Source organism: Aulonocara sp. 'chitande type north' Nkhata Bay, linkage group LG6 (assembly GCF_057382095.1).
Source record: "Aulonocara sp. 'chitande type north' Nkhata Bay isolate Kocher_YH1m ecotype deep benthic linkage group LG6, A_spYH_male_GT1.1, whole genome shotgun sequence".
NCBI classification, from domain to species: Eukaryota; Metazoa; Chordata; class Actinopteri; order Cichliformes; family Cichlidae; genus Aulonocara; species Aulonocara sp. 'chitande type north' Nkhata Bay.
In genome coordinates, this window is record NC_141349.1 from 26560624 (window position 1) to 26631698 (window position 71075).

The 71075-nt window shown below is 41.1% G+C and overlaps 3 protein-coding genes across 5 annotated transcripts; 1 reads left to right on the forward strand and 2 right to left on the reverse strand.

Moving 5' to 3' along the window:
- The first annotated feature begins 213 nt into the window (after positions 1-213).
- On the forward strand, positions 214-50729 carry LOC147327928 (multiple PDZ domain protein). 2 transcript variants are annotated; one of them, XM_086295936.1, is made up of 44 exons: positions 214-576; positions 1314-1407; positions 2111-2277; positions 3517-3732; positions 4037-4105; positions 4274-4396; positions 4807-4890; positions 5007-5114; positions 5847-5949; positions 6060-6151; positions 6256-6469; positions 6786-6860; positions 7441-7520; positions 7752-7898; positions 10654-10839; positions 11015-11176; positions 11633-11842; positions 13651-13821; positions 16737-16851; positions 18848-19046; positions 25118-25423; positions 27229-27411; positions 27871-28048; positions 29354-29464; positions 29806-29871; positions 30354-30425; positions 31505-31604; positions 32463-32671; positions 33100-33191; positions 33271-33400; positions 34267-34359; positions 34892-34966; positions 35055-35411; positions 35651-35734; positions 41169-41362; positions 42117-42264; positions 42357-42428; positions 42561-42684; positions 42809-42849; positions 43102-43224; positions 43964-44068; positions 45144-45247; positions 45430-45553; positions 48080-50729. In XM_086295936.1, exons 2-44 carry the CDS (start codon positions 1395-1397, stop codon positions 48224-48226), a joined length of 5772 nt encoding a protein of 1923 aa, XP_086152062.1. In that variant the 5' UTR covers positions 214-576; positions 1314-1394; the 3' UTR covers positions 48227-50729. The 2 variants fall into 2 exon arrangements, with proteins under 2 accessions (XP_086152062.1, XP_086152063.1); XM_086295937.1 differs by lacking the exon at positions 30354-30425 and having other exon boundaries at positions 215-576.
- A 2290-nt stretch (positions 50730-53019) lies between these two features.
- On the reverse strand, positions 53020-58792 carry tyrp1b (tyrosinase-related protein 1b). Of its 2 annotated transcripts, XM_086295935.1 has the most exons (9): positions 58725-58792; positions 57475-57830; positions 57120-57228; positions 56116-56329; positions 55545-55749; positions 54144-54311; positions 53658-53837; positions 53430-53576; positions 53020-53346 (listed from the first exon to the last, which is right to left on the reverse strand). In XM_086295935.1, the coding sequence occupies exons 1-9, from the start codon at positions 58736-58738 to the stop codon at positions 53141-53143; spliced, it is 1599 nt and encodes a 532-aa protein (XP_086152061.1). In that variant the 5' UTR covers positions 58739-58792; the 3' UTR covers positions 53020-53140. The 2 variants fall into 2 exon arrangements, with proteins under 2 accessions (XP_086152061.1, XP_086152060.1); XM_086295934.1 differs by lacking the exon at positions 58725-58792 and having other exon boundaries at positions 57475-57877.
- A 1656-nt stretch (positions 58793-60448) lies between these two features.
- On the reverse strand, positions 60449-67571 carry LOC147327930 (uncharacterized). The gene is made up of 5 exons (XM_086297607.1): positions 66317-67571; positions 65310-65612; positions 64344-64461; positions 63490-63600; positions 60449-60681 (listed from the first exon to the last, which is right to left on the reverse strand). Exons 1-5 carry the CDS (start codon positions 67503-67505, stop codon positions 60549-60551), a joined length of 1854 nt encoding a protein of 617 aa, XP_086153733.1. The 5' UTR covers positions 67506-67571; the 3' UTR covers positions 60449-60548.
- Between the last annotated feature and the right edge of the window lie 3504 nt (positions 67572-71075).

Here is a 71075-nt window from a genome sequence, read left to right on the forward strand (position 1 = left end):
TTTGTTTCTGCGATGCCAAAAAAGTTGGAAACCACAGTGTTGTATTTGAAAATCCTGTTATGTCATATAATGTCAATCATGACTTTATAATTAAACAAAAAATTAAAACGTGTTAGCTTGTGTAAAATCTTCATCTTAGAGGTAACTATAGGCTAAATCTGTCAAAGAAAGTCTAATAAAGCTAATAGCGTAGAAAGTAGCAGAAACCATAAATACTCACATTTATACTGAGTGGCTAACTTAATTATTTCCCACCTGTGGCTACGGGATTACTTATGGCTAGCTCTTTATCAGTAGGGATGAGCCCTCTGCGCCTGAAGATCAGAGGGTGTGACATGCGCACTGCACGGAGCGCTCACAAGCTGCGGACACAATGCAGGAAAATAAAGCCCAGAGCTCTCTTCTTGACATTTCCCCGTCTCTCAATAAGCTGTTATGACTTATTCCATTAGGACAGACTAATTTTTTTCTACTCGACAAAGGCAAATCTGTCCCGTGTACTCTCGAAAGTGGTGTGTGTGCTGTGCTTGGAGCTCAGTGGGGACCTGTTGATCGTCCACAGGCGCTGCAATGGAGGTGAGATGAACCTTTCTGCACATGGCGTTTCAGTGCTATGGATAAGAAATTAAAAAAAATAAATAAATAGAAATTACCAGTGTGCTCGATTAAACATCAGGTGAACTGCTAATGGGGACGTGTAATTCTACTGTAAACCATTAATCTCTAATATATTTAGTAATATTTGGAAGCTGTCAGCATTGCTTTAATATCAGCAGGGACAAGCTAAAGATTTAATTACCCTGCCGTGAAGGGTATGTATTACTGCGCATACCTCTCTTGCCTATCAATGGCTTCTAATTAGATTTAAGATGAGTCGTTGTCATTTCTAGTCGATCGTTTTGCAAATCAAATCATGCCACTGGCATCATGCTTCGAAGCCATACAGACTGCCCCCCTCCTCCCCTCCTCAAGTCAGAATGATGGAGGCTATGTGTCGCTGTTAATTAGCATCATTGGTTGATAAAGCCTTTTGGAAAAGATTTAAATCCCGCTAAAGAGCATTAGGTGACAAGCAAGGCGCTTGCAAGCAAGCATGGCACGGGCCTACAAGACGTAGGGTAAAAACGATACATGCTGCTAAACAGGTGTAAAAAGACACAATGAAGTAATATTACATTGTTACAGGATTCATAATTCTCTAAACTTTATTGAAATCATCTTATGTTTTCATCCCTTTCAGTTTCATTAAAAATGTGAAAAGGAACACATTAAAAAAATCTGCACAATCACCTTTGTTTTTATTCATCTTGCAGTTGTCAAACAGACAAGTATGACATTTAACTGAGGGAAGAAGCGGGAGGAAATCTTCACTCATACCGATCTGTGAGGCAACGATGGAAATCATAGGTAAGTGAATTCAAACAGCTGAAAATGTAGAGCACTCTCAGTTACCGCTGTCAGACTGCACACCACTGCCGTCATTAAGCTCTTACAATTAAGGTGTCAGGCATGTCTGCCTCAGCCAGACAGTAAGGGAACAGTTACACGTGCAGGTGGCGAAAGAACTCACAATCTGGTCAGTAGTCAAAACTTTGCGGTGAAGAGTTACGGGGTTTTAACCTTCTGCCAAGTACAATTACTGCAGTTGTGGCTTGTGGTCATCAGCTGCTACTCAGCTAAATAAACAAGGGCAGTATGACCTGATGAAACGCTTCATCGTTCGCTCTGCGGTGAAGTCGAACGCCTCCTTTAGTATGATGAAGTATAGGTTTTTGTTGTTTGTGTGTGCGTGTGTAACCACTTTAATTCAGTTTCTGCCTCCATATCAAGCCACAGATTTTAAATCAAAATAACTCACACAGGCAGCCTTGGTTCATAGATTTTTCTTTTCAGACAAGCACTCGAACCTCGAAAGCACAGTTGTTTTTATTGTTTACTCTTTTGCTTTCCCACCGGTACTAGTAAGTGTTGACATTTAATAGCTTAATATCAAATACCTGGCTTTGTGTCACGGTCTCAGCAGCTGCCACAGCATGCGAAAACTAATGCAAAGCCAAATGGGATAAATCCTGTTTCTGAATGACACAAATAATCTACAATTTCTTCGCAGATACCCAGTGTGCCTTGGCGGCGGTGGAGAGACTGCAAGCCAAATTGAAGGAAAGAGGAGAGGCCCCCACTCAGGAGAAGCTATCCCTGCTGAAGACTGTCCTGCAGAGCCCACTGTTCCTTCATATACTGAGCTTACAGCAAGCTCAACAGAAGCCTGCGGCGAAGGTATAGCGAAAAGCCAGAATGTGTGGGCGTTTGGTACATTTGAATGGTGAGGAAGGAGCCCGGAATCATTCCCAAAATACTGAATGCAGGAACCAGACTGGATGAGTAATCAGCTTACCTAAGCTTACCACTAAAGCCCTGAGAAAGAGGGAGAGAGGGGAGGAGGAGGGAAGAAGTGGATATATCAGGTTGAAGAGTTTACAGAAGTCGTCTGTAACATTGTCATAAGTTTTGAGCTGATGTGTGTGTCTGTTTGTGTGTGTGTGTGTTTGAGTTGTGAGGTATACAGCTCTGGATGCCACTCATCCAAGAGTTTTTATGCGTACAATCCTGCACTTCCACGGCGCATGTATCTGCGTACTCATTTGGTGTCTACCAGTTGTGACATCCTCTAATAGGCAAAGTTTAAACACACAGGGAATATTAGATTACCATGTGGTTTGGGCTTGTAGCGTTCTGGCATCTTTGCATTCTGGGAAGCGCGGCACTGGAGTGTGTCAAAGATCTCTAGATATTTTTAACAGGACAGACGCTGACATGGTTTTTATTAGTTGAGATTCTTTGCACATTTCTTTTTTTATGCATAGCATTTGGAATGTGAGGGTAAAGTTTCCTGTTGGTATGGTTTTTTTATAGCGTTCTCTCTTTAACGCTCTTTCTGCCATTTCAACAGGTGTCAAAATTGTTAGGATAGAATACAAATCACAAATAGGCACCCACTGAAACTTGCTTTTAAACTCTGAAACAGAAAACGTTGCAGACAAAAGAGAACACTTTTGTGGTTATGTGGTATTGAAAAGAAGCCTTTATCTCAGATCCTTAAGTTTCCACTCTGCAATCTTTTCCCTCTCTGCTCCATTTTACATCTTTCTGTATTTTTTCCCTTTCAGTTAACACACATTAACCCCACCCCCACCCAACCCATTCTTCTCTCTCCCCTCTTCTCCTTCATCTTTCTCCATTGTCTCACATTGGCCTCCTTTCTCAATTGCTCTATGCTTTTTGATTTGCCTCCATCGCTCTCTTACCATCATCCTGTTCCTCTCTGACTGCACGTCTCCATTCTTCAATTTGTGTCAACCCCGTCACCCATCTTCCTGTCACCCATCTTTTTTTCCTTCTTTCCCTTGTATCCTTCTCTTATATATCCTCTCTCCATGCACTCCACCCAATCCATCTCTTCTGTTGCTTCATGCATTCAATTTAAACTCTTCCTTCCTGTTGTGTAAATCTAAACAGGGGAAGGGCATTTCCAAGTCCGTGTCCATGAACTGTGGCCCATGCCAGGGTGAAGCACTGGGCACAAAGACGCTGAGCCACAGCGACTCGTACACATGGGCCGTGGAGAACAGAAGGTCCAGCTCTGCCAGGGACGGCAGCATCTCCTCTCATGGCTCACAGGAGCTGTCCTTCTCAGACATCTACCCAGATAACTATGTTCCAACTGAATCTCAGGTATATAAAAATAGCCACGATAAAAGAGAGGTCATTCAGGAGTAGTTTAGTATTAGGGAGTCTTTTATTTTCAACATGCACAGACTACGAATCAATCAAATGATTTCTTTTATTCGATTGTAAAAAGGAGCACATTACTATTTGAAATGTCACATTTCACATTACAGAATATCTCTTTGCATTTTGTAAGTCAGGCCCAGTTGGCTATCATCAAATGAGAGTCTTATCTGATCATAAGAAGACTTATCAGTTCACTTAATATAATTCCAGTTTGCTTTTATTTAACACACGGCATTTCTTTTAGTACTGCACTCCACCTCGGATCTCCCGTACCATGTCCATGGGGAGAAACCTTTCTGCTTTTGCACACGAGGTACAGAAAGCCTTGTATATAATATTTATGTATCTCTTATGTATGTAAAAAATAACTAAAAAATAACACCTAATACTCTTCTCCTTTTTCAAGCATTTAATGACAAATTATTTATTCACTCCCCCTTTTCTGTCTCCCTCCCACTTATTGTAACCTTTGCCCTGTTAGAGGCGTCATGTGGAGATGATAGAGCTGACCAATGATGGGAAAGGACTTGGTTTTGGCATCATAGGAGGACGGAGCACAGGGGTCATGGTCAAGACCATTCTCCCTGGAGGAGCTGCTGGAAGGGTAAGTGTGCCTGCGACTGAATCACATAGCTAAAGTTTACATATCCGTTTACACACAAAAAATCCTTTTTCTTTCCTGTCTTGTTTTTATTTTCACCATTACTTAGATGAAAAGACTAATCAAATGGAGAGTCAAGCTTTGGTTAGCCTACTCATAATTCAAGTCACTGAACTGGAAAGAAGCACAGAAAGAACCATAAATATAATATAAAAAGATTAGAAAGACGAGAAGCAGAGGGGAATGCTAGCTTGTTCGATAATACAATGAATCCTCTTATGATCAATTAATGAATTATTAGTCCTCTCGTTTATCTAATTTGTACACAAATAAAATGGTTCAATCAGCGCAGTGTTGGAATGATGTTTTTTAGCCAAGCATTGTTATCAAAACAAGTTTCTTTTGCTCATCAGGATAAGCGCCTGCACAGCGGAGATCAGATCCTGCGCATTGGCAATACGGATTTGGCGGGCATGAACAGCGAGCAGGTGGCGCAGGTGAGGCGTGATTTCAAATTATAATAACGCTTTGTGAAATTGGTGATTAAATCATTGCTTAATCTGTTTTTGCGGTTTTAACTGTTCATCTTATTCATTTATGCTCGCCTGGATAGGTGCTGCGAAATGCTGGTACCAGGGTGAAATTGCTCATTGCCCGGGATGGTCCTAAGGACAACCACTGTTCCTCCCCTGTCTTCAACCAGCAAAACCTGGATGGCGTGGTGGGTGTATATGTGTGTGTATGTGTGCCTGTGGAAGAGAAGGGGTAGGAGGGGAGGGGTATCAAAAAATATTACAGTGTAATTCAAATCTAATTGATTACTCAGTGATTTAAATGGGGAGTCAAATATCTTTATGCATCTGTGCCAGCGAAGCTGGTGTTTTTTGGATATTCTGTCCCATCTTCCTTTAGTACAAGGAAGACCTGAATAGGTATATATTAGATGCAATGGTCAAAGGGCAGTTTCTCCGTGTCTTCTCATGTCCATCCCAAATTGATGATTGTAATGTGTTCGTAAAATCTGTAATTTCCTTACGTCATGCACAAATTTTTATTATTCAATTATGAACCGATTTAAAATAGGTATAGCTCAAAAATTCATATGCTAATTATGACAAAATATCACTCACATGTGCAATGGGGTAAAATGATGATGAGATTAGAATTTATTACCAAAGGACCACAAGTGAATGTCACTTTGATATAAAAATGTTCTTTGAAAACACTTTTCCTTTCTGCTGTGCTGTAACTTAGGAACAGAAGATGAGGTTGTGACCGTATCGTGACACTAATCTTTGGTGCCCACCTATTAAACTCCTTTAAATATCACGCTATATATTAGGCTGTATAAGTCTGGACAGACGTGGCTGCAAATGTCATCTTGACTGGTTGGTGAAGGCATACAACTGCAAGGTGGTAATTATGTTTTTTTTTCTTCTGGACTTCTTTCCAGGTCAGTGACTTGAATGATGACTATGAGTTCAGTGTGCAGTTCACTAAGAACAATCGGGGCCTGGGATTCAGCATCTCTAGCTATGTAGGTGACCTAAACTCAGGTAAGTTTCATCTTTATCCAATAAAAAATAAAATACAGTGCCACATTTATGCAATCAGTTCTCAGTTTCATTTCAGATTTGATATATTTCATATATTGTTCTTTCCTCAGTATACAGTGCTGGCGTGATGGTGAAGAGCATAGTAAAAGGCAGCACTGCTGATCAAGATGGACGCATACACATTGGAGACATCATCTTGTCTGTGAGTTTCTCTTTCTCTCTCTTTTAACCTACACTGCCATTAAATCTACTTGTAGTTGTGTACATCTATACTACTCCATCCACATCTTTTGTCACCTGACTCAGGTCGATGGGGTGAGCCTGCAGGGCTGCAGTGAACAGCGTGCCATGGAAGTGCTGAGGAGGACAGGTCCATTGGTCAGACTTAGGTTGCTGAGAAAAGCCGTCCGTCTTAGTAACATCCTGCCTCCAGTTCCTCCTCTGCAGCGCCTCCGACACTCCCACAGCTTCCATGAAGGGAATCCCTACAAATGGGGCCTCAACAAGATTCAAGAGACAGGTGATTTGTGAAGGGGAAACACATTGGTTCAGCGGTGTCACGGTGAAATCATTTTTGTTGTACCCGAGAAACTCACGAACGTGTTGATTATTAATCTATAATTCAAAGGATCATTGATTCACTGGTGCTACCTTCATAGTTGAGTTAAACTGTGTCCTAATTAACTTTGTAATATTGGATCGGAGTATGATATTGAATATCTGTACTGATGTTGAGCTTGCTTGCTTGATTGCTGGGGAAAAACCGACCTTTTCTTTTGTGTGTTTGTGTGTTATGTCTGTTTGGATCCCTGCACGTGTGCTCAAACGTCTCCCAGGCATTTGCTCTCTGCGTGAAATCTCCAGGAGAGCAGCATACGCCAGCAGACGACCCAGACACGATTCCAAAAACGGTAAGCTCCGCTTCCCATACTGCACTGCAGTCTGGAACTAGATCATGGGACTTGGTGTGATATGCTGATTGGACTCAGGGAACAGCAATGTGCCAGTGAAGCGTGCTCTTTGATGGGAGTCTATTTATAGTATTGTGCAATCATGTGTTTATCCAACTCATTCAGCTAATTCCAGATGATTTGTCTCTCACCCCGCCTGCATATATGGCTTTATTTAGACAAGAATTTTTGGGCTTGATTAGAGAGCACAGTTAAATAAGCCCTGATTGCTGTGAGGCTTTATTAGATGAATGAGAAAACATTGGTTTGCCAAGAAATCACAAGATGGTGGATGTGAATATGCACATCCTATGTGCCTGAGCTGTGGGTGTATGTTGACATCCTGCCTTGCCACAAGTAGAAGGATGCTGTCATCTCTCTATAATACAGCCAAGTGGATTCTTTCATATAGGATCCCATTATTTATTGATTGGGTCATCTGGGGGCTTGAGGTGATTTGAATTGGTGTGTATGTGCCTGGGTTCATATATCTCTACATATGTGGGGTGAGGCAGATTTTCTGTATGTGCACATTTTACAGATGTGAAACTGACTCCAGCTGAGGAGGAAAACCTGAGAAAGAGGTGGCAGCAAGCAGTGGGACCGCGATATGAAGTGGTTGTAAGTGTCACTGTAATGCTGACTAACTGTCACCTGACTAAATTTAATATATAAACATGTGTTTTTACATTTGTGAATATTTGTGTATCAGTACACAGAAAAACAACCATTGAAAAATCACAGTTTTTTGACGTAACAATGCTCAAACGTCTTCTCCGTCAGACTTAGCTTTAAACGTAGCTTTCTTTGTTTTTTGTTTACTTGCCATTTATTTTCCACAATCTCCACCAGGTTTGCCAGCTGGAGCGATTCAGTGAGACAAGCGGTCTGGGCATCAGTCTGGAGGCTCGGGCAGGGCATCACTATCTGTGTTCCATCTTACCCGAGGGGCCCGTCGGCCAAAGTGGCAAGATCTTCATAGGAGACCAGATATTAGAGGTAACTCTGATACTTCAGGCCCTTTCAGCCTCCGTATGTGGAACTCATCATTTTCTCATTTGATAACAATATGAGATTATGCAAACCAGGTTATAGTACGATCTGTGTGGAACTGATTGATTTGTCACGACTGTGAGTTATTTCTGGATTACTTATTATATAAGGTTCCATCATTGATATGTTTTCATATCATATGGTTTCATACCACAGATAATCTTCCATTTTTAAATATAGTATGACCAAATGATTGATCTTGACAACCATTTTCCCACTGACTTCTGTTGGTCAGGAAGTATTTTGAAACCACATCTATCACCACTTAGTGACCCTCATATAGAATGCAGGCTTTAGGCTCTTCTCCAATGGTTTAATTTTTCAAACCTGTAAGCTACGTCCATGTTTTTTCTGGCTTTTCTTCTGGCTTGTGATTGTCTCTAAGCTCTGCATAGCTTTAGCCAGTTATTTCTTTAAAATGTCCACGTTCGGCTGGGTGAAGGTGATTCAAGTGTCTGATTAGTTCGTTTGCCACTTTGCAAAGACACAAAGTTGGCAAATTGTTTTGTGAAGAGCTGCTACATTAATGACATGTTGGAGTGCATCTGTGAGTGTGCACGCTCATTTACATGTGCTACTGTTGACATAGTGCACATAAAATGGATGGGCTTGTGATTAAACATACATGAGGCTGACCAGCCAATCACCAGTCAGAACAGAGAGCACAGTAAACGTAGTGTTTTTAGCTTTAGTTGTGCACATGCACTATTGGACTTTATACCTGGAGTGAGAGGTATATGTCATTTTCTGTGGAGTTTGAATGTTTTCCACTTGTTTGCACAGATTTTCTCCTGCCATGCAAACACATGCTAGGTTAGTGTTGCTCGTTTGGGCCCAAGCACTAACAAAAGAAATTCTTAATCTTTAGAGTTTGACTTCCCTTTTAAAGATTAATAAAGTGGTAATGATAACATACACTCACCAGCTGTTTTATAAGGTCACGGTGTGTAGTACGGGTGTAGTGAATTGCATTACTTTTAAAAGTGTTTTCTGAATTAGGAATACCACCACCTTCTTATATGGTCGCTATGGCTCAGCTAGATTGGAGAGAAGCGACACAGAACCAGATGTTGTCAGTTTCACTAAGGATATTTATTGCTCAACCACAAGATATAAGAATCAAAAAATGACTTGGAAACAAACTACAGGGACAACATGGCCTGTAGGTGTTTCCAGATCAGCAAAAGAAAATAGAAAGTAAACACAATCAACTCTCTGCCCAAAACCACATCTTTTTCGCTAATGTCTCTAAACAAAAGGACAACTAAAGTGTGTGTGTAGGTGTGTGTGTGCGTGTGTGTATGTATGTGTGTGTGAGAAACATGTCTCAGCCTCAGGCAGTAACAAGCACCTTGAACATTAACTGTAACTAGTATCTACATCCAACCTTAAACTGTATCATTCGAGTTTCTGCTTGTAGCATACATAAACCAAATCAAAAGGCCACCTGCTCACATTATACTGCTTTTCAAATCTAAAACAAATACTTCAGCAACCACGTAAATCCCCTTATTGCTGGGTTGGACTGGCAGGCTCCTGTCCAATCAGCAGCGTGTGCAGCCCGGCACTAGACCAACACTAGTATCAGTGCCACAGTGTTTTTCACTGTCAGCTGCTGCCACTTGCATTTTATCCTCATCAGGTTACTGCAAAATACATCAATTAAAAAAAGCATGTATTAAATGTAAGCTACAGTAGTCAAGAAGGATTTCAGCAATGCCATCCGTTAAGAAAAGTGAAGAAATGTTTAAACGACGGGCCTACACTGGCTAGAATCTAATAAATATAACTTATTAACTCCTTTCTCCTTAAGATAAATTTCACAGTCTAAATTTACTACATGTTGCCATGGTAAAACATGCCATAAGACCTTCACTGATGAGGGTTTTTTGTTTTTGTCTTTCATTACTCACACACCCACATAAATCTGGATCAACATAGTCAGAGTTGATTGATCAGCTGCCTGAAACTTTTGCGTTTCCCATCTCAGGGTTAATTAACTCAGACTTCGACTTGGGGAAACCTGCAATCTGGAACAAATTGGGGGGAAAGGCAAACGCGTAAAAAAAAAGAAAAAAGGAATGAATCTAGGAATTAAAACGAAAATGTAAACCCAAACACGGCATATCCACTTCTCAGGGGACAGGTCCCCTCACATGTATCACTCATTATGATGAGGAGTCGGATGAACTCTTGGATGAATTATAGCTGCTTTACGCTGCTTTATAGACACACTCCAGATTGTCTTTCATATCTTTGTGGGGACAAACCGACATCTGTGACGCAGCTCGACCCTTTGATCTCCTTCCCATGGCTTAAGTGATGCCAAAGCCATTGTTCATCTCTGTTTTTAAATGAGCTTCACCCGGTTGGGTTATTGCTTCCAGCTTTAATTGTTTCTGCTGTGACTCGATGTACTGCAGCCAGCAATTTCTCCTTGATTCACAAAACAGAAATTTCAGCCAAGTATGCTCACACACATGCACAGAGAAACGCAGTTAGGGATATACACAAACGTCAGATGATTTGCAGCCAGCACTTTATGGGAAAACATTTTCACACACAGCATCTTTAACCTTGGGTACACAGCACAGTAAAGAGCACATTTTTTTAAAAGCTACAAACACGACTCAACCAATCCCTGACTTCGAGAACATGTATTTTTGAAATCATTTGTAATTTTTATGTATCTTGCTGGCAGGTGAATGGAATTCCTCTCATCGGAGAGACGCACAAGGAGGTGGTCAGTATTTTGAAGGAGCTGCCAGTGCACGTATACCTTGTGTGCGCTCGCATTATACCCCCTTCAGTTCCCAACAGTGATGAGGAAGACGATGATGATGTCTGTCTCAGCCTGAAAGAGCTGCTGGCTGGGTTCAATGATAAGGTAGGGACAGCCTGAAGAGGCGGTAAACTGAGAGGAGTAGATTTAATATTGAAATCCTTTAACTTGAAAACAGCATGAATAACAGTAGATCAGCATGGAAAAAGAAACTGATGTGCTCTACAGCTGTAAATCATTCTACATTTTCTGCTGTCTCTCTTCTTTCCGTTTGTTCCAGTTGGACCAGGGTTGTGTCATTCCCTGTCCTACAGCTGAGGACATCACCAAGCGTGGCGTGCCCCCCATGTCACCTCCTTTGGCCATGTGGGAGAGAGAGGCTCAGGTGGTCGAGCTGGAGAAAGGAGAGTCGGGCCTGGGCTTCAGTATCCTGGACTATCAGGTCAGAGACATGCCTCTGAGCCTTTCTACAAATAGAACTGGCTGTAATAGGCTGCAGTCTAAGAATATCAGTGTTCGAGTTTCTCAGTGAATACTAAGAAAATGGAGGAGTTGACTTCTGTATTCTGTAGGGAAGATTTTTGTATTTTGTGTTTTTGTGCTCTAAATCACCAACACGTTGAAGTGCCCTGACGGTTTCTATTTAAATGTTAGATAATGAAACCTTTTTACACAACAAAAAATCAATCCTTTCAAAAGCTTTCAAGCTATAAAGAAAAAGCAACTGTAGCTGGTTTCCCTTCTGTGAAGCTAACCAATGCTTTTGCTTTTCATGTGTTAATTAAGCCCTCGTCACTTTGTTTACCTGCATTTACGCCTCATCTTCTCATTTTTCTAGTTTAACTTTAATTTTCTATGCATATTTGAGCAAATCTTTCTTCTTTCGGTTTAAATCTAGGATCCAGAAGATGCTTCTAAAACAGTTCTGGTAATCCGGTCTTTGGTGCCTGAAGGTGTAGCCGATCGGGACGGTCGCCTCCTTCCTGGGGACCGGCTCATGTTTGTCAATGAAACTGACCTAGAAGGCTCCAGCCTGGATTATGCTGTGCATGTCCTAAAGTCCACAGGCTATGGCCCTGTCCACATTGGTGTTGCCAAACCTCTGCCGGTATGTGCAGATAAATCATGAGGATTTATGATTTTTATTACTGTACAGTATACATAAAAATTCAAGTACACCCCTTTGCCCTATAAAACAGTAAATGATTAATGAAATATAGGCTTTTTAATCTTAAGTATATTTAAAAGCAAACCAACTGAAAAGACTACAAACTGCAAACTTAGTGAAAGAAAAGTGTGATCATTTTGAGCAAGCTGATATATATGATTTAAACATAAAGCTAAAAGCAGGAGCAAGGTTAAATACTACCTGCCAAAACTAAAGCTTTTTGAGTTTAATCCTGGGTTATAATGTCCAGTTCAACATGACACTGCATGGAAAGAAATAGTCTGTTCTCAGGATTGCCACATATTTGCGTTGTTTGTGCCCAGGACGATATACCAAACATAATAAAAATAAAAATATGCAAAATAAGTAAAACGCCTAACTAATGTTTTACTGTTGGGCCTCTCAAAGTAGTAATATTGGAAGCAATATTGGAAGATTTTAAAATTTTGATTGCTAAAAATGTTTAGTAATATTGCATTGGAGCTAACTTGTATGCTGTGATAAAGTCAAAAGCAAACTGTGTATGAATAAACGGCTTATTAGATCGTCACCTACAGCTAATCCTGCAAATACTTTATTATACATTATTTATCATAATGGTCCAAGTATATGGAAGTTTACCAGACAGTGTGCCATGTAAGATGTTGCCTTCCATAATAAATGGTATGGTACATCTTACATGGCATATACACAAAAGTATTGGGCCATCTACACATTATGGCTAATTTATATTCAGAGTCTTTAGTGTAGCCTACACAGGTGGCTGTATGTTTGTGTATGATTTTCCATTATACGTTAAGTGAAGGTACCAATCATAATCGTTGCATGCTGCATCCACGCATGGTGTATTTACATTTTTAGAGAGGATTTTAGGAGGTTTGTGGTTGTGATGTACTTACATAGATTAAACACAGAAGCATCACACCTACAGGAGCCACTTGACCATGGAAACCCATGCCATGAAGCTTCCAGCACGTAGTTTTTGTGCTGATGTTAATGAACAAGGTGGTTTGGAAGTCTGACATTTCTAAATCAGCTGAACCTTGGTGACTTTTACACAATATGAGTCTCAGTACCTGGCAAAGCAACTCTGTAACTGTATACAGTGTTCCACTTTGCAGTAATACCACTTCCAGTTGATTGTGGAATAGCTAGGATAGCACAAAATTCACAAACTGACTTGTTGCAATGGTGGCATCTCATTACAGTTCCACACTCAAATTCATTGAGCTCTTTATGTTCTCAAATGTTTGCGAGGCTGCTGCATGGTTAGGTGCTTGTATTCTGAGTCGTATTCATTATCACACATTGCACATTCAAAACATACTTTCAGTTCAAAAGATATTTTATTTTACTGTTATGACTTCATTAAATCTTTATCAGTTTGGCAATGTATAATAAAATGTATTATAATTTACAGAGATATGCAAGATCATTACTTGCATGTGTGTTTTCTCTTAATAAGCACTTTATGTCTTCTCCTTTTTGTTGTGGACTGTGGCTTAGTAACAAGGAAGAGAGAATCTAGTTACAGGCCTTCTGAATTTTTAATGCTGCTGAGAGATAAACACAATGCTCGACCACTCTACAGATGGACAGAAGGGGAGAGGAGTACAGGGTGTCTAATTTATAGTCACCCCCTTTAGCCTGTTTGCTTCGATGCAAATTTACTTTTAAAGCAACACAGCTACTTTGGCCTTTATTTTTTCAAAGTCCTAAATTTCAACTTTTGAATATTGTATTCTCAGCTGGAACTGTGCGGTGGCTTAACTCCCATCTCAGAGAGGAGCACACGGGCTTCCTGCGACGACAATGACAGCCACACTCAGGTCAGCCTGGTAGCTGAAGCAGCCGAGGCTAACGTCAACGCCACCGCTTCAAACTCAGAGGACAACAGCACCAGTCAGCTGTGTTACACGGTATGTTCAGCTAAACAAAATTAGCACCAGTCATAAAATGATATTTCTGCCATTGGACAGTACTTGATAAATGCTTTTTGCACACTTTATGGGGTAGAAAAATAAGAGGTAGAGTTTGTCTATGTTTGGGGTATTTGCACATTTATTTATTTGTCAGCAGAAAGCAGAAGAGGTTGTCTGGTTATTATGTGTCTGGATTAAATACAATTTTAAATAAAGTTTAAAATGTGTTATTTGGTCCTTGATCTTAATAATATTTTGTATAATCATAAGCAAAATCCTTTCAGGATGCTTGTCAATAAGTATTTGCATACTTGCAGTATTTGCATAGTATTTGCATAGTATTTGCATATTTGCAGTGACACATACAGTGAAACTGCGGTGGTCTGGATCTGTAATCTGTCACAGAGGAAACATTGCTCATTACCATGCAAACCTGAGATTCTGTGGGTAGCCATTTTAGTTGCTCTGAAGGAGATTACCATGTCAGTGTGTGTTCGCTTCATTCACATTCTATAGTGGGGTCAAGAGTCGTGGCTCAAGAGTTGGGAGGTCGCCTTGTAATCGGAAGGTTGCCGGTTCGAGCCCCGGCTTGGACAGTCTCGGTCGTTGTGTCCTTGGGCAAGACACTTCACCCGTTGCCTACTGGTGGTGGTCAGAGGGCCCGGTGGCGCCAGTGTCCGGCAGCCTCGCCTCTGTCAGTGCGCCCCAGGGTGGCTGTGGCTACAATGTAGCTTGCCATCACCAGTGTGTGAATGTGTGCGTGAATGGGTGGATGACTGGATATGTAAAGCGCTTTGGGGTCCTTAGGGACTAGTAAGGCGCTATATAAATGCAGGCCATTTTACCATTAGACCTGGCTGTATCAGTATTACTGGGTTGGGGATAGAGAAAAGTACTCGGTGTCACAGAGTTGTTCCTGCATTGTGGCCGCAGCTCAGTCCTATTGAGCTGGCCTTTTGTACTCTAATTTGCTTAATTACCAACAATTGCCTCTCAATGAAAAGTGCTTACTGCTTGCACAGCTTTGGCACATGGTCGAACACAAGGACATAGAGTTTTGTCTCAGGCTCACGCACACACACAAGAGACTTGGAGCAAGTGTCAGTGTTTTCATCAAAGATGGGCTTGTTGCAAAAGGTAGCCTCAGAACTTCAGTGCTGCTTTTACTTTATGTAAAGATTCAAAGAAGATGTCTTTGTTGCCGTTTTTCTTTGTGAAGTGCCCAAGGGGACATTAAAACTCGAACTTTCTGCGTGTTTTACATTTAAGAGTAACTCCAAAGGCCTCAACCACAGAGAGTTACAGTAATAGCTCTTTGAAATAATTACTGTGTCATACAAGAATGCTGGTAGTGGTAATGATAATTTCACATTTCAGTGCCCGGTTATCTTTACAACACAATTCCTTGTTGAAGTCTTGATGGTGTTGGCTGTGAAGGGTCCATTTCATTTCTTCTCAGACACCACTGTCAGGTTGACATCGGTTCTTAGTGATATTAAGTGTCTTTACTGAACTGAGTCCCATTAAAGATGCTGCATATACTCACGGACACTAGATTAGGTAAACCTTTCCAGCACCAGGTTGGATTGGTAGTTACCCTGTGATCATCAAGGGATGGACATGATTAGTGATAATACTCAAGGAAGGATGTGAGTTTTAAATGATGCTTAATTGGTACTAAAAAATACCCCATACAGTTAGATCTCAATTAATCAAGGCAGGGTGGACCTTTCGTGATGTTTACACCAAATTCTGACCCTGCCATCTGAATGTCAAAGCAAAAATCGAGACTCCTTAAACCAGGAAACATGTTTCCAGTCTTCTGTTGGTGAACCTATGTGAACTGAAGTCTCAGTTTCCTGTTCTTGGCTGACAGGAGGGGTACCCAGTGTGGCCTTCTGCTGCAGAAGGCCATCTTCTCCAAGGTTTAAAATGTTCTCCATTCTTGTCTTTTGCATACTTTGGTTGTAATGGGTGGTTATTTGAGTTGCTGTGGCCTTCCTATGAGCTTGGCCATTCTCCTATGACCTCTGGTTTGAAAAGGTATTTTCACACAGAGAACTGCCACTCCTCCTATATCTCCTTATATTCTATATATATATATATATATATATATATATATATATATATATATATATATATATATATATATATATATATGTATATGTATATATATATATATATATATATATATATATATATATATATATACATATATATATATATATATATATGTATATATATATATATATATATATATATATGTATATGTATATATGTATATATATATATATATATATATATATATATATATATATATATATATATGTATATGTATATATATATATATATATATATATATATATATATATATATATATATATATGTATATGTATATATGTATATTTTCTCATTGTCTGACCATTATCTATAAACCCCAGAGATGCTATGTGGGAAAACCCCAGTAGTATCAGTTTCCTAAATACCTGTCTGACACCAACAATCATGACAGATTCAGATGATTTGATGATTGTGTGACTATGTCATTAACACCACCAGCAGGTCATTTTTCACCCATTTACTGGATGAATCACCCAAACAATTTGGTGTCTAGGACAAAACATTCACCAAACGCCTGCAAAATTATTGACCTTTCGATCAGCCTCCACTTCACTTTGTGTTTAGTTGTTTTAAAAGATGTTAGACTGCTAGTGTGCCAAACTTGAACACTGAAAAGTTTATGAATATAAATCTGTTAACACTGTCGTTGTTAGCGTGGAGCTGTGCTGCATTATTGTTCACTAGCATGAAAACACACTTTTATGCTCTCACTCACCCATGCCCCCTTATCACTCTCTCTCTCTCTCTCTCTCTCTCTCTCTCTCTCTCTCTCTCTCTCTCTGGAACACCAGCTGCATCATCGCTTCACCAACATGGACGATGACGACATGCAGCAGCCGCCACCTCTGCCCCCCCGCACCAGCTTTGAGAGGACAATCACTGTTGTGCGGGGCAATCGTAGCCTTGGTATGTTCTCCGTCTTTCTCATGGTGGTGCTGTCTTGGTGTGTGTACATCGCAGGCATGGCGATAATGACACTAATAGGAGGCGGTGATGACGACTGCCCTGAAGAGGAATGATGAAGCAATGTGTTCCTCATTCCTGAGAAAAATATGATCCGTGTGTGTACCGCATGTGTGTGTGTGTGTGTTTGAGGTACGAAGCAATGAAGTGGCGTAAAAGAGAATGAAAACGTAACATTGATTTAATAAATGACATATTAATTTGAATGTTGATCCTAATATATGATTATATTTTTTATACTCCAGTTTTGAGACTGCATTGTCTTAACTGCTCCAAGAGAAAGTCTGATGTTTGGCTCTTCAAACACAGGAGGCGAACAAAGAGTGCAAAGCAGTTCTGCTCTATGCAAAGTAAAAGGAAACAAAGTCATTTGTATTCTCCAAACGTGCTAATAAGGCACCACACTATGTGTGTGAGTATGTGTGTGTGTATGTGTGTGAAAGTTTGAAATTATGCAAATGTTCACAGGTAGAGAATATCAAGGTCATAACCTACAGTCTGTGTCTGTGTGTTGCACCACTGTATTCTTTGGTTTTTACCTGTTTAAAAATATTGTAGATCCTCTTACTGAGATATTTATTGAAGTTCTGTCTTCTGGATATCCAAGTATGGAGGGTTTGCATATTTAGTTTGTTTCTGGTTTTGTGAATTTACATATGTTTGATCTGAGGCAAAAGCCTCAGCATAGACAGGGTTACAGTGTTTATCCATAAGGCTTGAATATGGACTTATTTTTATGAGCAATGGTAATGTAGTGCAACATTTTTTGTGCTACTTTACCAACTTTTCCAATAGGTGCCATGTGTAATGCGATCCATGACTATGACTTTTTACCCAAGTGAGACATGCACATACCGTATATGGCTGCTTCGGGCTAGAGTTTGGATATTCTTTAGAGCAGGTTGTCAAAGAAAAAGGTTTGATGGTGTGAAAAGGGTTTTTTTCTTGCCTTGCTCATCTAAAACATGACGATAAACAGCCAATTTAGTGGTTGCTTATTCCTGGCGTGAACCAGTTGGTGTGAATTTGTTTGACTTACTTTTTGATGAGGTTTAGATTTCCATGTAGAATATTTCATTTGGATTTTACCGTAACGTATTTTAAGCATTGTTTTGGCAGAGTTTGTAATGTTTAAATCTGTCTGGTTAGAGTGTCATAGTATTGAGCACGTTTAAAACATTCACCATAATTTCTTTGAATGTCTTTAAAACATGTGTCTTCTGTTTGTCCTGTCAAAATCGGTAGCTATGTCTTCTGTTGACTGTATTCCATGCACTATGATTGTATTGTAATTTGAATGTAATAAGAAAAAGACAATAAACTATTTATATGATGAAAAATAAACACAAAGTCATTTCTTTGACGAATTTCAAATTATGTACGACCATAGTGTTGTGGATTGTAGTTAGATAGCAACGTAGTACGCCAGCAGCTATAGACCAGACTGCCTAATTCATTGCAGGCTGGCTGGCTTCCCTTTCTGTGGTTTGTGTATGTGCGTGCATGGGCGTGCGTGTGTGTGGACGCCTGATTTACCTGCTTCTGTCTGTTTGCATTAATGAAGTGTTTGTGTAATCCTCCTAGTGTCCAAACTGATAATGCCAAAGTCGGGTGTTTATGTGACAGGCATGTGTTACTCGTCAGTCACCTGTGCCCTCTGCCCTCTGTGGATGTGAGTGCGCATGACGGTCTTTGTGCACATTTTGTGGGTGTGACTGTGAGGGATGATGCTGTGTAAATGTCAAGCATTTGTAGCCATGTTTGTGTGCTAATCTGCCTAGTGTCTGTCTTGATTATGCTGATTAAACCACTGTCAGGTGTTTGTTTGGGCGACTGTCTCTCTGTTTGGCATGCATTCAAAGCAGCCTTAGCCAGCCCTCCGTTCACCTGTGCTTTTGTGTGCTTGTGTGTGTGTGTGTGTTAATGTGCGTGTTGGCAGGGATGACAGTGAGTGCTATCAAGGACGGTTCAGGCATGCTGGTGCGCAGTGTGGTCCAGGGGGGGGCTGTTAGCCAGGATGGCAGGCTCGGGGTGGGGGACGCCATCTTGGCCATCAATGGAGAATCTACCTCCAACCTGACCAGCGCCAAGGCCAGGGCCATGCTCCGCAGGCACTCCGTCATAGGTCCAGAAATGAGGTAAGGAGACAGTCACATCCCCGCAGCCCACCAGAAAACATGGTCAAGCTCAACAAAAGTGCTAAAGCACTCTAGGGCTTTTTTTTTTACTGTACATAACAGAACCCCTTTTTTCTCAAGAATCCTTAATCCCTAAACAAACACACTGTTTGACTGGCTGTGCAGTATTGTTTACATCCTTTACAGTGTTTCAAGTGCTGCTTGAACCTTTGGATTTCTTATACTTAGTAATTGTGCTTGCAAAATTATTTTGACGATTGTGGCTCGAGTAGAGTAAGTATATTAAGAAACTAATTACATTTCTGAAGGTCTCTTGACAAAAAAAAGAGAAGACTTGATCTTACAGCAGAAATATCCCAGGTGCAAATGAAAAAATGAACTACTTGTATCAAGCTGTCTCAGTTTCTTGCTCCAGGTGGGGTGTTAGGTATTTTGTGGTACAGTGACCTACTGGGACATTTTTATAAAAACAAAGAGCCATTGTTCTTGTGAAATGCCAAATTATCTCGTTTTAAAGAGCACTCACAAAAATATATTCAATATGGCTAATTAGACCTCTATTCAAGTTAAAACTGGGCTAAGTCACCGCAAAAGAACCTCTGGAATTGAGGAAGATGTAGCTTCTCAACCTTAATGTAGCAAAACTGTCAGATCATTACGATAGTCAAGCACATGCTCTAGTACACATGCCCACACAGTCCCCAGTGCAGGTCATCCATGAGAAGTAAAAACACCTGAGTGGACAGTGCTACTCTTTTTTTTTTACCCCTAAAAACGACTCACCTAAAGTATACACAAAACCTAAGAAATACAGACATTGCTGTTCTGCTTATTTCTTTCACTAACAGAAATAAGCTTCTACACTTTTCCTGCAGACTAATAAGACTGAAAGTGTATTGCAACTACAGCTGATGTCATCTTGTAGACTTCAGGTAGCAGGTTTAACACACTTTCACACAGGCTTCATTTGTCAGGTTTGGAAGCTACATCGTTGTTTTATAACGTCTATAAATAATAAAAGAAACGGGGAAAAAAATCAATAACTACATGTTTAGTTTTTCACACTTTTTTACACTTTATTTTAAAGCCTAAAGCTACCCATGGCAGCTAGCTTCACTTGATTTAGCTGTCTTTTTTTTTTTTTTTTTTACATTACATTCAGTACAGCTTTTTGAGATTACTTTTTATTTCATTTTACTCCAAATTACAATAACTGTATTTTTTGAATTGCTTATTTTGATGTTTTAATATTTTTGCACAGTGTAAAAGGCACAAAAAAGTCTTGATGCTTGCTCAATCATCCAGGTAAAGAAATATCAAAAAGTTGATACGTCCAGATGAACAGAATCATCTTTCTGGGATGTACAGGGATTTTTTTAGAACTGTACATTTTTTAAATTACATTAGAATTTTTCTGCATTTACAAAATCTTTACTATCACATCCAAATTGTGGTCAGGTACAGCAGATTATTTTTGCTTCATCCAAAGTTGGGTCAGTGTCATACAGATAAAAGGAATCCCAAAGTCACTCAAACAAAGCTTCAGAAGTCCTTTGTGGAGAACAGGCTTTTATGATACAGCAGCAAGATTGAAGGCACTCTTGATTAAATCGCATACAACCTCCCACAAGGGGTATTTAGAGGACTAAAGGAACAAGATTGTCTGGGATGATTCTCCTGCACATTTCTAAGCACCATCTCTGTTGAGCACTGCTTATTACTTATCAACTGTCTAAAACCAGTGACAAGGCAACACGCTGTGTGTGCTTCTCAGCTAAATACAGAGATGTTCCAAATGTAAGTGACTTGAGTTTAGGGCAGTGATTCATCTTTCTGCTCAACAATGATCTGAAACAGACAGCCATGATAGCACTAGTGTGGTTTCAAGGACAGTCTTTAAGTTTAGCCTAAAACCACTTCAATATCTGTGGAGAAAGTTCAAGACGACTGAAGTTGCTTGAGAAATCTGCCAGAAAAAATGGGATAACTGCCCAGACCCAGCTGTGTAGCAATCCAGCGTACAACTTAGACTTACCCTAAAATCTGAAATACTTGAGGCTATAAACTGCTGCCAGAGGGATTCCTTCATATTTCTAAATTAAAGATCAGAAAATGTTTGTGCGAGATTTTAGTTGTTGATCTTCCATTTGCAAAAATGTCTAAAATATGTTTTATGGTTTTATCATTCTCAGTTATTGAGTATGTAGTGTATGCATACACAACAGAGAGGTTCCAAGTGTAAGTGATCTTAGTTTGGTGCAACGACTTACCTTTCTGCACAACAATGAACGGAGGCATACAGCCGAGGCAGCATTAGCATGGCTTCAGGTCAAGTACAGGGCAGTCGTGGAATCATCAAACCAAAGTTCTGGCTCAGCCCACATATGCATTTGTGTAGAAAATTGAAGATGACTGAAAGAGCTTGAGAACCCTGTCAGGAAGATTGGGATAACTGCCCAGATCAAGCTGTGTAGCAAACTAGCTGACTAAAGACTTACCCAAAAACACTTGAGGCTATAGTTGCTGCCAAAGGGAATATTCATAGTTCTAAATTAAAGATCAGAATGCTTTAATATTTTTCACTTTTTGATTTTCAGTTTGCAAAAATGTCTAAAATATATCTTGATACATGCTCAATCATCCAGGTAAGTAAATCCCATTCTGTTCATCTGGACGTAGTGTTTTCACGTTTTCAATGGGAGAAACGTTTTGTTACTCGTGACTGACTGCAGGTTTCCCCAACCTTATAAACAGTACATTTGCACAATAACTGAAACCAGCCTACTGACTGAACAATGGGCTGTGAGGTCAGTTCCTTGATCATTAATATGCAAATTGTCATGACCATTGATCAACAAACACCTATTAATGCCCATGAGTATATTAATGATATAAACAATGCTCCATCCAATATAAGTTTTATGTCATAGCTGCCCGTAATTAACAGTATTTTTAATTACCATAATGTTTCTGTAAAGCTTAATCCACCATTCAATATTATTTTTGATTAAGATGCCACATTACATTTATTTACTTGCATTTCTAAAGAGAAAACATGTGACGCTTGAATTGATACGTTTCTGACTGAAGTCCAGTGTTCTCAGATTTCGGTATAAAAATGTGCGTTCAGCTGGTTATTTGCCAAATAACTAACAATATAATTATTAGTTTTAAGCACTTTCTGAATTATTTGTGTTTTCTTGTTTTGTGATAGGTGGTTTAATACATTCGTTAAACAAGGCAGATGCACAATTTAGGTTTTCGGATTTTCAAAAGTTTTTCAGGCACCACTAAAAAAAGAAAACTGTTTGTTTACTTAAAACTTGTGGTTCAAGGCCTCAGGCAATTACCAAAACTATAAAGTGAGTGTTTTTCCCAACTGAAGAGACCCCAGTGGGTTACAGTAGTTACTTAATGCAATTATTTGCGTTGCATTTATGTGCACTTTCCGTGCTGTCATAGTTTAAAGACAGTTTTCTTTGAGAAACAAGAAAACCAAAGGTATTAGTTTGGAGAGAATGTGGAACGGTCTTTTGGGAATGTTGAGAACAACTGCTGAAAAAGTAATTGACTACCATGCATATATGTTAGATCTACCCATGCAAAATGTAACAGCCTGCATCTGCAATGTGTACAAGCATGTCATCAATATCATCATCTCTGCAGTCACATGACTTTGACCGCATCATCACCTATAAATGATCTCGTCTCACTTTGGATCTCCATTACCACCTTGTTTTTTTTTGACACTGCAGTCATAGCTGACTGAGGCAGTGCAGTCATGTTAGATTAGATTAGGTGATGAAATTTTAAAGATTGCCTAAGGGGAAATTGGATAAATTATTACTTGTTCTAACATCAGCAGTTATGGCTCCACATTGGCAATGCTTGTTTGGCTGATTGGAGATGTGCTCCACCCCCACCACCCCACTGCCCTGCAGAACACCCACTCACTTTCTCCCAGTCTCTCTTTCTCTCTCTCCCTCCCTCTCTCTCTTCCGCTCTGTGTTGCATTTATGGGCACACACATACAAACATTAACACACATACCAGCCTTTCAATGGTCTAACCTCCAAAAACACCTTTTCCTGCTATGGGAAATATCTCTGAATAATTCATCACTCATCTCACCTTGAACAGTGTGCTTCTGAATAAAAGAACGTTTTAAAGAGCCTCTCATAGATGCGCACACAATACACACGCGGACGAATACCCACACGCGTTTTGGCTTTCTCTATCATATACACACAAAAACACTCATCAGTATACACATACCGTGTGCTCACACTGCCTACTCCTAAACAGCACTTCAGATAAACTAAGAGCGAGTGGAGGCAGATGAGTTGCTTTGGCAGCCTCAGAATAAGACACATAGACGGGTGAGGGCTTGTCACCATCAAACTGCCTCCTTTCAGACAAGACAGGCTGTCCACATGGCTCAGTCACAACAGCTTAGTGTAGACTACCGTGTTCAATCTACCACCCTGAATGAAACATAGAAATTGGCTTTTTCAGCAGATTCAAAAAGCATGTCTGCTAGTAGCATCACACCGTGTAAAAAGAAGAAAAATAAAAGTGGGAGGAGGGGGCTGAATGATGTCCTTGACATCTTTTACAGCATGGCTTAGGCAGATCTGGGATTATGTAAAACAAAAACGCTGAGAAGATTTTTCCATTTTTCAGATGGAACGGGACACGTCTGTATTTTCAGAGCTCTAAAGATCGTTTGACCGACAACTTCAGTTTTTGTTGTGGATTAGAGGTAGTTTGTAAAAGAAAAAAAATTCATGTATGACATACAAAAAGGGTATGTTTTTAGTTGCTTAGCTATTATGTGGTATTTGTCCATCAATATGGCTTAATTTGTCTTCAGTTCAATGTTAAATTGTCAACAAGTAAAACTGTCTGAATAATAGTGGGGGTTTTTGTTGTTAGTGCTGTTGCCTCACAGAAAGCAGGTCTGGGGTTTGAATTCACTGGCTAGCTAGGACCTGTTTGTGGGGCGTTTTCTTGTCTCCAGTTGCCTCCCACAGTCCAAAGCCATGCATGGGTTTAGGTTAATTGGCAATTCTTCTGCAGGTGATTGCAAGTGTGAATGCTTGTCCGTCTTTCCACGTTAGCCTCTATCTATGATAAACTGGTGACCTGTCCAGGAGGTACCCCACTTTTTCCCTATGACAGCCAGGATAGTCTCCAGGCAAAATGATGGATGTACAGTGTTTTTTGACAAAATGGACACCTTACAAGGAAGCAAAATTTCTGAGAACAGCCTCTCTCCCCTATATTCTTTAGCCTAAATTGACTCAGACATGTCTCCATGCTTGTAGGCAAGCTAGCTGGCTAATAGTCCAAGCTACTTGACAGCAGAAGCGGTTAATTTGCATCCTGAGAGAAGTGAGTGATTTCATGAAGACTGCCATGATTTGTCAGTTTCTGTTTGGCAAAATGAAACAGCGAGTAACACATTTCTTTGCAGTTTTATTGGCTCTGGTTTGCGTGTCCTGCTTTGATACCACTGAGCAATCACATAAGAATTAACGCTGGAAAATAAACTAAAGACTTCTGGAAGTCACCACATCTAGCTTCTTTATAAACTTAAAACAAAAAATCTATAACTTAATCTCTTTTAATAAATTAACTAATTGACACATTTTGTTTTATCTGTTATCTTTTGTGTGGATTTTGGACACACTGTTTCCCCCTGCATGAGCTTTATGCTTAGCTAAGCTGGAGGTTGCTTAAAAATCCTCTTTATAGAAATGAAAATGTTACTAAACTCATCTTATCTTGATAAGGCAGTGAATAAGAGTCATTTTAAAAACTTGCCATTACTTCAGTGGATAAAATGCAATTATTGTCTTATTCAACTGATATTTAATTTATGATTTATAGAAATTTCTCACTACTGGGACTGTTTTTTCATTCCTTAAGAACCCATTGCTCATTCTTTGGTGAAGAAGTAAAGCAAATGTGCTGCTGAGAAAACAGTGTTGATAAAACTTAAGTAAATAATGTTTATAATGCTTTCACCCCGTTCCCACACTTCTTTTCCCACATTCCCCTACCCCCAGTATAACCTACGTCCCAGCCCACCAGGTGGATGAACACCGTACTCGACTGTGTTTGCCCCTTCTGGCATCAGTTGCAACAGAAAGCCCCTCTTCCTCACCCACTCTAGCGACTGCTTCTCCGGAGCCAGCAGCGGACCCAGCTGGATCCTCGAGTCACCCGGCTTTGTCTATGCTCAAGCTTTCTTCCTCACTCAAGTTTAAAGCCACAACTCCCGATCCAACTTCAATCAGATCTTCTGCATCCTTCAGAACTCCTCATAAAGACCCGGTCACAGTTCCAACCATCAGCCCAGCCTCAGACACGAGGTAATATAAGAGCCAGAGGTCTTAGCCTATTATTTACGGTCACCTAATCCCTTCCCAGTTCCCAGAGTGCAAGATAAACCTGTCTAAAGGTTTATTAGACTTCAAGGCTCCAGTTTTATTACAAGTTGATACATTTGCTGCAGGGAATTCAGACTAAGAAATAGCTATACATTCTTTAACACTTTAACCATAGGCTTTTGATTGCTGTAGCAGCTATGGTTTTATTACTGTAACACATCATTCAGTTACCCAGCTGCTTAAGTCATGCTAATGATCTGAATTATGATCTGACACTTTAATTAACCGTATCCATGAGGAAACAATTGTTTTCAGAATGCAGCCAGCTCAGTGTGAGTCTCCTCCAGCACGTATTTTCTCTTCTCCATTCTTCTGTGTTGTAAAGGCAAAAGCTTCTCTCACTGTTGAATCTCTGAGTTATATTTAGCTGTTCGCTTATGGATCTCAGTGCTGACTGTCAGCGAAAATGAATTGTTTCGCTTCTGTCTGTCCCTGCTTTCACTCTGTCTTCGTACCTCTGCCTTTCTCCTCCCTCCCTCACTCCCATTTTTCTCTGCAGCCTTTTCTTCGCTCTTATCTTTCAATGTGTTGTCTTTGTTTCTTTCTCTGTGTGTGCTTACATCTGTCTTTCATTTCTTTCGCACTCTCAGTCATCTTGCACTGGTGTTTTTCTCTTCACCTCATTTTCCCTCTCCTCCCTGCCTGGCATCTATCCCCCTTCTCCTCGCTCCTCTTTCAACCCTGGTCGAACCATTTGTTCTGCCCTCTTCTGTAACTTAACTGGCTATAGGCTCCTGCTGTGGAGATAGCACCACTATCACTCACATCCATGTGCTTATTACAGCCCTCCACCGTTAAACATATTCATGAAAAATTCTCTGCTTTTGTACCTTTTTCTTCCACTTTTGCAGTATATGTGTGTGTGCATATATATATATACACATACACATACACACACACATATGGCAAACATAGAGGCACTACCTCATGATCTCATCTAAATCAGTTTATTTTCTCAAGGCCATCAAACACAAGTGACAATTGGCCAGATGCCTCAGTGTGTCATTAATTAAAAAAAGCTCACCAGTGTGCGCCCCAGTTCTGCTTGTGTGATGTTATTAGATTATTAATTTGTGATTGTTAGATTGGGAATTATCATAAGCTTAAAGTTTGTTTTTCTCCCAGCAGACTAAAAGCAAATAACATTTAAATTTATATAACACAACACAAAAATGTTGATTCTCACTTCTGAAAGTTATAACAACTTAACAGTTGGCATTTTTTATGAATAAATAAACTGAATAATTGATTCATTTTCTGTAAATCCATGTTATATCAATAGATCACTTATCAAAAAGTCACATAATTTGGTTGCCTGTGTTTGTGTGCATACAGTCACAGTAAACATAACAACAACATGTAATAGAAACATTTGCAATTAGAAAATGTTGTATAATGTATGTAAATAAAATATGTCTCTTTTTAAAAGGTATGGAGCTATACACTGGGCACATGGATGTGAAAAAAAGAATTATGGAGTGTATAAATATTCACAGTGTGTAGTTTAAGAGGTCTAAATCTGCATGGGTAATAGTCCCAAACGTGTCAATTATACCACAGATTTGGATTCTTTCTTTGTTGGGCATTTTGTTCTTCTCCTATTGTATTTTATATTCAGAAAGGTGCCTGTAAATTTAGATACTTTAAGTCATTGTAGCACAAAAATAATCATTCAAAAACATACATTAAAACCTGTTATATAAAGTAATCTTTTTGTTCATCCCCAGCGGGCAGATAGCAAAATCTCTACCTCTGAAGAGCAAAGATGGAGACATTACAGCAGAGAAAAGGGACAATGTTAATACAGGTGGAATGGCATCAAAGCCAGACGTGGAGATAAAGGTGGATGGTGCAGAAGAAGGAAAGGAGGAGGAGCTTCTTTCTACAGTGTCTTGGGACCAGCCTAAAAGGTTAGTGAATTTGTCATCTAATAATTATCATGAGATATTATTCAGATTATTCAGGCAACTTCAGGTCATGATAACAGCAGTGCTAATGGTGCACAACAGAGTCTACATGCTCATATTTCTTGGGTTTAGAGAAAGCGACTACAGTACAGAATTTCATTTTCAGCTTGCATTTATTGCATTAAAGAATGCGTCCCGCGTTGATACAAAAATTGCACTGCATAAAAAAGAAGAAGAAAGAAATTCATTTAAAAAAAACAACTATTCTGTGTCTCCCTATAAGTTTTATTTAACTAAATCATTGAATCTCCATCTGCAACACTAAGCAGCAGAGACTGAAAAAAGCAAAAATACACATTGGATAAATTATGCATCGCTGTTTTTAAGATACGTAAAGTAATGTTAGAACAGTGTTCTCTGCAGTGTTTGGTAATGTTTCTTGCGTTACACTCTGTGTTTCAGTGTGCGACTAACGCGAGCACCAGGTCAGTCCCTAGGTATCAGCATAATGGGAGGTAGAGGCATGGGCCGAAGACTGAGCAGCGGTGAGATGATGAGGGGAGTCTTCATCAAGAACATCAGCCCAGACAGCCCGGCAGCAAGTAATGGGACCCTACGGGCTGGAGACAGGATACTGAAGGTATGCGAATGCCTGGAACTGACATGTGTGTTGGTGTGTAGCAGAGAAGGAGGCGCAGTTATCAGAAATTGCAGGAAAGAGGTGCGCGCGTGTGTGTGTGTGTGTGTGTGTGTGTGTGTGTGTGTGTGTGTGTGTGTGTGTGTGTGTTTGGGTACCCAGTGGTGCTTGTGTGTGGTAGAGAGAGAATGTATTGTGCATACTTCATGAGCATGCATTTATATAATACATACTGTGTATGCGGTACTGGAATTCAATATTGTTTGTGGTCTCTGCTGTATTAAAAGGTGCCAATTTGATTGTAATATGACACACTAATGGCCAATTTGTTGTTTAAATGCCCATAAAATGTTATTCGCAGCAGCCCGTTATTTGTTATTGGTCAAAGATTGAAGGTTCAGCTCCACTGTCATTATATAATACAGGACTGCACAATAAAATGCAGTTATACCCCCCTCCGCCATAACATACTTGGTTATTCATGCATTTATCCAATCAGGTAATCATGTAGCAGCAGTACAATGCATAAAATCATGCAAATGGAGGTCAGGAGCTTCAGTTAATGTTCACGTCGCACATCAGATGGGGAAACACAGTCAAATTGACTTTGACTGTGGCTTGATTGATGGTGCCAGATGGGCTGGTTTGAATATTTCTGAAACTGCTGATCTCCTGGGATTTCTGTGGATGACAGTCTCTAGAGTTCATCGCGAATGGTGTGAAATTTTTTTTCTGAAAAAGCATTCAGTGAGCACTTCTGTGGACTGAAAGGCTTTGTTGATGTGAGAGGTCAGAAAAGAGCAGTCAGACTGATTGCAGGAAACAGAAAGACAGAAAAAAAGTAGCTTAAATAAAAATTGTCTGTCCTTAAAGAAAAACACACATTGTAAGCACAATAGCATCAGAATTCACAACATGTCATGTTGAGGCAGATGGGCTGCAGCAGCAGAAGACTAATGTCAGGTTCCACTCCTGTCAGCCAAGAACAGAAATCTGAAGCTGCAGCGGCGGGCACACACTCACCAAAGTGAAGTGAAGACTGGGAAAACATGCCATTCTGCTGTATTAGGTTTGAGCTGTGTGTACAACACTGCAAGATAAAAGAAATTGTCAACTGTCAGAAATTTTGATATATAATTTTTCACTAGCTGTCTCTTTGAAAAAGACAGCCGACAGCATTGCAAATAAATGGGCATGGCTATTTTAAGGCAACTTGGATTTTAGATGATCAATGTGTTCTTTAAAAACAGATCTACACTGATCTGATCTGAAATTGTATTCACGTGCAATTTTGTTGATGTTGCTAAGGTATGTGGTGTGGACCTGAGAAGTGCCAGCCATGAGCAAGCAGTGGAGGCCATCCGCAGAGCTGGAGACACTGTGACCTTTCTAGTGCAGTCTGGACAAGACGGATCTCAGGTACAGCACCAAAAATAGCAGATTTTTGGTAGCTTTATGCATCTCGCAGACTCTGTATATTCTGGCATGCATGCATGAATTTGAGTCTCCTGAGGCTTCAGATTCTTTCACATTGAATCTCAACACTCAGTAAAGCGAAGGTGCAATGCATATTCTATTGGAAAGCCCCACCAGAAGTTGCAGCAGCGTTGTGCATGGGCGTTGCATTATTATGTCTTGTGGACACAATGCATATTAGGTAAAAATGCATTTGACTGACAGAATAAGTAATTATTCAGCATTACGTGTACAGTTTTATAGAAAATAATACGCCTACTCTGCGTCTTGTGTTTCGCCCACAGTCTCCTGCTCTCATCAACCATGAAAGACTAACTCCAACACTGCTGCCCAACTCACACAGCAGCAGGGTAACACCGCTCTACTTCCTATTTTAAGCTTCGCATTAAGGTTTTTCCTGTTTCAATGGCATACGTAAATCTTATTTCAAATTTACACCAGCCTTGATATAATAGTGCTTTCCACTACTTTTCTAGTATAGACAATCGTGTCCATTAGAATATGAAGTACTGCTCGTTGGAGCTAAAGAGCAGTAGCTACTTTTCATGTTTTTTAAAGGTTGCGACCACATCTTTAGTTTTCACTGGGAGAGAACACAAGCTGTGAAGTTCTCACTTTGTGTTCCTACACAGTTACTGATATTTGGCTGTGTGTTGCTGTAGTGTATAGAAAATGTTTCATGCACACTATATTATATATAGATAGATGAGTCATTAACACCTACACAGCAATCCAAAAAGGAATGGGGAAGCTTCAAAGAGGTTTTTTTGAGACAGGGATTTCTTTTTTCATAGATATAGAGCTATGTCTGTGTTTCCCCACATGATACTAGGAAGCAGAGAACCTTGGTGGTCTGTTCCTTACTCCTTCCCCTGCAAACCCCTTCATTCCCACCCCGTTTAAGGTTGGTGCACTGTGAGTGTGTGTGTGTGTGTGTTACCACAAGTGTGCCACTGTCATGGTCCTGGGCCGTGTTGGCCCAGTATTCTTAGTTCTCTTGTATTTTTGTATTCAGTTCCCTGTTTAGGTTCTGTTTCCTGAGTTGCCCTGTTATGTGGTTCCCTGTGTGCTTTCCCTTTGTGACTCTCACCCCCTGTGTGCCCCTCTATGTATTCATGAGCCCTTGTCCCCTTTCGTGTTTTATTCCATGTTTTCCCCAGCCTGTTATGTCTGTGTTCTCCCCGTGCTCTCTCCTCCTGTCTGAACCTCTGTACTTCCTGTTTTACTTTGACAGTCTCTCGTCAGTATGCGTCATGTTGTGTTCACTCCTGCCCTGTCTCGTTATGATTATCTGTGTCAGCTGTGTTCCCCGTGTGCTCCCACTTCCCTCGTTAACCCTCTGTGTATTTATGTCTGCGTCTCCCTCAGTTCTGTGTCGTAGTCTCCCTCATGCTGCGTGGATTTCCCTGTGTCTCTCTCCAAGTATTAGTTTCTTGTGCCCAGTTTAAGTTTTGTAATTTCCTGTCATCTTGTCAGCAATAAAGCTGCCTTTTGAGTTCATCCCTTGAGTCCGTGAGTTTTGCGATTGGGTCCTCATCCTGCCTGCCACACAGCCGACCATGACAGCCACACTGTAAAAGCACTCTTGCATTTACATCAAACCAACTTCCAGAAACTTAATTAACATGCATTTTTGTACATAGAACCCTTGTAGTCCCTCGCAGCTACCTTGTTTGTTTAAACCCTTTGTTTTTTGCCTTTGATGGAGATGCATGCCTCTAAATAGAGTCAGCGCATTCTTTTGAAGTTATTTTTCCATCCACTTGTAAGTTAGTTGCAAAATAATGCATGATTCTGGTCATCTTTCATGTTATTTTTAGCTGACATTAAAACAGCGTTCATTAATTCATCCTCTTCATCAGTTATTTCCCAGTGCTTTATCAAGCGCACTGAACAAGCCTCAGGGGTAGTCCAACTTATGCCTGAAGGACCCCTGAGGCATCTCAAACTCTCCTTGTTCAATAATGCAAAATTTGTCCCAAGGTACCTTCACCAGCATCCGATAGAATGGATCAGAGAAGCCCTACGAATTTCACAACAGCAGTCACAGGAGCAGCTGAAGATACTGACGACTCTGGCAGAAGTAAGACTCCTCAAAAGCCTATGTGCCATCCCCATCCATTATAGATTTTAATACTGATAAACATTTTCTGACACTCACAGTTGAATTGTCAAATTCTGGGACATACTTTAGGCCATATGACACTTAAACCACCTGCATTTCAAGCCAGTTTGCATAAATAATGTACCAAGAACAAATTAAAGCCTAAAAAAAACGTTTTAGAAATATTATTCAAGTATAGCATCATTTGAAAGAGTAACATTCCTCAGTATGAATACATTTTAGTTTCTAAGTAATTTTTTTTTCTGTCTCTTTTTTGGCAGGAAAAAAAACTGTATTCAAATTGCATCTACTGTTTTATTTCTTACGAGCGTAACTATGAGACATGTTACCTCGCCTGGATTAGGGTTATCAGGATCCCACTCTGGAGCTGGCTCTAGTGTGTTTGAGCTTCAGGGTGCTTTATACTGTTGATTAGTAAAATAGTGTAAAACTATTAGAAGGAAACTGTGTGTGTCTTGCACATGCACACAAGCAAAGAAAATATGAATCCATTCATTAAAGCGTTGCCCCATGATGCTACAAGTGGTTTGAAACACTTTGTATGCATATATAAATCACAGTCGTGGCTCTATATTCATTTTTCCTTGCACAGTTGTGCATGCAAGGTGCATACTATCATGCTGTATATAGTCAGAAACACCCTCAATAAGTCCCTTCCAGGCATAATGCAGCAGCCCACACACATTCCCCTCCAGGGTGTAATGCTTTTCCCCATGTCTCCATGTGTCACTCATTACATGTAGTTTGCCACACTTTTTTTGGCTTAACAATCATATCATTCTCCTAACAATTTTCTGTCTGCTAACTGTGTCCTAGAAAAGATGCTTCAGCGTTATGGCAGTCTGTCTGGAAAGCTCCAAATGATTGAGCTAGAGAAGGACCCTGCAGCTCACGGCCTGGGAATCAGCCTCACGGGCAACAAGGATGACTCTAGGGCCCGTATGGGTGTCTATGTGGCAGCTATAGACCCTCTAGGCCCCGCTGGTTTAGATGGGAGGATACAGATCGGGGATGAGCTTCTAGAGGTAAGGAAGACAGGCTATGGGAACAATATGGAAGAATGAGTGAGTAGGGATTAACAGATTAATGGTGTGAGATTGAAGACTCCAAGAATGGGTTGAGCCATTGGAGAGAGACAAAATAGTGAAGTCAAAAATTAAAGCAGGAGAAGAATAGAAGGGAGTTGGAGACATGGATGAGAGCGTTGAGTACCTGCACAGTAGATTTATCATGCAAATTACCATTTGAATGATAGTTGGTGCTGGGCCGGATTTTTGTAATGAACAACCGTGTAATAGAGATGAGGAGGAGAGTAGTGGGAGAGGAGCAGCTGATGAGTCGGCGGGGGAGGAGAGGTTAGAAGGAGATGACAGAAAGGAAGATTAATGTAGAGGTGAATAGAGGGGGAAAGGCGTTGTTGGATAGGAACTACATGACGCTGTGTTTCTTCTAGATTAACGGTCAGATTTTGTACGGCCGGAGTCACCAGAATGCCTCCGCCATCATCAGTAATGCTCCATGTAAAGTCAAGATCATTCTCATCAGGTAACATGATTGCTTTTTGGTTTTACACACTAAAGGTTTTTGTAACCTGCTTCTGGAATCATTGGTGTTGTTTTACCAGAAATAAAGCAGCTCTAGGTGAAACGGTCCAGGGACTCAGGAAAGACTGTGAGGACACGATCGACTCCCAGACTGACACTGGAGGCTGTGGACAAATCTCCAGTGACATTGAACACATTATTCTACCTCAGGTACAATACATCCAGTACGTCTCTGGCTAACCACTGTCAGTTGTCTGTACTGCAGTTGCACATTTTTGTGTGTCAAAGGCAGCCTGATAGCAGGTACTTTTGTATCAAAATCTTGATAGATAGACGAGTGTCTGTGTAATTGTACAAAATGAACAACATGTAACTTTAATCACAAAAACACATTTTGCAGACGTGCTGTTATTGGTTTCACTAGTCTCATATTTCCATCTCCGTACCAATATTCGCCTCCATCCATCTCTCATACCCAATAGTACTGCCATCCTCTAACTCCCTTCTCAAGTTCATTCATAAACTTCAACTGGTTCAGAATTCTGCCGCTTGGAGCATCACCAGACCTCCCTGCATTAGTCATGTCACGCCTGTCCTTCAGCAGCTTCACCGGCTCCCGGTTAAATGTCGTATTGATTTCAAGATTCCGCTCCTCACCTTTAAGGCAATCCATAACCTCCCTCCACAGTACCTCTCTGAACTCCTCACTGTCCCTTCTGCCCTTTTGACTACACTGGGATCTACAACCTTCAGTTTCTTTGCTCCTCGCCTCTGGAATCCCGTCCCACCAGACATCTGTAACACTGACTCTCTTAACACTTTCAAATCCCATCTTAAGTGTGCCGGTTTAGCAAATTTGGATGAGCAGGCTGTATGGCTGAGAGCGGCTGGCCCGGGTTCTAGTCAGACCTGTCCGACCCCTTTCCTCTGGTTTCCTGTCACTCTTCACTGTCTGTCTAATAAAGCCAAAAAATCCCATCTTAAAGCACACCTCTTAAAACTGGCACAGTCATTTTTTACATATGAGTATTATTGTGTTTAAGTTTGTTTTCTTACATAGTTGCTTCTCATTCCAGGATTATGCAGGTCTTGGCCTTTGCTTGGAAGAGGATAATTCTAAGGGAGGACTGGTGGTCACGTCCCTGATCCAGCACGGCACTGCCAGCAAGGTATGACATCATCAACAGGATCATATGCCCGTATATCATCTATACTATTTATAAGTATCTATACTATGTAAGCCTTTTAAGTAATTTAATCATTTTCAGTTTTCTTTTTGGTTCTCTCTGAGCAAATTTACTCTGTAATTTTTAAATGAATAAAAATGCTGTTATTAATAAATATGTATTATTCCTTTTTTACCCACAAAAGTAGAATCAATTGCAATTTTGGCCTTCACCAGGGCAGAACTCGTCTCATAACATATTTGAATTATAAAGGGTTTGTACAAGTCTGATGTGATGGTTCTGCCATCTTGGCATTATGAATATTATGTGAAACAGATGATGGTTGCCATTTTTTCAAGTGATGTCATCATGTACTAATACGTTTTCATGTCCGGCCTAAGGGAACAGTTATTCATATATTTGTCCAGAGGGTGTACTTGATTTTTAATCACACTCGCCCACCATCTTTCTTCTACACACTCACTTTCATACATTTTGCTTATCTTACATATTTTATTCATGTCTCTTTATGCAGGATGGCAGGATAAAGGTTGGAGACAGAATCGTAGCAGTGGGTGATGAACCCGTGGCTGGACTGTCAGTAAAAAAGGTGCAAGCACACATGCGGGCTGTGAAATATATGCTCAAGGTCAAGTTGATTTAATGATTTATGACTCAGCTGTCTTTTTCGTATTCAGGTGTCCAGTTTGATTCTCAAACACCGGGTCACTGTCAAGCTCTCCATCAACCGTTCCAAGAGTCTCTCCTCCTCCTCCTCCTCTTCTTCTCTCCCTCTCCCTACATCACTCTCCAGTCCCCGCTCACTCACTCCAGTGTCCTCTCTAAGCCTTCCTGTCGCCTCCTCCTCCTCTTCGTCTCATGCAGAACCCATGCAGACCTCTCCAGTGGAACGGTCTGATTGGCCAGGATCAGCTCCCACAACTTCCGACCCTGTCAGCTGTCCAATTGTTTCAGGAAAGGAAACTACCATAGAGATTTATAAAGGAAACCTAGGCCTGGGTCTCAGCATTGTAGGTGGATGTGACACTCTGCTGGTGAGAACAGCTAAATGATTTTTAACATAAAGATTTCGTTATTTATTATTTGTCCTTGTGACATGAAGGTGACTTTATATAATTTTTGTTTATGTTTGCAAATAAAAAATCCACAGATGGAAGCAAAGTTTGTACTCGAATTAGGCCAAAAAGTTGTGCATTTGTTTGTTTGTTTGTTGTTTCAATATTCAGTTGTGGAGTTGTGTAATGATGGAAGTGGTTTCTGGTTTTTACACCAGGGGGCAGTAATAATCCATGAAGTGAACGATGGAGGAGCAGCACAGAGAGATGGTAGACTGCAGGCTGGAGATCAGATATTAGAGGTATAGCAGTGATACATGTGCACACAAACACCAGAACAAACAGCAGTGCATGTGAATAAGTTATTTCTAACCGCACAGCATTTATTTTTATTTCTGTTTGTTTTTGCAATATTTTTCAGTATGAAGAACGCAGCCGTGATGTATCTGTGTTCTTTTTTATTCATGCACTATTTTTTTCCAATTCAGAAACTCATTTTTTGGGAATTCAAACTCAGATTGCTTTGCCAGATATAACAGAATCAAGCTTCAGTTTATAGTGAAAACAAGAAAGTCACAGAAATGAAACAAACAAACAAAGAAAACCTGAAAAAAATAAATCTGCCTTAAAAATTGTTTACTCACATGATTTAAAAGCGAGGGTTTTAAGGTACACTGCTGGTTACAAGCTCAAAAACCTGTTTTTATAGAAAATGTGGTTCCCAGGAGTTAAAAATAAAGACCTATCCTCAGGGTTTTATTTAAGGTCCACTACTTTTTGCTCCTTATCTAAATGAAACTGGGCTGTGATGCTTTTACACTAATAATACCATCTTGGATGCTACTGATCCCCCTAAAACCTTCTCCAGGGGACTGCTTTCAGTCACTTCAGAATATCAGTCTTTAATTTGAAGTTTGTACTAAACTCCAAAATGAAAAAAAAAAATAGATGTACAAATGTTAGAGAACAGATTGTCCTACAAAACACATGAACATCTTGCTCAAAAACTGGATTCTGGATAAATTAGATTCTTATACCACTACACTACCTACTATTTAAAAACAAACAAACCAAAAAACAGACAAATGATGATATTCAGTGTGCAGCATATTGTGCACGAATAACTATAAAGATAACATCTATGCAAAGATATTTAACATCTTTGCTGTTGTTTAGAGGTCATTTTCCTGATAACAGCTCATTGGAGAGATCATCACACAAACACTGAATTGGAAAACTGGCTTCCAGCCCTGTACGCATCACTACTAAACAAACTGCAGTACGACTCGAGAAACACTTACAGAGATACTTGTTGAACTGAGAGACTGTAAAGCTCTGGTAGCTTCTGTCATCTCTCCTAGTTAAATAGAGCAAATAAAATAAATAAATACAAAATTCTAATAATAATCGTCTATTTATCTTACCACTTATCCAAATTAGAATTTGCAGAGCGGCTTGAGCCGGTCTCAGCTGTCATAGAATTAAAGCGTTAGTACACAGAGGATAAGCAGGATTTCTCCAGGCAACTACAGAGATACGAAGTGCATATTAAAAGTATACGTTTTTACCTGGGCACATCACCATGGCTGCAGGCCTAACCTGCTACGGTTTAGGTTATGTTCACGATAAAGTCACCACCAAGAAAATAGTGTCAGCATTCCTGGAATTTCCATGTAGACTAACAAGCATTGCAGTCTTTATTTCTATGCAGCTTTATTCCTCCTTCCAATTTTACACCAATTTTATTGTTATATAAAGATTAATATATGATACTAAAGCAGAGCACCTAGAGCATTTGTATTTTTATAACTATACGCTATAATAATATCTGTAATCCATCAGATTTGCGTGTGATTTAATGATAGAGCTCTCATACTGATACGTCTGTTCACTTACATAATTGGCATTTTTCCTGCATTCTTTTCAGTTTCAAATAGTCTAGACATTAAAGCACACACATTCACGAAGTGCTTTTAATGATGCACTTCTATTCAGTGCTTTTTCTCACACACACACTAACGCTGTATTGAGTGCAGCAGCTCTGTTGCTTTCAGTCTGTATTGTGTGTTTTATCTTACTATGTAAAATCAGTTGCTTTTCTACTTTTCTACTAGCAGACTCTTCAATATTTTATATTGGTCATATATTACTGCCAGTATAACACACCCTTACTTACATTGGTAGACCACGGGTTAGCTTGTCGAGTTCATAACCACCATCATGTGACTGCTTAGCCTAATGGCAGTGTTAGGGTAAGCTGCGTAAGGAAACGGAAGCTGCTAGAAATAGAAAAACAACCACACACTCTCATCTCCACACTTACAGATAATTACGCAATCACCAGTTAATTTAACAATCATTTCTGAACTGTGAGAGAGAAACTGACATAGGTACAAATGCCACACCTCAGACCTTCTACCGTCAGTGTTAACTACTGCACAGCCTGATTTGTATACACTGAAAGACTTGTTCCTGTACTTCTTTTTTTTTTTTTTTTTTTTTTGCCTGTCCCGTTTGGCTCTTTTGCCATCAGAATTATTGTCTAAAGGCAAAGAAAGATGCCCAACGGATTTACTTTACCAAATTGACCATCCCAGCCTTGCCGTAATGGTCCATTTGATTCACCTTTTATTGTTTATTTTATTTTCACTTACTGAATACGGGACAGACTTGACTGGGGGAAAGAAGGGGAGAAAGAAAGAGGGAAAGAGAAACAGCTGAGAAGAGGGACGGGGGAGAAGGGCAAAAGACAAAAACCAACAGAACGGGCAGAGAAAAAAAAAGCATATATCAATCACCTGGATCACCTGCTGAGAAAGAAAAAAGAAAACGAGCAGAACAGAACAAGAGTAATAGAATAAACAACATCACAATGATATATGGGAATATGACAGTAAATACTAAATATTAAACATTATTGTGCAGCACATAAGATCAACAGAACACAGTGTGCTTTGAGGTAGGAGCCAAAAAGGGTGTAGTTTGTGTGTGTGATCACCCGTGTGTACACCTGTGAGCATGGACGCGCTTGTTTTTTTAAAAGGTTCCTTCATGTAATGATCTGCTAGAGGGTGTGGGGGGGCCACAGCCCCGTCCTCCAGGGCATGAAGCAGGTGTGGAGGAGATCAAAACTCCAGACATCCAGAGGCCCCCAGAACACAAGAGACCAAGGAAGACCAACAGAGGGGCAGCCGCGCCACTGTCCCAGAAAGAGCTGAGGAGAGTCCCAGATGAGGGCTCACCCAGCAGCCGCGGAGCAGAAGCCAGGGGGAGTTGCAGTGACGCGCCCGTGAGCTCCGCCGGCAGCCAGCCGTGCCTGAGTGACCGAGCCCCAGGCCGAGAGGCCGGGGGCACCCCACCTCCAAAGTGGCCCGAGCGAGCCCCAGGCTCCAGGCCCCGAGGCCGCCAAGGAGTGAGCCAGTGTGTACCTGGACGCCCATCCCCGGACACAAAGAACCACCAACGCACCGACGTCTGAGGGAGTCCGCCACTGGCAGGGGAAGTGGTGGTGGGTGGAGATAGGCCTCCAAACCTCGCTCCGGCAGGCCGCAGAGAATGGGGGTGAGAGAAGACTCCAAACCTCCCTCCACCCGCTCATTGTAGTGTTGATGCATGTGTGTTCTAAGGTGCATTTAAAACCCAGGAGGGCTTGGAGCTACCTGCCAGAGAGCAGCAGGTAAGCTCATGGTCCCTCCTGCCAGCCCTCAATGTCTACGTGTATTTAAAATTGAGAGGTGGGCAACGACGCCAGGGGTGGGGTGTACACCCTGATGGTAATTTGGATTCCATGTATCGTGCCCACCCCCAAGATCCTATATGTATGTGTAATGAGAGTGTGAGTAATGTGAATGTCTAAGTTGTGGGATAAAATTGAGGCAGAGGCAGCCATAGGGGGACAGGGGGGGGTAGCCTCCTCTGCACCCTGGTGACATACCCCTACTCCAAGGTTCTGCATGTGTGGGTGGTTGTGGTGGAGCGGGAGGGGGGAGGCAGCTGGAGATGGGGAGGAGGGGAAGGGAGTGGCAGGTGACCCCTCCCTGGGGCCAGCTCCCCCGCTGACCCCAGTAGGCACCCCCATACTCCGCGACCCGCCAGGGAAAGGGGGCCCAGGCCCATCCAGACCGGGGCCCAGTGCAGCAGCGCCTCCCGGCCCCACAGAGCCCGGGACAGTCCACCCAACCCCACCACAGAGAAAACTGCACCCACCCCACCATCCACTCATCTTCCAGACTACATAAGACAATAAACGCCCAGGCTGAGATCTTCCTCCACCTCTCCTGTATCTCCCCCTCCTGCAGAGAGAGTTCCTGAAGAGAGGAAAGCTCCTGCAAGATGTGACAATCTCCCCCACCAGTTGAAGAGCCCCCAGGTGGCTCGATGCACCGGCGGCACCCTGCTCCAGGGCTGGGTCCCCATGCACCCACCCGCCCACAACCCCGGCAACACACCAACCAGGACCCAAGCCCCCGAGGCCCGGCCTGGGCCCCAGCCCAGAGACGGAGCGCCCCCAGAACCTCACGCCCATCCCGGACCCACCCAGGGGCAGCCACGCTACCAGGTCAGTAACCCACGTCCGTCAGCACAGACCCTCCCCTAGCCCCGCTGCACGCAGCCACGTGGAAACAGTCACCCGAGAGCCAAAAGAGCCCCCAACCGGACATGACCGCTACCCCGGGTTGAGCCCCCCAAGGAAGATGCCTCCGGGGAACCCCCCGACGCCCTAAGCCTGTCCCTACCCCCACACCAATCACAACAGTGAAGGCGGGACCAAACTATGACCCCCCACCCCCACTAGGTGATGGAGCTGATCAAAGGAGCCCAGAGCAATTGATCTGATGTGGTGTCAGAGGCTGTATCAAGACTAATGTAATCTAATAGATAATTTCTATATTGGTTAGAATTAAGATTATTTTTATTTTTCCAGTTCATGAGGACTGTTTTCTTGGCTATGCATAGGGCAGTGAAAACCATATGGGCTATATTCTTTTCTGAAGTGACATTATCTAAGCTGCCCAACAAACACACTAAGGGGGAAGTTGGAATGTTACATTTCAGACACTTCGATAAGTCTTCACATATCTCGCGCCAAAACTTCTGAACTGGTGGACAGAACCAAAGAGCGTGGATATAATTGTCCGGTGAATTTGTTTGGCAGTGTGAGCTGTTGTTGGTAGACGTAAAGCCCATCTTGAACATCCGATGACCTGTATAGTGCACTCTATGTAATATTTTGTATTGAATTAATTGAAGACTGGGATTTCTAATTAGATGAAAGGTTTTTAAGCAAACCTGAGACCAGAAGTTTAGGTCTAAGTTAACTGATAAATCCGCTTCCCATTTTGCAATAGGAAGTGATATTGATTCATCTGTTCTAGAAAGCATTCTGTATATTTTGGATAGTAATTTGGGGGTTTTAAGAGTAAGAAATTGAACCACACTTGGTGGTGTTTGTAGTTCAACTTGACCCGGTTTAAATTTCTTTTTAACTATGGATTTAATTTGTTGATATTCTAAAAATCTTTTCTTGTTGATCCCATATTGTGTAACTAGTCCGTCAAATGAAATAAATTCTGTTCCTTCTAGTATATGTTCTAAATATTTGATTCCTTTACCACTCCAATCTGAAAAGTTTATCATATTATTGTTTTGTAATATGTGTTCCTGTACTTCCTGAACAAACAGAATGTATTTTCATGCATCTGTTCCCCTGTTTCTCTCACTGTCACTGTCTTCTAGGTAAATGGCATAGATATGCGGCAGGCCAGTCATGACGAAGCTATTGCCGTGCTACGGCTCACCACCCAGCGTGTCCAGCTGTGCGTCTTCAGGCACCAGGAATCCTACAGGGAGGAGGACCTGTGGGATGTGTTCAGCCTGGAGCTGAGGCCTCGTCCTGGAGAAGGACTGGGCTTCACTACTGTGGGGAAGAGGTACAGTCAGGATGCTTTTATCAAGTTAGAAACCTCCAACTTGGTATGTTCACAGCAGGTTTGAGCCTGTGTTATCTAACACTGTGCTTTCAAGTACAACAAAGACAAAATCAAATTTTGTTCAGAACCATCGTGTTCGCAACCTAGGTGATGTCACCTGCTGAAAGAGCCTGAAGTCTAAGAGGCTGATGAAGTTGTTAATATATCGGCTTCAAATATAACATATGGCAAGTGGGAGTACTCCTCCTCGCAACTTCTGAAGATGAGAAATAGGTTAAAAATAAATAAATGTGACTTTGTTAGTGAGTGATTAGTCTTGTTGCCTATTTTTACCACAATTTTATTCTTAATCAACTTTTGTTTGTAAGCTGTAGTTAGGCTGGTTAGTTAGTTTAAATTGCAGAATACCTGTTCCTTTTAAATATAATTCCGAAAATTATATTCTAAAAAAACAAAAAACCCTTTATAGACCCTAGTAGATTGACTGTTTTCATGGCAAACTCCTTTGACGTGTTCTGTAACTACTTCACAGATCTCTCCAGCATTCGATAATTACCATAAAGGTTAGATAGGGTCTCACTGCAAAGAAGTCGCAAGACGCATCATTTTCCAAAGAGCTCGGGTGCCAATTTTCTCGCAGCTTTATGTTTTTGCACAATCAGGTGTGACATTATGCAAAACAGCCGGTGCACAGGTCACATTATTTATAAGCCTGGGGCAGGCACAGCTTTTGACCTCTGTTTTCTTCCAACAGTAATGACACTGGCATCTTTGTGTCAGATATCATCAGAGGAGGTGTAGCAGATTCGGATGGCAGGTTGTTGCTAGGCGACCAGATTCTGTCAATCAATGGGGAAGACGTGCGTGCAGCATCACAGGAGCGTGCACACACGCTTCTGCAGGTCTGCCGTATTCACAGTTTATAAATAAATGAACATAGGTAGGCATTTTCATGGCCAGCGTCATTATGTGAGATGTGTCACTTTGCTCTCAGAGTTGCAGTGGAGGAGTCCACCTGGAGGTGGCTCGTTTTAAAGCCGGGGTGCAGTACACACTGCGGAGTCAGGTAAACTGTTTATCTTGCCTACGTATTTCTTTAGTGATATGATTCCTAGTGAAATTATAGTTCAGACTGTAGTTTGTAGGTCAACTATTGCGTTTATACACCTATTTTAACGATATTACTCTGTGAACGTAGGAGTACCTTAAGTTGTGTTTTATCCAGAGCGAAGACTCTGACTGCTCCACGCTTACACCCTCAAGTGTATGCGATGGTTCTTTTGGCCACCAGAGGGAGACAGATAACAAAATAGAGAGCTACAGTGAGTGTCAACTAAGTTCTCGAGTATCGTCTGAGTTACAATGTTGAGTCCAACAATTTGCTTTGAATGGAAAATATACTCTTGCATCTTTTTATCCATAGTTATGTGTCATTCTCTTCTGCAGCATTCAAAGACTCTGACATCAGAAAAGTGATAATAAAAAAGGTAAAACACTCTTATAGTAATAAAAGCATTGTCTTTTTGGACCCCATACTGTACTGGAGAAACTGAGTAGTGATAATTTAACTTATTTTTAGAAGTTACAAATTAGTATAAATTAGTTATATACTGAAAACAACCTGCTTCCTGACTGGATATCATGCTCCTGTAACGTTGGGTGTTTATTTTATGCTCGAATCTGCCATTTGGAAAGGTTGCAAATGTGTGTGTTTGTGTGTCTGTGCGCAATCACTCCAGGGTCCATACGACTCCTTGGGCATCAGCGTAGCTGGAGGAGTGGGCAGTCCCCATGGCAACCTTCCTCTTTTTATTGCTACCATGGATACCAATGGACTTGCTGCCAAAACACAGAAATTACAGGTGGGGAGTGACCATGTATATACACCAGTGCGTGCATGCATGTGTGTCTCATGTATGCTTCACATTGTGACTAGTCGAGTGTGGACTGGGCCTTAAATAAGGAAAATTGCACTTTCTTACTCTTACTGTGTCCCTTAGAGGCTGAAACATCTGCAAAAAGCTGTAAACTTAGACTCTCTGGTATGCATTGATGAATTTAAGGGAATCATAAAAAATAAGGTGAAGGAGGCACAAGATACCTTTTTCTTTAGAGGTGACTGCTGTTTTACTGTGTATTCTTCTGTAATCGCAGAGTGCAGGAGTCATTTAGAATCTGAAGAGGCCGTTTTTCCTGGTTAACTAAAGGTTACCAAAATGAACTTTTCCAACACTGAGACAAATATATGGACTGCCTTGACTGTGTTACATATTTATTGGAATAGAAGTCGATATTTTTACATCATTTTCTTCCTGAAATACATCTCATAAAACAAATATAAAGGTTGGAATAGATCGGGATGCAAGGGGCAGAGGACATAAATGTTTCTCCATGATCAAATTACAGACACATGTAACATAAAATGCATTTTAGACATAAATATTGAAAATGAAGTGACATACCAAAAGTAAACCTTTATGAAATCCTGAAGAAAAAAGATAGGGACAGAAAAGAAAAGGAGACTTTGTAGGCAAAAAGGAAAAGGGGGGATAGTGTTAAGTCTAGGACAAATGTGTTTGTGTTTGTGTGTGCATCATCTAGACGGGAGACAGGATCCTCAGTATCAATGATGTTTCCACTGAGGGAATGACTCATGTCCATGCTGAAGCCCTGCTCAAGAACACCACTGGAACCATCATTTTGCAGGTACTGTCACAGTGAGACATCCAGTAACTGATATGTAATGCCTGTAAAGGCAGTAAGTTTCTGTGTGATAACGTCAGCAGGTTTTAGTTCTGTTTTGTCAGAGAAACACAGAAATGGTTCACAGCCAGCTCCCCGTAGGGCTTTTTATCTTCTTCCATATTTCCCCAAGACATAATTTTACATACAGACAACTAAAAAAAAAAGAAGTCTTTAACAAAAAGGAGGCCCTTCATTATCAGCATTTTGCACAGTCAGTGTATGTTAATTTCAAGACAACAGTGTTTATGACATTGATTTCACACCTCTAAAAAGACTTCTGCTGTAAGGGAAAAAACTATATTTGTGTCTATGGAAGCGCATGTCGCTTGTTTTTGGCAAGTATTTTGTGTTTAAAATAAACATCAAAAGGTTTTAGACTTGTATCACTCCTACTCTGGTAATATTTGGATGGGCATAAGACCGCTGTTGCATTAATAAGATATTTGATCATTGTCCAACTATAGAAATATTAACTTTTTGCAGAAATCCTGATTAATCTGTTGTTAGCACAACTTCTTCTGGATAAATTTGCAATGCATCAGTTTTGCAGATTTGTTTGAGAAGCTTGTATTTTTTGTAGACATGTACTATACACTAGCTCAAATGTTACACGTGTTCTGTTATAATGACTTCTCCTGTGTTGGTTTCATTGTTCTTTCATTGTCTTTTATTGAAGTGAAACTGGCACCTCATGTAGAGTGGTCTGCCAGATTGCCTACTCAGCACAAATAGGCATTTTCAAAGTGATGCTCTGCATACTCCTAAAAGAAAGCTGTGAAGAAAAGCACTCCTGTCTTGCTGATGTCAGTCAGGAGAAACTCACTGTTCTCCAGAGTAATCGCATAAAATAATGAGATATATTTTTAATTACATGTTACTGTCACTATTTGTAGATGTTTTGCTATTCCTTGGATTCAGGCTGTCCTGTCCTGCTTGGATTCAGGCTGTCCTGGTCTCTTCGTGTAGTCCTAAATGGCTAAAACCTTTACACTTTGCACTCATAACATGCTGTTTGTGTGAATCTATGATTGTCTAGGTGGCAGCAGCTTCTCAGGGATGCAGCACACAGAGTAACAGCGATGTGCGCGCATGGTCATTAGGCCAGCCGAGCAGCCTGCCCTGCTTTCACAACAGCCTCTGGTAAGAAGTGGTTCAGCTAACAGTGTCATTTCGTTGTTCTTCTCTCCACTTTAATTAATGAATAAAGACAAAAGCAGGCCTCAAACTTTACTAAACAGTTGGTGCAACACTTGTTTTTAAATGCATGCACATCGGTGCGCTCAGAAGCCAACATCCATTGTTTCGCATCGTATTCTTTACAGCGCTCGCATGTATAAGACCATCACTCTGGAGAGAGGCTCCTCAGGTCTCGGCTTCAGCATTGTAGGAGGTTTTGGCAGCCCTCACGGAGACCTGCCTATCTACATCAAAACTGTCTTTGACAAGGTGAGAAAGCATCTGCCAGGTCTCCTTTTGTTGTGAAAACCAAAGAGTTTTAATGTTGGGAAAGACAGTTTAGCAGCAGTCTGTATGTCACTCACTGAGTCACTCCCTCACATCTTCTCATAGCGTTTTCTCTGTTCAAAACAAAACTTTCTCCCCTCCCTTCCTTCCCTCCCCATCTCCAGCTGCCTCCCTCTTCCCGCTCCTCCACAACCACCCACACATGCAGGGCCTTGGAGTAGGGGTATGTCACCAGGGTGCAGAGGAGGCTACCCCCCCCCCCCCCCCCCCCCCCCCTGTCCCCTTCTGGCTGCCTCTGCCTCAATTTTATCCCACAACTTAGACATTCACATTATTCACACTCTCATTACACATACATATAGGATCTTGGGGGTGGGCACAATCACGGAGTCCAAATTACCATCAGGGTGTATACCTCACCCCTGACGTCGTTGCCCACCTCTCAATTTTAAATACACTTAGTCATTGAGGGCTAGCAGGAGGGACTATGCGCTTACCTGCTGCTCCTTGGCAGGTAGCTCCATGCCCTCCTGGGTTTTAATTGCACCTTAGAACACATATGCATCAACACTACAATGAGCGGGTGGAGGGAGGTTTGGAGTCTTCTCTCACCCCCATTCTCTGCGGCCTGCTGGAGCGGGAGGGCTAGTAGGAGGAGTTGGCCGTCCGACTGCGGTCTGGGGTGTGGGGCCTCCCTGCTGCTGCGGAGTCGGGGTGGTCTGCCTCTCCCCACCGCAGGGAAAAGGGAAACACCACCTGGGTCTGGGTGCAATTCCCCCCTCCAGGGGCAAGGGCACCTAGACCCGGTTTGTAGAGTACGCTTGGGGAGTGTGATTGTGTGTACAGCGTCTCTTTATGTCTGTCTCCACGTTGGTTGAGTGTGGAGTGAGTGCATATGAGAGCATGAGGGTGGGAATGGATGTTTGTGTCTGTGTGTGCCTGTATGTCTGTGTCTATATGTCAGGTTGGGTATCAGACGCCACCTCTCTGGGGACACCTCAGGCCCTCCAAGGTTTGGAGGCCTATCTCCACCCACCACCACTTCCCCTGCCGGTGGCGGACTCCCTCAGGTGTCGGTGTGTTGGTGGTTCTTTGTGTCTGGGGGTGGGCGTCCGGGTACACACCGGCTCACTCCTTGGCGGCCGCTTGTCGGGGCCTGGGGCCTGGGGCTCGCTCGGGCCCCTTTGGAGGTGGGGTGCCCCCGGCCTCTCGGCCTGGGGCTCGGTCACTCAGGCACAGCTGGGGGCCGGCGGAGCTCACGGGCGCGTCACTGCAACTCCCCCTGACTTCTGCTCCGCGGCTGCTGGGCGAGCCCTCATCTGGGACTCTCCTCAGCTCTTACTGGAACAGTGGCGCGGCTGCCCCTCTGTTGGTCTTCCATGGTCTCTTGTGTTCTGGGGGCCTCTGGATGTCTGGAGTTTTGATCTCCTCCATACCCGCTTCACACCCTGGAGGACGGGGCTGTGGCCCCCCCACACTCCCTAGCAGATCATTACATGGAGAAACCTTTGGAATGCAAGCATGCTGATCCACACAGGTATGCACACATGGGTATTCACAGACGCGGACTAAAGCTTTCTTGGCTGCTGCCTCAAAGCACACTGTGCGCTGTCTATCTTGCGTGCTGCACAATATCGTTTATTATTTAGTAAATATTGATATCTATGACTAGCTAGTTTATTGTGATGGTGCTTTGTTTTCTCTATTATTATGTTGCTCTTTGTTGTTTGCTGTCTCCTCTGTTTGTTTTTTTTGTTTGTTTTTTTTTTTTTTCTCCATACAGGTGACCCAGGAGTTCTTTTTTTTTTTCTCTCTCTTCCCCCCCCTTCTCACCGTCTCTTCTCCCCTTTGGTTTTCTTTCTTTCTCTCCCCCTCTTTCTCTCATTCATTCCCCCTGTCCTATTTATTAAAAAAAAAAAAAAAAAAAAAAATGACAAAGGATGAACTGAAGCTCTGCCATCACGTAATGTCGCATACTGCTGTTTCTGATGTCATTTAGAAAAAAAAAAAAAAAAAACTTTCTCCAATCATCAGCAATTCGGGTAAAAAAGCAGGCAGCAGGCAGTTTCACCGTGTGTGGTTTTACTTTATATGCGTTGTTGTTTTGTGACTACCTATGTAAGCCACATAAGAGACAGAGATTCTTGTGTGGTTTTAAGTTATAGTGCCTTTTTTGTAATTCAACACCAAAAATAGCAATTTGTCCCTAACGGCAATGCTCAATGTAAGAAACAAAGCAAAAAGGCCACAGTTATAACTTGTTAAATAGCTTTTGTTTTGTAACAGGTGGTAAACTCTTAGTGCCATGCTCTAGTAAACTGCATTATGTCAGTTTTTGCATGATTGCTTTCCTTTGTTTTGTTTCTTGATTCTATTTCTGAGCATCTGTTGCGACCAATTCCTTTGTGATCATTACAAACATTCATTTAACCTCACATTCATTCTTTTCTCCTAACATATGTGTTGCCATATTAGCGTTTAAAAGCTCTTGTTGACTTTGTACTTCAGGGTGCAGCCATTGAGGATGGCAGGCTGAAACGTGGCGATCAGATAATTGCTGTTAATGGACACTGCCTGGAAGGTGTGACCCACGCTGAAGCTGTGGACATTCTGAAAAAGACCAAAGGAACTGTCGTCCTCACCGTGCTCTCATGAGACAACTGCCCACTGTACCTCAAGTTAATGACATCTTCCTAAAACAGCTCTGGAGGGCTGTGGTTGTTTCCTATAAAGCTGTAGAGTGATTCTCCTCTTGTAGAGGGCACTCTACATGTCAAAACAATACATATAATTATAAGAAGAGTCTTTATTTTAAGTCTAAATTAAATTGCATTTAATTTGTGAACTCTACCTCCAACTGCAAACACAGCTTTGTTGTATTTACACTCAGTATTTAAAAATATAGCAGAGCATGTCCAGTTAAATACAGTTAAGGAGCCGGGTATTGGGTTCGCCAAGGCCTCCATCTTGGGCTTTGGGGATTGGATGCCTGAGTCCAGTCTGAGTCCCTTCAGAATGACCACTAAGCTCAGTCATTCTGGAGGGACTCAGAGTAGAGATGCTACTCCTCCAGCCCAGAAGGCCTAGAATGCCATCTAGGTGGGGCTTTTTGTGGCACGTCTAACTGGCAGGAGACCCCCAGGGTGGACGCAGGACACACTAGAGAGATTTTATGCCTCAGGTGGCTTAGGAAAGCCCCAGCAAGAGCTGGAGAAGGAAATAGCTGAGGAGCACCTGAGACCCTGACCCAGATGAGTGGAAGAAAATGGTTGGATGGATAGTTTAGCATTGTTGTGCATTATTTTTCATGTAAACACACTCATCAATACGTTACGTGTTCATACTGATATATATAATTGAAGCCTCAATTGACGGCAGCCTAGTGCTGGATTTTGATTATTACTTTAACAAACAAACAACTCCCAAGACTCAAAATATGCCAACTGCTTCTGCCAATCTTTTGTATGGCAATAGGATGTCTGCTTTGAAAGACTGTTGTACTTTTCTTTTCATTGTTGTGTTCGAATAATTAAAAATGTGTCATGATTTCATGAATATTGAATGTCTTAAGTGGCATGTTGATAATTAGCAATGATAACCACCTTATGTTAAACGGGACAGAGAATAGGAAAAAATGCATTTTGCTGCATCTGTTAGAAGCAGCTGCTGAGTATCGACTGTTATTTACCAGTGTAGTATTAATCAGTGTTTTCATAGTCTTCAACTTTAGCAGCTGTTTTTTTTTAGGACTTGATTTTTGATGTTAATAGTTCAGTGTGAAATTAGACACCGTCTCCGTTTTATATAAATTTATTTACCTGACTTCACACGGCTGTGATACTTATGTTTTTGTCGCTGTAATTAATTTCATTAATATAAGAAGTCACTTCACACTTACACACATGGATGCACACACTCGTTTTCATATCTTAGTGAGGACATCTAATTGACATAATGTTTTCCCCAACTGCTTACCCTAACCCTTACCATCATTTGTATTTGTCCTCACAAAGATATATAAACATGGTGCACACGCACTGGTATTGTGTAACCAAATGTTCTGTAAGTGATCTTATTAAATGTTATTTGTTAAAATTTTGTATCCAAAACCTTTTGAAGTTCAGGACCTTGTGTTTCTGTTTTTCTTACCTTCTGATTTATCTCCGGATGCAATGTGTCAGTGAAAGAGACGTTTTATGTTATGAGGGGTTTTTTTCATCTTTTTTATTAATGAATATCAACAAGTTATATTTTGTGATTTCTCTCACCGAGTAGGATAAACCTTTTTTTCTTTTTTTTTTCAGTTTTCAAATTTCACACATGCACACCACACACCAGTATCTGAGAAAAGCTCTGAACTGTTTAACAAGGACAACTGAGCTGAAAGTCACATTTTTAATGGATAGAAGAAGCAAGAGTCTTCTTTTCTTTTTTCTTTATTTTATGTTATTTTTTTGCATATTTTTTGCATGTTTCCAAACCAGTGAACTGAATTTCACCTTGGAGGTGTTTTCCTGTAGCGGTTATGCTCTATGTCTTTATCCCTCTCTCGCACTTTTTCTCCACCTTTGTCTGCCATGAGTACGTATGCGGCATCACTCACGTTTAGTCAAGGTGACAGGATGAAGTGCGTGTCATGCTTGGAATGACAGGCAGCTCTGAATTACGGAGGAGTCGTGAGGAGAGGAGAGAAGAAGGGGGATGAGCTAGATTAGAGAAAAGGCAACATTTTATAGAAGGCGGAGAAGATCAGTCTAAAGTTTGGACAAAGACGTTTTAAACCTGAGGTCCGACAATCACAGAGGAAGAGGAAACCTGTGACTTTTTTTAAAGGAAAATCCTCAGTACTTTCACTTTAATTACCAGAGTTACTGGTGACAACTTGATAAACAATACATTTGCACACAAATGTCTCATTTAGGAAATAGGAGGCATCTAGGGAGATCCTGTCTGGAGCCTCGGCATTAATCAAAGCCATCTGTTCACATTGCAAGCTTTATTGAAACCCAGCCATCGCGGTCTGCTTTATCCTTCTCCAGATGAACAATTGCTTCCCTGCTGGCCCAAGGAGAAATGGAGAAACGGTGTAATGCTTTTTTTTCCTTTTTTTTTGCATTTCACTTGGATCTTTGCTATAATATAAGAATGATAAACATCATATTTGGTATTTTTTTCACATCCACAAACATTTGACCCCTGTGGATTTCCAGTTTCATACAAATAACTGACAGGGAAGCAGATGAAATTACATCTATTTTTTCTTCTTTTTTCTTTAAGAGGAAGCAAAAGGACTTATCTGCCGTTTTTGTTGTTGTTGTTGTTGTTTTTCAAAACCAGCCTCAAATTTCATGACAAACATTTTTAAGGGGAAGAGCTCCAGCCACAGGGAACAGGACTTTTTTTCCTACCCTTAGTCATACACCATGTAGCACAGTAACTTCTTTGGCTGCAGAAACTGCTATGCATTTTTTCTGCAGATGACTTTCATGAGAGCATGCTTGAAAGGCACTAATGAGCCTCTCTCTCTGGAGGATAGCAGTGGCCAAATGATTGTTCTATGTGTGACTGTCACATCGATCCATATTCATAAACATAGGGGACCGTGTCTTTTTGCTGTCAGTGTAACCTGGTGATACAGAAAGTACAGCCAACGGGTCCAAAAAGTCTTCTACTCCATCCTTTCCCATGAGGTCCTTTTTCAAGATATCAGCATGCACTGCAAAAATATCCTTTGAAATTCACTCCAGTCAGTGCTGAGTGTTAAAATCTTGATTCCCATAAAGCAAAATGTCCCAAAATATCCCAAAAGGAAGAGTTAGGTGCCACTAAGTCCACGTCATTCCCATTAAATGAGCGAATGAGCAGGGCTGAGTTGGCATTTGGCACACAGACACAAAAAAGCGTGCACGGTGGTGTGGCTTATATTCAGTGACATAGCCTAGCAAGAAATAGTTAGACCCAATCATGAAACAGCAGGCAAACACTGGATGACGTCATCCGATTATGAGTTTGAAAACCGACCGAACAATGCTAATTAATTAATTAGTTAGTTAATTTTACATACGGATGTTAAAATACAAGGGTTTCCTCTACATATCATATCTACACACACCTGTACTACAGAAAGAAAGTAAATTTCAAGTGATGAAAGTTCCGTAGTCTACTGTGTAGTTTTTACAGAAATCTTTTTAACGCTTATTCAATAAACCACTGAATTTCTCACGGTTCACAAAAGCTTATTTCTGAAAAATTTTTAGATACTCTGAATAAAAAAAACATGTCCGTTTTTAAATGTCCGTTGATCACCCTCGGCTTAAAAATCTTCAAATTTGGGGACACTGTGGTTAAGTAAGTGTTTGTTTTGGGATGGGGAGTTTCTGCTGAAAATGCAGCTTCACATCAAAAAGATCAGACAGCATCTCCACCCTCCACCTCCATGACGCCCTTGCTGTAGGTACGAGCTTGAAGACTTGCTGTAAGCCTCCAAAGTTGCAACGTAGGATCATAAATTGTGCATACTGTGCGCCTTCGTGGTAATTAGGCATGCAGTGACAGGTGGCCGCCTTTTGTGACAGACAGGACAGGATTATTTATTTATTCAAGGCAAACGATATTATGTATGTAAAACTATCACACACACCCAAAAAAGCCACAGTTATAAAAATTAAAAGTAATAAATCTGCGCCAAAAGGGCAAACTAGTCTTACAACTCGAGGGTACTCGACCGCTGCTTTGTTTTTTTTAATAGCTTATAGGTGTGGACAGTGTAGCAGTTTTATGGTGTCATGGAGATTTAAAATTCCACGGTGCGCTTAAAGTCATATTAAGTTTTGTCTTTGATATTCCCTACATGCAGTTTAAAAAATTAGGATACGAGTGTAAATGAAGAAAAAAAAAAACGATTTCCTCCTTTCGCAGTAATCCTTTAGATCCACTTGAGGGCGGTACATCTGCTGTTTTGAACACATGGAAATTTGCATGGGCTTGATTTGAGAAGTAACATTACGTCTAAGTGGTGTGATTTGCCAGTTGGCCTGAGGCTTGAGACAAGCAAATTTATGCCTGCGGCAAAAAAGGCCTGTGGTGTTTTCATAAAATACTGCTTGTTCACACAAAAACAGAGTGAGTTAAAAGTTTAAAAAAATGAAAAGGAATAGAAGCATATTCCTATAGAAAGACATCATTTCATCTGCACGGATAAACTTATATTTGTCAGCTGAAAATGGGCAGCGAGGTGGAGTCACTAAATAGTGTAGCTCTGACATGTAGCTTTGGAAGGTTCAGTCCCAGTAGCTGCTCCTATGCTTGCTGTGTACTTATCTGAGCACTGGATATCAGCTCTTGCAGTTATTATAATCTTGGCTGCAGTCTGAAAATCTACTGGATGTGCTCAACAAAAGATCCGCCAGACCCTCTCTGCTTTTCAATTCATAAATGCAGACACACAATTATGCCTGGGCTCAAAACCAGTTCACCTTTATTAGAAGAAATGGAGGAATAATTAAAAAAAGGAAAACAAGGCAAATTTATGTATGTAAATGTTGGGTCCTCTCAAGATGATCAAAAATGTTAGACAACGGACTGTGATTTGTCCAGCCTGCGGTCTTCCTCTGAGTAGCGTCGGTAAATTTCTGCCAACAGCGGCTCCAGGGCCTCGGCAGAGCTGTAAGAGTGAGAACGCATGGCGCAGGCTATGACGATACCAACCACCACCACAACCAGCACTGCAGCAATAACGGCTACGCTGATGATCTCAGAGAGAGTGAAGGTACGAGCTATGAGGGAAAAGAGCGGACGGTTATGAGCAATTCCTGGATTTTGTGGATCTGCACATGCTTACACGTTCTCTGCTTCTCACCCGGCCACTGGACCTCATATGAGTATCCCAGGTTTTCTGGGGCAGGCACAAACATCTCAGCATTGGTGACAGGCGGCCAGAAAGGAACCATGTTGAACCTGCGGTTGTGTCCAATGGGAGCGTTCTCATCGGGGTAAACAGTGTCACCTGAGAGAGTGAAGAATATGTCAATCCATCCATTCATTCTCCAAAGTGAATTTTGTTGTTTGAATATTCGCAAAGGTGTACCCGGTTGATGCCTGCGGAGCCACTCGTCAAAGACTGCATCGGTAAAGGTGTGAAGCAAGACAAAGATGGGATCATTGGGCGACAGGTGAGTCTGTCCACCCGTCCCGTTGAGGAAGAGGTGGGCCAGATTGTGAAGACTGCGGATCACTGGGTCGTACATCCCCTGGGGGGCGCTGTAGCCTTGAAATTATGGAACAAAAAAGGAGAGAAAAAAGGAAAACGTTTAATGAAGACTCTGATTGACCAAAATTAGGAACAACAAATGTTGTGTTGGAGCTAACCATATGTGCATGTGGGTGGAGGATTGAGTGAGTGTTTTTCTGGCTTTGTGTTTCATCTATACACTCACACAGTATTCAGCAGCTTTATTTTCTGAGCTGAGCCCAAGTGAAACTGAATATTTCCTTGGATTGGGTTGATGGGAGAATGCTAAATCTCAACTACTGCTTTGGCTCTAACCTATGAGTCATGTTGAATGTGGATCACCTTCGATGGTGTTCCTGAAGCTCTCGGAGGAGGTGGAGTAGTAAGGAGGGGTATCAAAGGTGTTGATCTCCAGACAGTCCAGCACATCTTTGGGCTCCGGCAGCCTCTGCACCATGGGCCGCGCCACGTTGCCTGCTGGGTTCCTCCTGATGGGACTGCTCTCTGTGCCTTGGAGATGAAGAAAGGACTCAATAAAACTAGGTTGAGTGAAATATAATTAGTTTAAAATAATAAAGATAACTTCTGATTACTGGCACACTAAGACCTAAGATCAGGCACAAGCCAGAGGTCCCTACAGATATGGATTGATTGAAAATGTATTATTTAACCACCTTCTAACTCTGTGTGGGAGACTCTACTAGTTTGATCAGCCTTAAACATGACAGGATGGCAGTTTTCTTTTTTAATTATTCAATAAAAGTCAACAGTAGTGAGTGGGAGCTTTGTGACTGAACAGAAGTTTTTTTTTTTTCTTTTTTTGTCTCTCTTGCATGTATGATGTCTTTCTCTTTTTTCAGGCTTTCTCTCCTACACACAAGCACATAAACAGAAGGCTACATAACCGAGTTGTCTGTCTGTTTGAAGATTATTCCCTCAGATCAAAGGAACCAGTAGACTGTTAGATTCCTGTCTTCAACAAGCGCATGCACAAATGAGGCAACCCCCTTAACCCAGTTAAGGAGATGTTGCTTGTTGACGCAGGAAATACCAGGCCTGTCATGACTCTCTGGGGGGAATAACAAGATAGATCACTCACATGTTGGCCACTCACGTGTTCAACCTGTTACCAAACACTTTTTTTTCTTATGACCTCTTTTTATAAGTTTGTTGTTGAGGCTCCACGGGGAAAGATGATTGCCTATTCCGAATGAAAACCAAATCCTTTATAAATTAGGTGCATTTGAACACTGAAAGAAAGGTAGTGAATTAGGCTTGTAATCTGGTGCCAGTACGGAATGAGAGCCAATCCCTGCAAATCTGATCACCTAAAGTCTAGGTTACGCAGCGTTATCTTAATACTGAATAACAATTCTCTTATTCTAGGTTAAATCTTGTGACCAATCAGGAATTAACACTGAAAAACTAGGCTGATTGAATAAAAACAAAAAAATCTTTCAAACCGCAGTATTTAGAGATGCAGTGTGTAGTACTCCAGTTACACACGGCAACAGAGAAGGCGATGTTTAACAACTAGAGCAGTTTCAAACAAACTGAAGTAATAGCGAGCAATATCGAATTTAGCACAACAGCTGTGAGCTATTATTTATAGCAGCCTATGTTCTACATGCTCTCTTTATGAGCTCTTTGCCCTCTTTTCTGATGCAGCTGAGACGATGCTGTATGTCAGCAGCGCTCGGCTGCACGGCGAGGTATAGTGTGTGTTTCCGTGACTGTCTTTACTGTTGCAGATGGTGCCCAGAGTGTCGTAGTCATCCACACTCTCGCAGATGACCCTCCACTGTGAGAACACAGAGTTGGGGCTGATGGAGCTCATATCAAATGTGCTCCTGGCTCCCAGCAGGTCATCTGTGCAGATGTCGCATTCGCTGCCTCCAATGGCGAAGTTCCAGTAGGGCAGGGCAAAGGTGGGGTTGCCCAGCATGTCCTGTGAAGATCGAACAGGGGAAGGAGGCAGGTGTTCAGGGAAGGACTGTCTGTAAACAAACTGCTTTCTTGAATTGTTTATTAGAAAAATATGCAGGTTGGTCCTTTTTCTTTTTGTCCTTTATGCGCCCTATTTTTTTGTCCCCTTCCTATATATTCCTGCTTTTGTTTTGCCTTTTTTATTTCCTCCTTGCATTAACCCATTCTCCTTCCGGCTAGCTTTTCACTCAGTGTCAGATCTTTTATTTTTCCATCACCACTCCTCCTATCCTAACCTCCTCATCCATTTCTTTATCAGCCCAGAAGCTTGCTGTCTCTCCTCTTTTCCACTACCACCCCTCTTTCTCCCTGCCTTCTCTCTGCTCACCTGCATGTCTCTCTCCAGTTGCAGCAGATGAAAACGATGCCAGGTGACAAAACCTGGGCCCTCGTGGGAGAAGTCTACACCTCCAAAGCTGGTCTGGCCTGGCCCCAGGTACGTCTTACTGACAGAGTAGTAGTGACTCCAAACAAAGTAATTATAAATGGTGATGTTCTCAAACTGTGGGGTGTTGCCATCAGGCCCAAACAACTCCTGGTACCTAAAGATAAAGGATGAATGTCACGTTGTATTTTTTCCTCCACATTGCCCTGCCTGAATCCTCCAAATTCACCCTGATTGATTTGAAGTAAGAGAATGCGTGGCCTTAGATGAACTATGCATGTGTTAAATGCTCTGCTGTTGCATAAAGCTTTGTAATCTTAGTAGCTCTACAAAGTGTTTTTCACAATTTTGTTTTCACTGATCCATTCAAACACGGCTTCAGAACTTGGGGATGGTACTGGTGAATAACTCACTAATGGATATATAGATATTAATACATATTTTATTCTCTGTAGCTGCAATGCATTATGTGGCATGTAACTAAGAATCTTGAGCATGACCATTAATAACAAGGGGAATTTTAATTGTCTGATCCAGAGGTTAAGAGATTTTCTTTGAGCTGCAGTCAAGAATGGCTTCAAAAATTAACCAATTGCAGTCCTCAGCTGATTTAGAAGGAGGTTATTCACAGATTCAGAAGACTGTAATTCCCTTTACTCGTGCCAAAAGTGATCATTTGCTCAACTTTCTACAGCTTTTAAAGAAAGCTGCCATGAGAAATCCTCTGATTTTACAAATAATTTCAAAAACACAGCATGTGGCTCAGCCACAGATACTGCACATATATTTCTTTCAACCGACTCAGCTGAGTCTGAGCGTGCAGGTCCTTGGGCAAAACATACTGTGTTTAGAATCACTGTTGACCAGAGAATTACAAGGTAAAAATCAACCCTTTAAAATCATCTAATTGTATTCAGCTTGATTATCATGTTATTTTTTCAATATACCGTCTTGTACAGATGACGAGGTCAGGGTGGACAGTCCTCTTAGCTTGATCCAGAGCATTTACAAACGCCTGCTTCTCAGCTGTGCTCATCTGCATGATGTTTCTCCTTACTGGGGAGAAGTTAATGGGGTGAAGAGAGAGAATGAAGTGTTGTTAAAGTGTGGGGGAAACGAAGGAAGAGTAGAGAAAAGAAAGTGCTATTAAAAATTAACACTTTTTTCCTGCTCCTAGCAATAAATGCTGCCTTCATTCCCCAGGCTGATGTAGACCTGTGAAATCTTGAAGGACACGGTAGAAGATAGAAATTTTAAGTCGTCGTGAATTTTTAGGTCGTAAAAAAGCATCTGCTCTCTTACCCACAGAGATCCTCTGATCACAGTTTGGTCCAGTTAGCCCGTGTCTGCATCGCCCACAGTTGTAGCCGGTGAAATTCCCATTACACCGGCAAGTGCGATTGAAGAATCTCAGCGGCCACCTCTCTCTGTCATCGCGCCCGGCATAAGGGTACTGAGGTCCATGGCGCCGACTGTCAGCCTCAATGGTCACACACTGGCCTCTTCCTGTGCTGGAGCCACACTCGTCTCCTGCTACCCCTGCAGGGGATGGGCAGCACTGGCCGCTCTGCAGCCCCTCAGGAGTGACACACTGCCTCGGGAACTGGGCCAAGGTGAGCGTGGCACACAAGGTCCCCACCAAACCCACACTCCACAAGCTGATAAAGTAGAGAATGAGGTGAAGTAAGGAGTTTTTTAGGGCCATGCAGTAATTTAGATGTGAGAACAAGGTTGGAACAAAGTGCGTGGAAATCTTTTACATGTTGAGAATTGCTGTTATACAGGCCTCCTTCTTTTTGAAAGGACTTGTCTTGTTCACGGTTGTGAAGGACCAGTGACCGTCCCAGAACACATTTAGCAAGATGAAGATTAAAAAAAAAACATCCCCACATACACGCCACATCCACTGAAATTAAGCTCTAGAACAACTTACTCAGTACGTGTTCTCTTGTTAAAGCCAATTGTCTTAACATTATTCCAAAACTTCAGTTCTTACACATCCCTGCAGGCAGCACAAGTCATTATTTATAATTCACAAAGCCATTAGCTTTCAACTCTTACAAGTTCAGAAATGCTTTCAACAATAGACAGCAGGCAATGATTTGCTTGAACCTTTTTTCTTTTTTCTTCCTTTTTTTTGCAGTTAGATTTGCATGCCTTTTGTGCCTTTTGAAGTTTGTTGATTAGAAATGAATGAAGGAGTGGCTAATAATTTGTAATTATTATGAGCAATTATTTAACAACAAAACAGCACCTAAGAAATGTTACCAATATAAAAGGGGGAATAGCTCCACATGTTTGAGCATATTACAAATATTTGAATGCACGACTTAACTAGTCGGCATCACCTGCTGGGTTCTGTGAAAATCTGCTCTGTAACATCATATGAGACAAAACTTCACTTCATCTGCAAAGATGTAGCGCATTAGTCCAATATGCACTTTTAATTTGTAAAGGCGCTAAAGCAGTCAGTCATACCGCCGAGTTGTATGACTTTTTGGATTCTACAGTTCATTTGGTGAAAAAGGAATCAGTATCATTTGTTCCCCTACCTCTGACTGTACATGCTGCTCCTCTGTTTGCAGAACTGAAGTCCCCCCCCAAAAATCAGCCCGTTGCCCTTCTCTGTCTTAAATAGCTATTGAGCACATGAGCAGGCCTTTGTGGAGCTTGTGCAAGGAGAAACACACACACACACACATACCGTACACACGTGTACACTTGAGGGTACTTGAGTTTTTTCAAAAACTCATTCATGAACCTTGTGATCATGGACCAAATGACGCCAGACTGTGGATACTCACACAAATATTTGATGACATTCATGCTGAAGTCTTACAAGAGAAAATTTCTGGGGTTTTAGCCAAGTTCTACATTTATGTAAATCATGTACGTAAGTAGAAGTTAGTTCCATAATTTTGTTTTGTTTTTGTTTGTTTTCACTTTGTTTCTGTACACTCCAAAAGACGATTTTCAAATTAAGCAATCAAGACGTGATTGAGTACAGACTGTTAGCTTTAATTCCAGCAGTTTTACAGTATTTTTACACTAGCACTTCAGGAGATGCAGCAAATTTTATGCACAGTCCCTCGTTTTCAAAGGCTTAAAAATAATTGGACAATTGACTGACAAGCGGTTTCATGGTGACACGAGGCCTGGTCGCTTGTTGTTATTTCATGATAAATGAAGCAAACATAATATCTGAAGTTGATTCAAAGTCCTAAGTTTGTATTTTTGTCACTTTTCTCTGTAGACAAGGAGGTACTTATCACTCTGAAAAAAATCTAAATAAATCTAACAGAGAGACAGCAAAAACTTTAGGAGTGGCCAAATCAACAATCTGGTGCATTCTAAAAAGGATTTCTGCATTTGCCAACACAGCTAACCCAAGAGGCCTGAAAGACCATGCATAAAGTGGATGATGACAGAATTATTTCAACTGTTAAGAAAAACAACTTAAAAAAATCTAACCAAGCTGGGAACACTCTCAAAATATTAGTGATATCATTGTTAACGTCTACAAACATGAAACGCAGAGGGTTTACAACAAGGTTCAAACCACCGGTTACACTCAAGAACATGAAGGTCAGATGAGTGTTTTTTAGAAATCCTCTGAAAGAGCCTGCACAGTTCTGAGAAAAAAAAGGTCAGATGATAAACTTGCAGAAGAATGACGAGAAGAGAAAATTATGATAGGGGCAGGGTTGTGGTGTGTGGTGGCCAGTGGAACCCGGCACTGGAGTTTATGGATCTAGTTGCTTCTTTGGACACTTAATTTTGTTCTACTCAAAGCAAAACTTATAATACACAAGTCAAGACTGACGCAGAATAAAAAACAAATCCATTTTTTAAAAATCGTTTTACATTTTAAAGACTTTTCAGATGAGGCACTTCATGTTGCAGCCAGCATTCTCAGACTTCAGACTTGCTGATAAAATGGGATGATTGCTCGTGGCAGTTCAGCAGCTTTGTACAGCATGAGCGATGTGGCCACTTTGAAAACCATTGCTCAACAATTCCAGTGCAGCCTAAAGTGTTTATAGACATCAAACTACTAGACAGCAGTAGATACATAAAAGGTGTATCACATTTGCACACTTGCACATGTACACAGTATTTTCAAACACACGTTTCTCTGTTCACTCAGTCACACAGTCATATATGCCAAAATCCAAAATTGTTAGGCTTTTTTTTATTTTATTTACACATGCAAAAACACAAATAAAGTCATATGCACTAAGTGTAAGATGATTATACAGTAGTTAATACACTTGGGAATGTGAGACAGTCACTACTGGGTTTGGTTAGGGTATGAAATTTTTGTGCTCACTGAGCTTAATTTAGATATAGCATGAATGAGGAAACAGTTGGACCCCCTAGAGAAAGGAAGTCCTGAGGTCTGTAGAGCTGGGTGGGAGGTCTGACATAGCTATTGCATGCTCATCTCCTTGCTGGTCATTTATTTTGGCCAGGGTTGAAGCCATATTAGCTGGGTCAACTGCAGCCATCCTGGTGGAAAGGACAAAAGAGCAGTTGGCAGTGATTAGACCAGTTGAAACAGGAAAAAAGGAGAAAATATACAGCCGTCTGATAACAGGAACAACTCACATTGTTGTACAATGGTATAATATTAGGTTAGTGCTAGCAGGAAAATGGGATAAATTTCACACAAATGAGAAAATCTATTTTGCTTCACGCAAAAACAAAGACAGGCACCTTTCAAGCGATGAAATCGGAACACACTTTCAAATGGCTTGTTCGTAATGGTTGTCAAACTGCTGTTAAGTATGCCGCTCTAAGCGAATGCTAATATTCTCACTGGAAGGTCTGTTTATTTAATGATTTCCACACCAGATGGAGAAGCTTACAAACTGTGCTGAAATGAGATACCTGGGAGCTAATGACACACCTAGATACAAACAGATCACTTGACATTATTGAATAATTGCAGGGGATACCGTCCTGGCTGAAATTTTTAATACGTCCTAGTAGACTACCCCTCAAGGGCAACAATGCGGCTGTCCTAAGAGCATTTCCATTATGTTGCCTGGGTGCTGAATATTTGCACGTTACCCAGAATGCCTGATGAGTTTAATGTTCACACAGCTGCTTTGGGTTTTGTGTTGGGCTCGGGTGAGGTTTACGTTGGTTATTGTCAAATGGATATTAAGACATTTCTGTCCTCTTGTCTCTGACTTTCAAGGTGATGTGCATCATGCATTCAAGTGTGGCAGGCAAACATTCAATATGGATGGGAAGACTTAATAAGAGAGTGGGGCCTGTTAGGCCGAAATAGCTAGGCTAAAGGTGATCGTGTTGAAACTACCAGTCACTCAGATAGGAGCTGGATTTGGGTTACAGTTTAAAGCTCACTGAAAAATAATTTTAGAGCACTGTGGAGTTTTTTGTTTGTTTGTTTTTGTTTTTTGTTGAGCTGTTTGCTTGAAGTTCCAAGGATAATGAAGTACGATCTTTTTTCTGCGGCTATGATTTCAGCCAAGCACCCACTGAATTGTGCGTCAAAGACAGATGCCGTCCTTTCAAGTGAAACCTCATGGACACCAAGTTCAATGCAATACCAAAGACTTTGTCCCAGCATCTTTTGTTCAGGTACAGTTGTTTACAGCCACCTTGACTCTTGAAATACTTTTTTTGGGGGAAACATTTATTGCTAAAGAGTTTAAAAACCAAAAAAGTATTTAAAAAGCAAATTTTGTTTTCTATTAACAGGAATTTAGGTTCTTCTGATGACGACTGGATTGTCACTGCTGCTGCAAAGTCTCTTAACAAGGACACATTTCAAAATTACTGTGTCGACTGTTTAATAATTCAGTGTTGCTTTGTTATTGTCTGTGCAAGGCAGGCATCACATTTCTACTTGTGTCTTATACACATTCACTCGCTGAAGCAACACACAAATACACAGACTCTCAATCTCTAAAATCTCTGAATTTTTAGTATTTTTTGTTTACAGTTGATTGTCACCACATGCATATTTTTCACATGGTCTCTCACTGCAAGCACACAACTGTAGCTTAATTACTGAGCCAAGCCCACCGGTCTGATTAGCAAAAGCAGTGGTATTAGCCAGTAATGCTCTTGGTTCACAGGACTCACATTCTCATGTGACATTTTGAGCAGAATCCCGGGGCTATTACACTATAAAAGCGCCAAGAGGGAATCAGCTGAGAAGCACACAACTGGTGGCTCCTGACCTCCTATGCAGGTCAGTACATGATATTTAGGCAGGTCACAATGGAAAAGTAAGTAAGTGTAGCTGAGGAAAGAAATCAGTGAAATCTTGTATCTTGTAATCTGTGATGAAGCCTAGCGAAGGCTGCCAATAAAATTTAAGCTTTGTTGCATTCGATTATTTTTAAAGTTTAAAGTTAAGATTCCATTTTAATTCCGCATCTGTGAAGGTTGTTTGCACCTTCTGCTTGCTTGTCAGTCCTAAAATAGTTTAAGAGATGTCACTTTGTATAAATGCACAGCTCAAAAAAGTTAAGGGATCACTTAATGCATGCCATGTCCATGGAGTCTGGTCAGTAGCCCACTGGAGATCATTTTGTAGGGCTCTTGCAGTGGTCCTATCATGCAAAAGAGCTGATACCAGTCATGCTACTGGGTCGAAGCCCTGCAAAGCTGTTCTTGTGTAATGGTCAGTATCTCTTTCTCAGTTCTGAGACTGTACAGGGAGACACAGTGAACCTTCTTATGGTGGAAAGCATGGATGTGTCCTGAATTGACTGCTGGTACTGTCTCATGTTACTAGCAGTAACAAGGACACTAACAAATAGAAAAACTAGGAAAAAGGGAGGAGGGGGGGATAAGAAAACCATTCTGTTTTTAGGGAGTCTTGTTATTGCCTCTGCAGTACGCCTGTTGTCATTTTCATTTGCACCAAAGCAAGTGAATTGGATTCACAATGGTTTATGATTTCTAACAAGACAGATTGATGTCCCTGAAGTTTAACTGGCTCTGTGTTATACTGTGAAAAGGAAGCATTACCTTAATTTTCTTTTGAGCAGTGTAAGAAAAAATAAAAAGGTTGGGAAGAGAGAAAAAGGCCAGGCTTAAAGAAGAATGTGAACACTGTATATTAAATGTTTTGAATGCGACTTTGCAGTCAGCAGATCTCAAGTCAAATAAACACCTGTGGAAGATTGTGTGTTAGGTTGTGTTAGATTGCAAAATGACACAATTCTGGCAGCATTTTATGACTCTTAATGTTGTCCCTTTCCTTTATTTTTGCAGATACTCTCATGTGTGCTGTACGCATCTATAACACTGCAAGAAACACTGGTGAGAACATACTGTTGAGGGTCACCATTGCCCGCAGGCAGTGTATCATCACTGTAGTCATCTCCTGTAGTTGCCTCTGGTTCAACACACTCTTCCTCACATGCACGCTGTCGGGGCAGGCTGCTGCACGCACACAAACACATAAACAATATCCCTTTATCACTATTATTGCTCTTCTTGCTTACTCTTGACCTTCTACAAATTAACTGCACGTTGCAATGAGTCATGTAGAGAAATAAAAAAGTAGCCAAGTATATAACTGAAGCAAGACCATTCTCTTTTGTGAACAGAGGAGGAAATTCTGACCCAACACTGGATACAGTGGTCTGATTTCATCATGTATCAGTGTTGAAATGTTACCTTGAGCTCAGGCAACATCTAAAGCAATCATGTGCCAGTTCTGCTCTGAGTCCCATCTGTGATTGTAGCACTTTTGTTGTTACAGGTAGCAATCAAATGGTTTGTTTCGGATATCAGAGAAAAAGAAGTGGAAGGTGGCTGACACTAGTGCAAATGCAACAAATGTTAGTTGCATTCACGTTCACAAAAGTAATTAAAAAAGGAGGGGAGTCTGCTTTACAAATACTGAGTCAGACAGATATTCATGCAATGGTATTGTACAAATTTGTGTTGTAAAAGAAATGTACTCTAAAATGAGGCTGTTTGATGTGTAGTCTAACCTAATCAAAGCATAATAATGGAAGGCAGGCTTTAAAGGAATACTGCTGGCCAGAGATTAACAAGAAAAGCATTTTTGCTAACAAGCAAAGATTAGAGCTGTAATTTTAGGAACTCAGGGGCTATAAAAGAACTGTTTTGAATCAATGTTCCTGTAGATCAAGTACACAGAAGCTGGTGCAACTTACTTGTTTTTGTGACTACGTTTGACGATATAGATAATGATGACAGCAGTCTGCAAAACCAGGAAAACTGCAGCAGTAACAGCTCCGATTTTCCATGGTTCCAAGCCTAATTCAGTTGATTCTAAACAGATACAATAAGGCAGAGAGAGATAAATTGCAGGGCAGAGCAGGTGGAAGCATTAGATTTAATACAAAGTTTGACATACTTGTGGCTGATGGGCAGCCACAAGTATGTCAAAGTGTCCAGCAAATGTACAAACAGGAAGCTCTTATATGGATATGTGCAGTCTAATTATACATGATGGTTTTTCATAGAAGAAAAGACCTTTTGTTTTTTGCCACCGCTACGTTAAACAATCTGCCAGTAAAATTGTGCCAGCCCAAACTGGCATGTGTCTAATGGCACTGGCTCCTACAAAAAATATGAAGCAAATACAAGAGGCAGAAAACAGCATGTTGTAGCCTGTGTGACAGGAGGGTCCAAACTTTCTGGTCTTCCCCCACCAGTTAGGGTATAGTTAGCCTGCACAATTGCTCAGTGGAATGGAAAAACATCAAGCTGGCCATCTGCATATTTTGCTGGCAGAATCATGATAATGATCTGTTTTCTTCTTCTTTATTCTGCCCAAGTTTTTAATGTGGAAAAAAACAAATCTCCTGTTGAATATTTCCCAAACTATTTATAGCCTAGGATGTGTTTCTAAAAGTGTTTGAGAACTACAGCAAATCTAATATATGACTTTTGGAGGGAAAAGTTACAGCTGCTATTGTAAGACTGCTGTAAAAACACACACACACACACACACACACACACACACACACAGACAGACAAAAAGGTGCAACAAAGCCTAGAGAGGTCAGTCCCAGGGCAAACGCAAAGACCACATTGCAATCACCAATCAATCTACCATGCATGTCTTTGGGCTATGTAAAATACATAGTTATCTATACTGTAAGTTTAGCTTTTACCTGGATCTTTAACTAGCTCATTGGTCTCCCCCAATGCCTCTCCTTCAGTCCTCGGGTGTTCGGCTAGATCATCATTCATAAAATTATCCAGTGTAGGATGGGCATCAGCTGGGTCATACAGGGAAAGGTCATTGGTCGGGGTGATGATCTCATTGCTGTTAAATTTCTCATCATCTAGGTTTCTTTCTTCAGTCTCCACATCAATGAGGAATAAATCCACAGTGGAAGCCTGGTTCTCAGAGCTCTGCAATATGGTGGTTTCAGCACCACCATCAGGTTCTGGGCCAGAGATCCCCACCACATCTAGAAGTGAGGTTTAGTATGTGACACACACATGAAAATGAAGAGTAGAGGCCTAGACTAAGGTTTTGTCAAGTGGAGCAGTGGAATGTAGAATAAAGTACAGATGTGCCATAGCTAAAAGACCCTGGTGGGTCGTGATTTGTATGCATTTGTAGCAGAAAGTGTCTTTTCTTTTTTGCATAGGTCTCAATGACCAATGACCGTAGAGGAATGGAGGATTAAACTGGTAAAGGATTCATGTTTGTATCAATGTACTCAGAGTAGAAATGTCAGATTTTCTGAGCAAACAGAGCAGGACTAGCCAGTGTTAAATATTCTTATTTACATTATAGGGGTTTTCGGACATAGTCTAGTAACCAGCCTTTTTTGTTGCACTAAAAGCTGTTATAGTCCTAATTTAAGGTCTTTAAGTATGTTATGATGCACACAATGCAATGCTCAACCAAATCTGCTGAGTCTTATGCAAATGCAATTTTAAAGACCATGGCAGTTTTAAGTTTTTGTGACCCAAATTATGAGCTGGTTCTAGATATTCTGCATTTCAGATATTTAACAGAGACAGATGAACTAAGATTAAAGTTAATATGACAGATAAAACTTACTCTGTCTAAAAGATGAAAGATTATAGACTGAAACCTTATTTCTTAGTGTAGGTTACACTTCAGTTCCTGTGCATTTTCTACATTTTTGCAACTCCACCTCACCTTGATCCTTTTTTGTACTGTCAATTGAAGTCTCCGAAGCAAGCTGCTCCTCTTCTGCTTCTTCTTTTTGGCCATCTCTTTTATTCACGAGCACCACTGATTTCCTCTTGATCACACTCTCTCCATCTCTGTCATCTACTTTTGCTTCCCCCACAGTTGTACCTCCTAATTCTACCTCTACTGAAGCTCCTTCCTCCACTAAATGACCTTGTTCTTGTTTTTCTTCTGGTCCATCTGACTCTTTAGCTATGTTTACATCTTCCTCCTCAAGTATTGGCTCTCTGACTGCAGTTTGTGTGGCTTCTATCTGATAATTGTCCAAAAGCAGCGCTATTGTCTCACCTGCTGTTTTGTCTAGCCAAGTTTCTTTCTTATCTCCTATTTGTTCCACATCAGCCTCTCCAAGATTGAGTTCAGGCTCTCTGTGTACTGCCACCTCCTCAACATCCAGAGTTTCCTTTGTCTCCTGTATTTCTGTTAGTGTTGCACCTTTTTCTTCTGAAAGCACAGCCTGATCTTTGTTGTCCTCCTGAACTTTTGCCATTACAGCTGAATCCTCTCCTGTCTCGTCTAAAGTGGCTCCAACTCCTTCTACAACCTCATCACTGAATTCAGTTCCTAGAGTCTCATCAATAACCCTCACAGTGTCTGCTTCTCTGACTCCAGTTTCTACACCTGCTGTGGTTTTCTCCACAGATCCAGCTGCTGTTTCATGCTCTTCCATGACAACTCCTCTATCAGTTACATCTTCAGATGCATCCACCCCTGCTTCATCCTGCTTCTCTTCAACACCAGCATCTTCTTCACTGATGCCCATATTTTCATCCTCCACTTTCTGCTCCAGCACTTCTGCCTCAAAGTCAGCTTCTTCCTCAGCTGCTTTCTGGACTTTTGCATCACTCCCTCCATCCGCTTGTCCGAGAGCGACCTCCACCACCTTCTCCAGCAGTTGTTTCAGCACTTCCTCTGTCCTACGACCCTCCACTTGCTCTGAGGCTTCCTGCACAGCTTGCTGCACCTCCTTCAGGCTAGGAGGGGACAGTACTGCTGGTGCCACCCCTGCAGAGGTTAACTCTGGTTCCTGTGGTGAGGTCCGTCCATAGTGGGTGCCCTCAGTGGAGGACTGGATAGACGTCATCAGACCTAAGGACACAGTGAACAAACGGGAATATAGTACGTTTAATGACATTTAATTTTTTTTTTGATAGTGATGAATATTGATAATTTAATATACCTAAGGACTAGTTACTACATCTTTGTATATAATATGCATGACATTTTCACATGTAATGAACATATAAAGTATATGTGGTAGCATTATCTCAGATTGCCAGTGAATCAAATCTAAACACATCTATTTATACTTGTTCCTTCACTTTGTCATACTATTATTTATTCATTTTGTAGATTATAGTTAATTAAACTAGTGGTTTGGAATCAGTAAGCAGTTGTGACTCATTCATCAGAACATCTCTGTATACATAATTACACCTATCTACTACCTCCCTACCTTGTATTATTAAAACCACTAGGAATCCTTTCAAAGCGCAGTACTCCATGTGTACTCCAAATGTGTACTCCAAAGCAATCACAGTAATTTCCAGGAAGATCCTTTTAATGTCTTTTGTTTCTAGAAATCTTGCTCAAAATGCCAAGTGTGAGTGTGTACACCATCACAAGACATACACTGAGACTCCGGATGGTTGGACTGCAAATACCCAAATGGAGTGTGATCCCAGCAGGTGACGAAGAAATGAGGGAGGGTGGAAAACAAACATTGCCATGTTAAATATTGTCACCTCAAGGTTTCTCTGTACCACCAGGTGTCCCTATGGTGTCGTTAGATGAAGTAGCACCGCAGCGCTAAATGGTTTTGAGGCTCTTACAAGGGTTGTGGTGAAGCATGGACGGCATGTCACACACACAGTGAACTCTGGAGGAGCAATTATAAGGAGAGTGTGAGTGATGCAACCATTTAGGCCTGAAACAGTGCTAGAGAAAGCAGAGCTGAGTTGGAGCCCAAAAGACTACAAACAAAATTTCACAATATTTAAAAATATTTAATGAGTTAGTTTACAGAGTGAAAAAAATCCCTTATGTTACCAGGTTTTTTATTATATAAAGCATTTGTTTCTACTAAGATGCCCAGTTCTCTGTTATCAGTCCGATGTGCACAGCTAGGATGTCGAACAGCACAGTGATGCCTTATGGTTTCCTATTGTTGCATCTAGGGTGTTTCTATTCAGTCTATTGATTGCATGATTAGTGTGGAAATCCAAGGAAATTGGAAGCAGGTGTTTCATTAATTGGGTTGTTTCTGTGAATGCACATAGTGTATGGCTAGAGGCAATGAAAAATCCCTAGGTGGGTGTTTTTTTATGCAGTTTATTTATATTCATGTCTAGGTTAGCATCACAGAGGCACTCCAAGAGCACCAAACACCCACTTGGATAGTTTTGTTTTTTATATGCATACAGTCATTGAAGTAAGCATGCATATCCATATTGTAAAAGTACAACAGCCGAATAAAGTAACCAAACATTGTTCTGTTACTACACCTAGTTTATCACATGCTACCTCCATATATCTAGGGCTGCTTAGGTTGTCCACCTCTATGTTACAGACAGCAATATCTCAGGACTTTTTGGATGGTTGGATGCATGTAAAGCTTGACTGTGGTGATCAACAGCCATTTGTGTCTTTCTATTCATGCATGCATCCTAATGACTTTGCTTGCCTCTGATGTTCTCTATTGACATTAGGAGATTCAGATTTATGTCTTTGAGTAAAGAGACAAATAATCTACAGTGACCAACTAATTTATCGGATGACCATCAAATTTTGCTAATGCTTGAATTTGTTCACTGTGCTTTGCAAACTATAAATGCAAAACGGTCAAACTTTCTGATTGTAGCATGCTGATGTCAGTGCCATAGCTCAAAAAACAGCACACAGCACTATGTCTGTGAAGTTTGTTAGTTTCGAACTGAGATCAATCATTAGTAAATAGTAATCTTAGCTGAAGAAATAAGACCAATGTACTGCCTAAGAAGACAGAAACATGACCAAAAAAAACCCAGCAAATCCAAGTCAATGAGATTTTGATGAAGAAACCTTCTGCTGCTCTCTTGACCCAGTGAGAAGGGTCACCACAGCAGTTTTACACCCGATCTCCTTGCTTACACAACCCGAAAGGGGATTTGCATCTCTGGCTGGAATTGAACCAGCAACGTTTGCTTTCCAGGCAAATGTGTAAACACCACACTATGGAGCATATTCAGTGTGGTTTGGATTATATGACATCGTATGCACTTTCCATCTTTACACTTTAAAATAAGCTGAGTAATTTCATTAGCACAATTTATCGTCATGCTAGATTTTCGCTATCATCTCAACTTTGGTAGCATGACTAGAGCCATTCACTAAACATAAATACCTCTATTCATTCACCCCCACGTCAGTGTGTACTGGAATGTAACATTTTTTTTACCCCACCGCGACACAAGAACACACACCACCACCACCCCCATTCCTCGACCTCTGTAAGAAAAAGTAGTGCCTTTGATAGCTCATACCGTAGCTGCATTGTGATCTGCCTAATAATAGTAAGACTTCTGGGAAGCTTTAATGTATCTTGCTTTTCAATGAATCATCTGATCCTCACCAAAGGCTACACTGATTCTTTCACCACAGGACCAGCATGGCAAAATGATAAATTCCTGTCATCGAACCAGCAAGATTCCTTCATCTACAAGTTTATTATCTTTCAGACTCATCAGTCTATTGGTCTGTTCTGAGTTATGAAACCAAATATGGATATAATCATGTTTTTTTTAAAAAAACAAAACAAAACATCATTTTATGATAAGAATGTGTCAGTGGAATTCTCTGTAGTTCTTTGTGTTGCTTTTGAAGCCACATGTAGTGCTGCGCAGTGCTCCCTGCTTCATTTTGATTTTCTTGACAATTCACTGCCAAATCTGCACTTCTGCATATTAAAGACACTCTGTGTCAAAACAAACCAGAGATAGAAACTGAGACTTGGTTGCTTCAGAGGAGCAACAAGACATAACTCAATTGTTTTGTTCTCTGCTTTCTTTGTTTAATGCTTTTAAAGTCTCTTCAACTTTTACTTTCTGATCTCGCTCGCTCTCATTCGTGACTCCAGGAGATTTGGTCTGAAAGGTTAATACAGTCACATGAGCTTCACACTGTGCTTTGTGCTACCAGGCAGTAGCACCTCATACTTAGCTTGTGACTAAGTCTGGGAGAGGGGGATTATTACCAAGATGCATACTGTATGCATCCTAACACATATGTCTGATAAGTTTGATGATAGCTTAAAATAAGACAAATAAATGTGGGCAAGACACAGGTGAAAGCAATCACCTAAAATCAAACCAAACGATGTAGAAAAGGATAACAAGCAAAAGCTAACTCACACATGAAACAGGAGGAACACAAACTTGTCTTACTAAACCACAAGAAAACCATGACAAGGCAAAAAATGAAATTAGATCTTTATTAATGTGAATGGTCAGTGACCCATAGTTGACACTGTCCCTATTTATGCAACGGATTTCCCCGAAGGTGAATAAAATAGACCTTATTCTATTATTTTATCTTATTCCTGTCATCTTACCAAAGGGAAACTCTAGAAAGTGCACAGCCTCTGAAGCTGCTCTGTGTTTAGGGCTGAGGGCAGCAGCACCTTGTGCAGTGCTGTGAGTGCATAAGAGCTGCTATCTGTATTTTGCAT

Excerpts from the sequence above, each read along its gene's own strand:
- LOC147327928 (XM_086295936.1), top strand. Across the intron at positions 5,950-6,059 it reads TGTAGGTGACCTAAACTCAG|TATACAGTGCTGGCGTGATG; the intron begins GTAAGTTTCATC and ends TTCTTTCCTCAG. Across the intron at positions 6,470-6,785 it reads CAACAAGATTCAAGAGACAG|GCATTTGCTCTCTGCGTGAA; the intron begins GTGATTTGTGAA and ends AACGTCTCCCAG.
- tyrp1b (XM_086295934.1), bottom strand. The coding sequence starts at position 57,877 with ATGGCCCTAAAAAACTCCTTACTTCACCTCATTCTCTACTTTATCAGC. Across the intron at positions 57,229-57,474 it reads TGATCAGAGGATCTCTGTGG|TAAGGAGAAACATCATGCAG; the intron begins GTAAGAGAGCAG and ends ACTTCTCCCCAG. Across the intron at positions 54,312-55,544 it reads TCTGGGCACCATCTGCAACA|GCACAGAGAGCAGTCCCATC; the intron begins GTAAAGACAGTC and ends TTCATCTCCAAG.
- LOC147327930 (XM_086297607.1), bottom strand. The coding sequence starts at position 67,505 with ATGTCATTAAACGTACTATATTCCCGTTTGTTCACTGTGTCCTTAGGT. Across the intron at positions 65,613-66,316 it reads CAGTACAAAAAAGGATCAAG|ATGTGGTGGGGATCTCTGGC; the intron begins GTGAGGTGGAGT and ends CCTCACTTCTAG. Across the intron at positions 63,601-64,343 it reads AAACGTAGTCACAAAAACAA|CAGCCTGCCCCGACAGCGTG; the intron begins GTAAGTTGCACC and ends GTGTGCGTGCAG.